Source organism: Talpa occidentalis, unplaced genomic scaffold, assembly GCF_014898055.3.
Source record: "Talpa occidentalis isolate TD23 unplaced genomic scaffold, MPIMG_talOcc4v2.1 talOcc4.9, whole genome shotgun sequence".
NCBI classification, from domain to species: Eukaryota; Metazoa; Chordata; class Mammalia; order Eulipotyphla; family Talpidae; genus Talpa; species Talpa occidentalis.
In genome coordinates this window covers 62,692,734-62,764,822 of record NW_023605305.1, presented here as the reverse complement: position 1 = coordinate 62,764,822, position 72,089 = coordinate 62,692,734, and the positions used below count along the sequence as shown (strand labels likewise).

General features: G+C 37.1%; 1 protein-coding gene across 2 annotated transcripts; it reads right to left on the bottom strand.

Annotated features, from left to right (window-relative positions):
- Positions 1-16,192: 16,192 nt before the first annotated feature.
- OMA1 (OMA1 zinc metallopeptidase) lies at positions 16,193-68,723 on the bottom strand. Of its 2 annotated transcripts, none has more exons than XM_054691847.1 (9): positions 68,668-68,723; positions 61,072-61,580; positions 57,653-57,881; positions 55,101-55,274; positions 54,900-55,007; positions 52,388-52,516; positions 48,215-48,289; positions 34,852-35,001; positions 16,193-16,484 (listed from the first exon to the last, which is right to left on the bottom strand). In XM_054691847.1, the coding sequence occupies exons 2-9, from the start codon at positions 61,560-61,562 to the stop codon at positions 16,479-16,481; spliced, it is 1,362 nt and encodes a 453-aa protein (XP_054547822.1). In that variant the 5' UTR covers positions 61,563-61,580; positions 68,668-68,723; the 3' UTR covers positions 16,193-16,478. The 2 variants fall into 2 exon arrangements, with proteins under 2 accessions (XP_054547822.1, XP_037354493.1); XM_037498596.1 differs by lacking the exon at positions 16,193-16,484 and adding an exon at positions 19,111-19,553.
- Positions 68,724-72,089: the final 3,366 nt, after the last annotated feature.

Here is a 72,089-nt window from a genome sequence, read left to right as displayed (position 1 = left end):
CCATCAGGGAGGTCCCTCAATGGATTTAAATTAAATGCAATAAAAAATTTAGTCCCTCATTTGTACTAGCCCTATTTCAAGTGCTCACTAGCCACATGTGGCTAGTGAATACCATACTAGATAAAGAGAACTCATTTCCACCATCACAGGAAATTTTATTGAACAGCACAGATCTACTGGGGGAGAAAGACACTTTGTATACATTCTTGCATGTATCCCTCACAGAACCTTCTGATGTGGATGCTGCTTCCCTTATTTTAGAGCGGAGAGAACAGTGATCACCTGGCCAGTCATAGAATCAGAATTTGAACCCAGAATTGTTCTACTCCAAAACCTAACTGAAAGGAACCAGGACCAAAGCTACAGGTAGAAAAGCAAAGTGGTTTAGAGAATATGGCATATCGTTGAACCTTTTTGATACGATGTGGGCCAGTTCTGTTAAACTTCTCACTTTATTCACCATGTGAGGGTGATCGTAGTCACTTCATATTAAGATAGAGAAGAGTGTCAAGATAATATATATGTTTACCATGCCTGGAATGGAGTAAATGCGCTAGATAGTGTAGCTGCTGTCATTATTTTGAATGAGGAAGCTGAGCTCTAAATAGGTAAAAAAGTAATTCTTATCCAGAAATTAGAGATGAATCCAGAAGTCCTTTGTTTTGGAATACTCAAAATTGCAAAAATACAGATCGGTGAGGTCAAGGAGGTGGGGGCGAGAGTGGGGGTGAAACTTCAGTTTCAAAGATGACATATCTTCACTTCTGATATATTCTATACATAAGAAGTAAGACACTAAGTCCAGCACACACTGAAAGAGAAACTGAAGTCCACATCAAAGGCAGAACATCAAAGAACCATGGACCTACATTCAAATTACCACAAGCATGAATTGGGTTGAGCACCATAGCTCCCTTGAGAAGTGCATGGGTGGATCAACCAGAGTTAAAGACACTAAGTCTAGGCACTAAGTACCAGTTCACCACCCAGGAGCTCTGAGTCAGACATAGGAAGACAGCAAAAAGCCTAACCTTATCAGATGAAGAAATTGGCACTGGGCAGACATATCAGCGACATACATGCATATCTGTAGGGAGAAAAGGAAGGATGATATCATCTGTATGATAGGGTATGACTTACTATGTATAAAGTCTTTCTCCTAATTGAAGTATTGTGTTTGGGGAGGAAGACACCTGCTCAGAAGTGTCTAAAATTGCATTATTCCTAGCCAGAACATCCCTGAGTCTGTCTCCTTTCCTTCGCTTGGCCTCACTTTCTAAGAGCAGAGAAGAGCAATCAAAGAATTAACATTTATTGAACACTTACTATGCCATCATCTTCATTTCTTACAGTTATCCTATTGGGGAGGTGTCAAAGTCAGATTATTAAAAGACGATGCACTTCTACATGTGTAGATAGCTGTCCACAGTCCTGAATCTCATTTTTCTCTAGTTGAGTGGTCTCCAAAATGAAGTTGACCTGCCCAGACAGCACATATAATGATTTATGAGAGCTGTGGAAGAAAACATATTTACCCTGTACTTATATATTTAAATTTAAAATGAGAAAAATATTGAGACACTCTTACTAGGTCTATTTGTCATCTACTCCCCCTGAGGGATCCTGAGGAAGTAAGTGTTCCTGGGTTACCCCTAGAATCCTTATTCAGTTTTTGGTTTTCAACATTTCATGGTTTATTGTAGTTGATGTTTGTATAGTTAAGTGGACCTATGGATTATATTTCCTGAAACACTAGAGTTGGGTGATAATGACAAAAAAATGCTCTATATCACATACAGGTTCACTAGTCATCCCGTAACTGAATACTTATAAGTTGTCTAAAAAAAAGGTGACTGTTTTTCAGAAAGACAAGTTGCAGTTTGCTGACACTTCTGTCACATGAAATTGTTGGTAGTCTCTTACAGCTAAGACAATGATCAAATTCAATCTCAGATACAAATTGAACTTTGAACTAGACTATGTAGTCACTATTCCAGAAAAAAATGGTGAACCAAGGTTTTCAAAGGCATAATATTTTAGTGTGAGCAAGCATTTTGACTCACTAATAAGCTTTCTTTAAACGATTGCTTACTTTTATCTTATACTTTTAAAATTCTCCATCTCAAAAATCTCCATTTGTGTATGTTTACACAAACACTATTAGTACCAAAGTCACTGAATAACACTTAAAAAAATGTGCATACATTATTACCAGATGCTCAAAATATCGATGCTGGTAAAGGCTTATGATCAAAGAGTATTGATCTAGAGTCCATTGTTTCTCTTAACAGAGGTAAGACTTATTTTATGCTCATTCCCTTAAAATTGTCCTAAGCAAAGAAAGGGCAGAACTGGTGAGAAAAAAGAGACAAAGGTGAAGACACACAAGAGAGGATGAACCGAGGATGAACGCAAGCTGACCCCAGAAAAACTAGTGAAAAGCTAAAAGAGAGTCAGAGGGTGTCTGTCGAGAGAGATAGAGGTAGGCAAGTGTCAAGATGGACGACATTGTCCCTGCAGCATCCCATCAGAGGGTCCGTAAGGAGAATGAACTCTCTCTGGGGTTGACTTATTCCAATGGGTTCCTGGTTTTTCTGTTTTATTTTCTGTCTTGATGAGAAATGTTCTGATTTCCACCTTGTCTCAGGACAAATAGAACTTTGACATTTAGTTCACAATTTATATAACTGATTTCCTGTACTTCTACTGGCTGTATCACGTTTCTGACAACTACAAATACTTTCCCCACACTCTGAGGCATTGCGGGGCATCCACGTTAACCTGGTTGTGTCTTGATGCTACAGTTATAGGTATTATTGTTTCTGCCTGACACTGCAAGTCAATAGACTGAAACTCAGACCAGTATGTTACTTGCCCACAGACACATCAGGAGTAAATGGCAGAATGAGGACTTGGACTGTGATCAGGGGCAATCTGAAGAAGTGCTTTAACTAGCTATTCTGTAGCTCTTCAGCCAGCATCACCTCACTCCCAAAGCATCTCAGTCAGTAGCAATATTTCAGGAGTTAAGAGTACTCCTAAACTACTCTCAAAACTTCCAGAAGTCTTAGAAAATGGCATAAAACACAGGGCATTTATTCAATGAATACAGCCCTACTATTGGATAACACATCTCAAGGGGGGAGTCAATGAAGTATGAAAATCACGTATGTGGTCATCGCTGGTCAGAATATAGGCAGTCATTGCTTTGGAATTTTACCCAAAAAACAAATACTTTGTATCAAATCTCTTGGACTTCATAAAGCATTCAACGAAGCCAGACTTCTCACTGCATATGTGACCGCAGGTTGTTAATATGACCTTATGGTGCTTCAGTTTCCTCATTTGTGAAATTGGGACAAAGAAAACCCACTTCAATGTTATTGTGAGGATTTAAAAATTGAGATGTGCAAAGTATTTTCAACCATGCCTGACACACAGTAGGAAATCACTGATAGCTCTAATGTCGTAGCCTCAGTTATCTGATCTGAAAAATGGGGTTAATCCATAAACTACCTACCACATAGGCTTGTTCTGAAATGCAAATGAAATGGTACAGAAGAAGTTTATAAGCTACAGGGTGCTCTGAAGATGAGAGAGCATACTGTAATTTTTACTTTTATGACTCACATATGAAACACATCTCAGAATAGTATATTCCAGCCGAGAAATTAAAAGTTTTATTCCTTTGGAGACAGATTGTGTCCCTGAACAGATCGATGTAGCTGAAGCAAAAAAAAAAAAGAGAGACATTTAATTACCTCAAGTATTAGAGCTTTCCCCACTGAGAGCAGAGGGCTCATGGTGAGAAAAGTGGCTGAGTATGGAGGTGACAAGCCATCCTGTGGGCACCCGGAGAACCTCAGACCCCAAGCTCCTACTCTGTTCCTGGAGCCAGACAACTTGACAAAGACAGAGCTGGCACAAGGATAAGGTGTGAAGTTGTGTCTTTGCAAAGGCTATGAGCTGTAATAGAATAATTCCTGGGGAGGAGGAGGCTGAGGCTGCCTTCTTTACCCATGCATGCTCACGCACACATGTGTTTAAGGATATACTGCACACACGGATATTCACATACCAAGGGATACATAAACCACAGACTCACTCTCAAATAGGCAAGGTCATAAATCTGTGTGTGCATGTACCTGTGAATATGGACACATCCTGCATCAAAACATGAGATATGCATGATGACCCTTTGTGTCTGCCTCTGTGGACACCAATGTCTGTCTGTTTCTCTGTCTTGACCACCTATGTAAGCTCCTGGCTTTGCAGGTATATATGAGTCTGTACATGCACTTGCCATGCATCTCAGTAATGCCTGAGAACTTGAGACAGAATCATAGGCCATCTGGAAGATTCTGGTTAAACCCTCTAAAGCTGCAAAGAGTAAGAAAGGCCTGGTTGGGGGAATCTGAGCCTACAGCCACAAGGGTGAAGGAGTAGCAGATACCAAACAACAGGAGATGCAGAACCTGGGCTGTGGGGACAAGAAAGAAGGGGCAAGGGTACAGTGCAGAAATGGGAAAGTAGACCAACTGGCTAACAAACCTACAACTGACAGGCAGGCTCAGGCAGGAGAGCTGAATTTTTAACCAGAGATGTCTCCCTACAAGTGTCACACCGGCTCCATCACGTATGTGCAGAGAAGGTATCAGAGTGCTGTTGTGCATCTGCAAGGGTCTGCATTTGTACATTTCTAGGGTTTTGCACATGATGTGACTGCATCTCAACCATATTGGCTTTTACTCAGACATTTAGACAGCACCTACTTTACATGAGGTGTTTGGGAAGAACTAGAATGAAGCAGAACCATATTCCCTGTCTTTGAGGGTCTTATATTCTAAATAGGGAAAGAAGCATGCAATGCAGAGCAAAATTATAAACAAGATAAAGAAAGCAGACAGGAATTCTACTTTCTAAATTTGTGTTCAACTGTGGACTCTGCTTTTTACTAGTTGTATGGTCTCAGGCAAGTTATTTAAGCTCTCTGAATTTCAATTCTCTCATCTATAAGATGGATAATAACACCAGTATCACTATGTTGTTGTGAGAATTAAAGGGTCACATCTCAGCCACAGCATCACAGGCTACAGGTCCCCTGGCTTCCTCCTTATTCTCTCTCACAAGTATTTCTTCTTCCACTTGTATGTTTTGCCTTTCTAGTTTCACTTTCACTTTCTAGTTTCTGCTTTCTCAGAGGACCTGTACTAACACAGGCAGGTGGGTAAGTCTTAGTAAGTGATGTGGGTGTTCAACAGAAGTTCATGAAGCATAGGATTCTGAGTCTAGAAGAGAGATGAAAGGGATAATCAGTATATTCAAGGAGTTGTCACTTGAAGTCTGCCACTTCATTCTCATTCCCATTTTCAGGCCTTGGAGAAGCTGTTCTTTCTGAAACATACATTTTCCCTCTCCTGACACATACTCTCTTTTCCCATCACCTGTCTCTACCTGGATCTCATCTGGAGGGCCTTTCTCCCAGGAAGTCTTGACACTGGTTGATGTGTCACTACTGTCACAGTCACTCACCCCTGGCCTTTACCTGTAAAGGAACTTGTTGCAACCTGTTTATGCCTCTGGACCCCCTGCTAGAGAGAGTGCTCCTTGAAGGTGAATCTGAGTGTGTGTTGTTTGTCACTGTCATCTGGTGGCTGGGATGCAGCAGTGTGGAGTACATGAACACGCTAACATATTAGCAAGACAGACACATCACTTGTCTCGTGTACACATAGCACCTGTGTCTCACAGTGGACAATTAGGACCAGCAAGACTTTTGTATGAGCCTGACTCTTCAGGGTGACTCTGGCAGTTCTCGGTTTTGCTGTGCCTCAGTTTCCTTATCTATAAAAGGAGCGGTAATGCTCAGCTTTCCCAGTTGTTTTGAAAATAAAACATCTGCAGCATTTAATAAAGTGGCAGGCACAGTAATAGGAACTCCAATTCCAGACCCTATGGCCACTGAGACACCCCACTATAGGCATATCCCCACCAAGTAGCAGTGTCAAACAAAGACAGAACCTCTGCCTCCTGACTGTTCTGGGAAAAACAGTTACTTATGCTTTGCCACCTGCTTCACAACCCTTGTCTCTTCCCATCCCCAGTTATCTCATCTCCTGATGTTTAAAAACATAATAAACACATATTGCTCTCCTGCTACTGAAATAGCCACTGGGGATTGAGAGATAAGGAGGTGAGAAACTTCTTTCTTAGAACTGGAGGCCCAGAGATGGTTGGAGAGAGAAAGAGAGTGAAATAGGCATAAAAACAAGGAATTGCTTGCTACCCAGTGCAGGAAAAACCATAATAGACTAAGACCCAAGTGTAGGCACTTGACAACACAGCTCTAAGATTTTCCAAAATGGAGTCAATTTCAAATCATTTTTCAACAGAGGTAATTTGTTGGTAATTTAATACATATAATTTTTTATTATGAAATACTTCAGGCATATAAAAAGAATAGGTTCAATTGAACAACCATGTTCTAACCACTTAAAAGCTTAAAAAGAAAACCTAATTAGATTTTCCTTTCTTTCTCTTCCCAGTAACCCATTTCTTGAATCTGGTGCTTGTCAACTCCCTAGTATGCTTTTTTATACTTTTATTACATATGCATGTACCTCCAAACATTGTATTGCAATGTTTTAGATGTTTTAAAACCAAATATAAATATTATATGCCTATCCCTCATAACTGTTTTTGTTTTTGTTCAACACTGTTTTTGAGATGTATCCATGCCGAAATCTGTGTCACTAATTCATTTTCACTGCCCAACCATCTCTGGGCCATCATAGAGCTCTTCCTTGACTTATGACGGGGATACCTCCCAACAAATGCAATATAAGTGGATAATATCACAAGTTGAAAACGCATTCAATACACCTAACCTACCAAACGTTGTAGTTTTTAGCCTAGCCTCCCCTTAAATGTGCTTAGAACACTAACGTCAGTCTACAGTTGGGCAAAATCACCCAATGCAAAGCCTATTTTATAATACAGTGCTGAATATCTCATGCAATTTTTGGATACTGTACTGCAAGTGAAAAACAGAATGGTTATTTGGGTTTTCAGCATTGTCATACATAGCTGAAGGCATACGAGGTCTGAAGAAAGTTTGAAGCCTTGAACTGAAATTAATTGCTGAATGATGGGGATGCTTGCTACAGTGACAGGGTCATCCATTTCTTTCTCTTCTGATGAAGCTTGGAATAGTTGGTAGAAGACATTTTAGAGTATCAGTTGTTTACCATGGTGATGAAGTGGCTGATGGGGAGGGCAGCTCACTACCACTGCCCTGACTTAGGAAAGAGGATCATACAACATACTCCTCACCTGGGAAAAGATCAAAATTCAGAATTTGAAGTATGGGTTCTACTGGATGCCTATCACATCACACCCATCATAAAGTCAACAAGGAACAAGTCACAAGTCATGCCAAGTGATTTGGGGAAACAGAATGATGTGTAGACATAATTCTTTTTTTTTTCTTTTTGTTTTTTTTTTCTTCTTTATTAATTTTTTTTTATTTTTTATATCATTGTCCATTTTTAAACAATTGCTTCCCCCCACCCTCTCAGGTGTAGTCCCCATAGAGTTTCCTTCACCAATGCACCCGTGCACCATCACCTCAGTCCCCTGTGCTCCTCCCTCCCTCCCTCTGATCCCTCTCCCTCCTCCTTCCCTGCAGGGTGTCTCTGGTTTATAACTGTTTTTGCTTTGTTCTGTTAGATATTTCTGTCTATTAGAGCCCTCCAAGAAGCAGATGCCTAGATGAGATTAGAATCACAAAAGACTCATTGGAAAAACTCATGTGGATGATGTGAAGGTGGATAGCAGGAGCAGACAGGGAAGGTCTTCAAAGCAAGATATAGTTTTGATACATGTGAAAGGAGAATGGGAGGGAGGAGAATTGAGTAAGAGCTTCTGGCTATAATGCAGTTCTAAGAAAGTCTCAACTAAGGGCATCCCTGGTGTGCTAGGAGTTACATCTCTGAACTATCACCACTACAGCCTGACCTTGATCCCTGGCCAAGTTGCTACACGGTGCAGCAGACCTATCTCACCTGCTGCTCCCCTCAGCAGTGTGTTTCAGTCAATCAACCTGTTCTGCTCCCCACTCTGCCTCTGGCGAATCCTCTCACCCCCTGCAATGGACAAGCCTCATGTGAGGCAGGAATAACCCAGTCCCGCTCTGTAACCCCTGCCACGCTCAGTCACTGGTTGGAAGCAATCCAGGCAAAGTCTCTCAGAGGATCCAGACATATGGCAGCTGGGCCATTAGTCATCTGTGCTCCCCACAGTCAATTTTCAAGAAAGGGGGTCTGAGTGGTGTTCATAGTATACCACAGCCACACTGTGTATATGCAGGTGGGGAGAGAGTCTTAACTTTGCCTGGGGGCTTTCCTTCACTCATTCATCTAATATGAAAAAAATAGTGAGATATTTAAGAAGATCATCACAGAACAGTGTCACTAAACTTGTGGCAAAGGACTCTTTCAGATATCATTGCTGGTGTCGGAAGCTCAGGAATTCTCGATTCATTTATTAGTGATACATTGAGCTCTGCCGCCAGAGATCTACAGTCAAGTCTCCAAGAGGCTCCATGGGAAGGTGTTCAAGACACACAGACCTGCATTTCATTTCCATCTCTGCTATGGTGTCCTTTGTACAAATCATCTCGTGCTGTAGGCCTCACTTTTCTCATCTTCAAAATAACCAGCTCTATCTCGTGGAGTTGTTTTGGGGATGAGATGATGTAAGCACAGTGTCTGGCACACACAGTAGGAGCTTTAACAAACATCACATCCTTGTCCTTCTAGGTCATTGTTAGGGCAATAGAAACCTATTCTTAGATGCAATCATTTTTCTCAAACTGAGAAATGTTTTAAAAACTTAGAGTCCTAGTTGTGCAAACCCCAGCTATCTATAGCAATCGGGGTGAATCGAAATGATCTTCACTGAACCTTCTTATTCACACCCATCACTCTTTTTAAAGCAGCATTTGTGATTAATCTCACTCTAGGGCTAAATCGGTCCCAAGCGCTTCCAAGGCACTTGATAAAGAAGCTCTCTGATTTATAGCAAACACCATTATTGAGCGGTGGCAGAGAGAGGCCATTGGGGGATTTGTCTTGCTGGAAACTCAGTCCGTTGGAACCATTTCTTCTATTTTCCTAGATAAGAGTCCAATTTATTTCAAAATAGATGAATGGGGTCCTCTTTTTGTTCCCTTGGTGGGGTAGGAAGGAGAGAGGAGTTAGACAGTTTTTTTTTTTTCAAAGTAATTCTTAACATTTTAAACTTGGGAAGCTCTTTACAGCTTACATAGACAACCAGCGGGGTCAAGAAGAATGCTGGGAACACACTAGGTCCTCAATAAATGTATATGGAAGTGTATAATCATTTTTTGGATCCTCATAATGGCCCTGTGAAGTATATAAGTCCATTCTTCCCCTTTGGAAAATAGGAAAGCTGAGGTTCACAGCTGAAAAATGTGAGCTGACCCAGACCTCACCTCTGTGCTCACCACACTCTCCCCTCTGTGCTACGGGAGCAGAGGTATCTTTGAGCAACGATGCCTGAGACATAGCCTCAGAGTGGAAATCTGGTGAGCCAAGGCTGTGATTTCTTTTTCGCCTAATCCTTGGATCCACATGGCTCTATTCCAGAAGAGATTTATGGCATATTTGCCTCTCACTTGCAGTCCATCATCCTTACTCTGACTCCTCAAAGCCTAATCCTCTTCTCCAATAACCCTGACAGTCATCTTGTCTTTGCTAGAACATTTCCAATGTCTAAGCACGCCCTACCCAGTGGAGCTATCCACTGTGGAGAGTTCTTATTTGGCTGGGGACAGCATCTTGCCCCTGGTGCTTAGACTTGGCTGCAGGCAGAATAGAAGCAGTGAAATGTACAGATTCCAGTAGATCTGGCTCGATGCCTGGCCTTTCTTCTCACTGGCTTGTGATACTAGGAAAGTTATTTAGCTCATTTTGTAAAATGGAACCAATAAAATTATTGTATCAATAGGAATTATTTTGGGTGTATGTGTGAGAATACTCAATTAATAGAGGTATAAACAATAAAGGCATTCAATTATCTTACTGTATTAAAATTCTCAAGGGAGGCAGTGCCAAGATTGGTTCAGCAATGAAGTGATGTTGGGGTTCTGGGCTGGTATTTCCATGATTCTCTTTGCCTTCCCTCAAGTTCATTAGAAGGCCACAGCAGCAATGGGCATGATATCTTTATACGTGGAGAGCAGGAATAGAAGACATAGGTATAAATTTTAAAATACTGTTTTTGAAAAGCATTTTCTGTGGTTTCTCTTATCAGGTGAGGATAATATTTGCCATCCTGGAAAATATTAGACTTTCGTTTCTCATTTGCCAGGTCTAATCACATGCCAACTTCTAGACCAATCACTGGCTTAGAGGAATGTCATTATCAAGACTGACCTAAAAAATCATGACTTATTACCTTGTGCAGAGCATATCACCACCTTTAAAAAGGAAAAAAAAAAATAAGTTCAAGTTCTTTTGGAAATAAAGAGGGAGAATGGCTGTTGTCCAGGCAGCTACAGTATTCTACTTGAAGGTCAGTGGGATACCACGCAGAGGGTTTAGTAGAGTCTTTGATGCATCACGTTCCATACGTGCTATTACTTTCATCTGTTGTTATTATGACTGCTAATGGAAGTATCCAGTTCCCTCTGACCCTCTTCTCCAACTGGAACTTCCATGTAGCCCAATTATCTTCTACCTTTATGATCATACTCCTTGACAGAACGGTAGGGCTCTTTTGCTGTATAACTCTACAGGCTGTTATTCATATCACAGCCTGGGTGGACGGCATCATCTGGAGGTGTGCAGGGTATAGTTTGTGTGACCATTAGCCTCGGTCATGCATAAATGTAAAATAGATCTTTCTGAGTCATGGGTTTTCAACAGACCATCTTCTCTAAAAGTGGTTCCCTTCTGTCCTTGGTATATTTGGCCCTATTACAACTTGAGTTTTTGTTTTGATTTTGTCATTATTATCTTTTGTAAACCACAGGAACAGCCTAAATCAACAACTTGGGTAAAAAGAAAGTTAAGTCCCTTTAGGGGAGGGAGTCAGTGACCAGTCTCTGTCATTGAGCCTGACCATAGGATCTCTGTTTGTTCTTTATATCAGGGGCTGGGGGGTAGGAGGGCTCTCCAATTCTGCTAAGATGTTTGAAATAGCTCAAAGAGAGAGCACTTATCAGAATGCCAGATTATTAAAGTTATCTTGAATAGAAAACAAACAATTTTGTTGAAAGCCCTTCTTATAGTTGTCTCTAGACATTCTCAACCTTACAAAAGAATTCCTTACAGAATCTGAGGCCTGACGAGAAATGACTCTCTGGCCCCAACCTGTGCACTGTATATTGTCTTTGGAAGTAGTCTTTCAAGTCACAAGATTGAGGGAAGAGAGAAAGCAAGTGGCAATCAGTTATCAAGAGCCAGGCACCTGCATGTAGACACCCACAACCTTATCATAGGTGCTCTGCTGAGCAGGTATTAACCGACATCTGGTAGAAGCTGAATTTGTCCTAAGAGAATAATTTGTCAAGGTTTGTTGGATTCCAAAGTCATTTCTTCACATCACACTGTCAACTTCCAGATGTTATTCAATCGGGAGCCCACAAGCCTGAAAGGGCAAGGTATTTCAAACTGTGAGGTATGGGTCAAGTCACGCAGGTTCCCTGGACTCTGATTTTTTTAATTGTTATTGCTATTTATTGCTAGTGAGCAGATCTTGTTGGGCCGCAGAGACTGCACCTCTAGAACAATCTGATCTGAATATCTTCAGTAGAGTACATTTAAGCACTGCTGAGCAGGCTTCCCCAAATGGGTCTGTTTTCTCCAAATCTGGTTTGTCTTCCCAGCCATCATTTCCTTCACATTTCAACTCCAGACAGATTTCTGTTCTGGATGAGGCCATTGGTGTTACTCTGCAATCTGTTCCGGCTGTTAAGTAAACTTCTCCTGCTCCCGGACAAGCTGTCACGTGCGTGTAAATACCACTTTATGCCTGGATTATGATTTTCAAGTCAAACTCCCTCTGCTCGGGTGGCTATTAAGGTCACTCCTGATCTACAGTCTATGAATCAAAGATAATAGGTTCAAACTGCGAGGCTGCTTTGGGGACTGATCATGTGGCCTGGAAAAGGAATGATTACCTATTGTACTTGGGCATGTTTACAGCCACACTGGGCGTCAGAGGATTGCTGTCTCTATTACACCATTAGACAAGAGGGCACAATGGAGGACAGCAAGCAACACGTGCCCAATCCTGGTTTACAAAGCCCATTTATAACTTACAGTTGTTTTATCACTTCTTTAAAACAATCCTGAGGCAAGGATTTGAACTATTTCCTATATAAACATGGGCCAGTTTCTTCACCTCTTTGAGGTTAAGTGAGGTGTTTATGGAGATTCAATAATAATTTTGATAGCTAACTTCACAGTCTAAAATAGGCCTTAGGACAGGCACTAGGATAGGGTAGGCAGGTACTAGGGCATTTATTTGGCTGTGATCTTGGGGGGTACACATGAGGAATTGAACAAAGAGAGAGGTAAGGGAGAAAAAGTCAATCAAGTGGGGCTCAGTCCCACAGGGGACCCTCTGACAAACTGAAATACACCAGAATCTTCCCGAGACACTTATACACTGACTCTGATCACTCACTGGTGTAGGACACCAGGGGAGCTGAACCTCTCTCACTTGTGAGAGCACCCTGGCTTACAGCTAAATGAAATCCTGCGGTGCCAGAAAACTGTCAGGAAAAAAGAAAGGATCTAGATGGGAAAAGCACTAGAAAACCTCCACGCTGCTGCAGGTGAGTTCAGGTGAACAGGAGACATGTGGCCTTACCAGTGGTGTGGACTCTCATTCTTGATGTATATTTCTGGTGGCTGGGAATTGCCTGAGTCCTGAATGACATTTGGTCCTCATGCCAGCCCCAAGAAGCAGCAACTGTTACTGTCTCCATTTTCCAGAGGAAGCAGACTTAATTGCAGAGTAAAGTAGCAGACCTAGAGTAAGCCAGCCTCAAGTCCAGGTTGCAGAGGCTGAGCTCTTAAGATTTACGGAAGACCTAAAAAGAAAATGAAGCTGTTTGATAGAGTTGAGAGACTCAGTGAGGAAATTTGCTTCAATTTTAACGGTAAATTAAATTTGAACTTTGACAAACTAGATTTGGTTGAAGGACAAATCAAATTTAAGGGTAGAATTAACAAATTTAAGGTCAACACCAAAAGGTAATACTAGTTACTACTTTTTATATTGATTTAAGAAATGTGTATGAATAGCAAGTTGGATTGAGGATGATTGCCAGCCCATGAGGAGCTCCCAGACTGAAGGCAGGCATGCAGTGCAATGACCCAAATGCCATAAAGAATAAGTCTATGGTTTCAAATGAAGGTACACGCTAAAAGAAAAATAAGGCAGAGATAGGGTTAACAAACGACTGAAGGGTGAGAATTGGCAGGACTTTTCTATATTTTTCCATGCAGTTTTTATGGGTAGAATTAAGACTTACTGAACCCTGGGGACTGGGAGGAGGTGAAACAGACAAAACTGAGCGTGTGGTAAAGACTTTCCCCTTGGTATGTTATAAATAAAGCTCCTCCCAAAACTGATTCAATCCTTCAGATAACTCCTAATGCTTTCTTTGCATGCAGTCATATATTTGTTCATTCCTTCCTTCTTTGAATCTTTTACCTGAATTCAATGAGCATTTAATATGTGCCAAATTATATTTCTAAGGGCTACTGGGCCTTTGTCACAAACATCTTTCTGTTAGCTCATTGGTTAATTACAAGATTGGAGTGCTGAGGCATGGTGTTGAAAGATGAGATTATGGAAAGTTTCAGGGATTACTGAACAGGAGAAAAGCCATGGGCACTGGAATACCCCAAATAAATGTTCCCAGGATTCCCTGCCAATTGCTCTCTTTTTCTGTGTGTAAGAAAAAGCCTGTGCAAGTCAGTAAAAGCTTTTAAGTCTCACAAACCTAATTAAATTCCTGGACTATATGTGTGGCCTCAGCCAAGATACACAGTGCTGTGAGCTCCACTTCCTTATCTGTAAATTGGGAAAATAACTCATGTCTCTAGCAGCTGCTACCAAGATTAAAAGGAGAGAAATGTTGTGGTATCTTGTCCTTAGTAGGTCAAGTATTCCCCCTTCTCCTGTCCATCATCTGAGGGAAGTGGCTTGGCCATCCAGGAAAAAGTGGACCTTATTTCTCTAGATTAAAGCAACACAATGTAGAAATTCTCTAGGCCAGGGTCATAGCAGAATTAATAGAATAACTAAAATAGAATAACTAGGTTAATTAAACACACATACACATTCATAAATCAGATCAAAACAAAGCATGCCACAAATAAAAATTTTCCTTTTCCTCACACTTGAGTAAAAGATCATTGTCAAATCTAGGTTGTAGCAGATCAGATATTCATACTTCCAGAAATGATGTCTCCTAACTAATAATCTTATAACCCAGACTGAGGCAAAGTTAAAATATAAGAAATCAGCATAGGTATACCATTTTGGATGTTGTACAAAGTCTATTCACATTGCTGTCCTCAAAACCCTTAACAGCCCTGGGAAGTAGGCAAAGCAAGTGTTATCATCCCATGTTCCCAAAGAAAATAGACTAGTCATGTTGCCCTTGATTCTCTCAAAACCATTATAATATCAGAGGGGAGCAGTTGTGGAAAAAATTACATTCAAGTTGTTTCTGTGCAAAAAACATTATCTACCTTAAAAAAATACACATATATCATTAAATTAAGAACAACAGAACCCTTAAGTAGGCCATTCATCACTCCTAATCTATGAAAATATGATTATACTTTGATATAATGATAAAAATTAATGTACATTGATTTCACTTTCTCTTATTTTCTGAAGAGAATTAAAAAAAAGCAAATGTGATTTTAGAACCGGGATGCCCAGGAAGATGTGCCTGGTCCCTTTTGGTCCATGAATGTGGACTTGGGAATCTGCCAGCTATGCTTCATAGTCCAAAGAGCCTAACTAGAAATCTTATATTTTCTCTCATATAAGTAAGCCACCCAGACTAATTAAAATCACAATTTTTTCTCTTGGCTGGAATTTTGGTAACATCAGAGATCACATGATAACCAAAGGCCTTGGTTGGTCTTGGTTGACATCACAGAAATTCTGAGGTCTGCAAGCAGGACCACCTGCGACTTAAGCTCCATGTCCAACTATCTCAATTCCTACACTGAACAGCCAGGAATCCTGGTCGTGAGTACCTACTCTTAAGTCCACACTCCAATCCTTCAAGACAAACAGCCTTGGGGTGTAAAAAGTTCATGCACATGAAGTCGAGTAATATAAACAAGTCCTAGGTGATTAAGAGGTTAGGAGCCACTGGCCTATCTTTGGGGGCTACTAGCCCTCTGATGAAGTTAGGGAATAAAGGGGTAGTCACTGATCGGGTTTTCTTTCAAATAATGACATGAGAGGTATTTCTCCACACAAGTTTCTCTAGGCCCTAATAAAAACACAGTATGAAATGACTAATAAGGATTTTATCTTTTATGTATATGAATATACTTAAATATTTTTACCACCTGCCAGAGTATTAAAATGAACGCTATTAACTATGGGAAAAGAGGGTAGTAGCCCTACTATTCACAAGTGAGGGGTAAAGGAAAATGAACACATTTCATTCTCACTTTCTTTATGAGATTTTCCAATTGAAGTGGCAGTAAATGGATGAAGAACATAGATTTTGGAGTAGAAGATGAGTTTTGGTTTACAAATAAAAATGGAAGTAATACCTTCCTGTCCAAAGGAAGTGTTATTACTGAAAGAACACTGAATGATTCAAATCAATGTATCTTTTCCTTTCAATTTCAATTCAGTCAATTACTTGAAGTTTGAGTAACTTGCCTAATTCTTCTAAGCTTTAGTTTTTTCCCCTATGAGCAAATAACACCACTTGTCCTTCCAATCGCATAGTTTGATTTCGAGGATATGAGATAATTCTGGTCAGAAAAAAAAAATCTTGTAAATGGTACAGCAAATATGCTAATGCAAATTTATTATCACATCTAAAATAGATGCTACATTTTTTTTGCTCGGATATTAATTTAGGCCAAATCTTCAAGGAATTATTTTGGTTTTTTGCCTGCTGAAAGACCATAAATGCAACAAGTTTTTATTCCAGTTACTATGCTGAGGCCACTGTTTGGATGGTATAAACTGCACCTATCTTCAACTTCAGCAGGTCAGAATAACATACCTTGTCATGGAGATTATTTCTGAGGTGCTCTTTGCAGGCTGCAGTTAGTACTGAAGGTTTTGTTTCAATAGCTGTGAAGTGAATCAATCTTCCCACCAGATGTGAATGAAGCATGGAACCCGGGCCAGAGAGTGCTGGTGGCCATCTTGATAGCGCGGAAAGAGTAATGCTAGAGCTGAGAAAGCGGCAGAGAAAAGATGTCTTTGCTCTGATAACATGGTCCTCTGGACTAAATTGTATTAAAGGTCAGTGTACTTCCAGTTTTCTGTTTGGTGAGGCAATACATTTTTGCTTGAATTTGTTTTTTCTATTCTTGCAAGTAATCATAAAAAATATACTATGTAAACTTGAGCAAGTTTCATTCACCCTCCAAATTTCAGTTTCCTGATCTATAATGCAGAAAAATAGCTACTGTATATAAGGTTGCAGTGAGGCTCAATAATGCTTGGAAAATGCTTTGGTACAAAGTAAACATTCAATAAGTGGTGGCTATTTTTAGTTGTTTGGAATTCAAAACATTGTGCTAAATGTATTAAGTACATCATTTCCTTATTCACATCAACATGTAAGATACAATTATTATACCTATTTTACACATGAAGGAAGGAGCATCAGAGAGTTGAAGTGACTTGCCCAATGTTCCAAACCTCCTGAAAAGCAGAGATGTCATGAAGTATGATTCTTTCTCCTTTGACCAGATGGTTGATGCTGAGTGTCAAGTATCAGTAAAAGGTTAAATGCCCTATATATAATGTGCCCAATCTATTAGGCATTAGAGACATAGCAATAAACATACCTATTCCTTTTGAGTTTAGTTTTAGGTCACAGTCTTAGAAATATCTGGATTATTAGATTAACTTCGTGCCTTGGATATTGGTCTCATATCCCTAATAACTGAGCTAACCAGCTAACAACATCACCTATAAGGATATGAAAAGTACTGACAGTAAGTTACACAATTAAATGCAGAACACATAGAGGTTGTTTGCACATACAACCTAAAATGTATGTATACTTATTACATTTCAATAGCTATTTAATTTCTCCTAAAACCCTAAGATGAAATGTAACATTTCCTTTATATTTATTGATTGCATGGGTTTTTTAAAAATCTTTCATAACCACTATAAAGGTATTGTCTCTATGCGTTTTCTGACACGATGTCAACTTTGTATAATTTTCTAGACAGTTTGAACAACACAATTAGATGTGATAATGGGATGGAAGACAAGGCAGACTAGGGTCTCTTCTACACTGTTTTCTTAGGAAATCTGCAGGGAAATCTAACGGCGTGTTTTATTGTCTACCTCTAGGTGATATTCTCCAAATGTTTTTACATGTTATATAGTGTCTCTGACAGAACTCCAATCACTAGGAGTGTAAAGAATAGCTACATGGAGTACAGTTAATCTGAACTTCCTCCTCACAAGTGTCTTGAGTAGAGATCATGAAATTCCTTACAAATAATCTACTGTAAACCCTGAAAAACATAAATAGGCTCTGAATTTGTATTCTTAACAGTTAGGTAAATATTTTGTCTAAGAAAATGCAACAGTGTGGAGACACATCCCAAATGAGAAGTCACAGTCTTTTATAGTCAGAAAAGCTTTCCTACCGCATCCCAGGCTTTTCATGTTAATTTTGAAAGAGGCTGAGAGGAAGACCAGAAAAGCACCCTGCAGATAATGTGATCCCTGATTTTATAATTACAAAATTTTTACTTGTATTAAAACTACACAAGTAAGGTAACAAACAATTGAGAATAGCATTTGTTCCTTGTCTCTTGAAAGCTTAGTTTTAGATACAGGAGAATTGTGGAAATGGACAGATTTATAGCAAGATAGATTTAGCTTTGCACTTCTTAGGTGAGATAACTTTGGTATATTATTTATATGTATGTCCAAATCTGTTTCTCATTGTAAAATGAGAATGATAAAAGCTATTTCATAGGGTTACGGAATACATGAGCCCCATTCATAATAGATACTCAGTAAAAGGTGGTTTCTTTCTTTCTTTCTTAACTCTTCTTTCTTTCTTAATTCTCTATAAAACTATTTACTTAATACACATTTCCCAAAAAAATGTCCTTAGGAATATAACCTTGACATCACTAGAATTCACCAATTTGGGAATAAATATTACATCAATGATAACACATTTTAAAAACTCATTTCCATCTTTACACAATATAGTAATTTCTGGAAATCAGTACAGATGTGTTTAGTGCTGCTTCTTTCATCTTTTCTAGTTCTTTGTTGACATCTTCTGCCCAGGGAGAGCAACTTGAGGGCTGCACCTTGTCCTTGTCCCTTTTGGTGGTACCCTCCTGAGAACAACGTGGTTGCCTTCTCTGATATCCCAAGACTCTTAATATCATCAAGGAACCAAAACGACTTGACTTTTTGTTAAGATCTGAGTGCAGAGCACACTGCATCTGTGAAGAAATGCCCCTGTCTCCCATTGTGTTTCTCATTTTGCCAGGTGGATCACAAACAGCGCTACTTGTGTCTCCCTATGAAAATGGTCTCTTCGGCTTCTGTGAATAGCCATTTTAACCTCATCATCATTGCGAGGACCAGGACATCCCTGGGTTCCCTAATTCACAAAATCACACCTCAATGCAAACCAGTTTATGCAAACAGATGCTTCGGATTGTTAGTTTCCCAGTTGATCATAACTACCCAGGCTCTGAAATCCAGTTTAGGCTCAGCTGGAACCCTCTCTACAATAACAATTACTGCACATTCTGATTTCTCATCCACTGGAGGTCTTCCAAATCAAAAGCAAGAAGGAGACAGAGCAAAATGTATAATATAAATTTATTCTGTGACATTTTCCTCACTGAAGATATATTAAAATACATCAATATTTCATGAAATATACCTACTAGAATTTAGATAATACTTGTAATATACATGATTTGACCCTGAATATCCATTTTTTTCATTCACACATCATTTTTTAAAAAATAACATAAAAATGATAAGGACTGCTGCATTCTTCATACATCCTGTATCTCATAAATTTTAATTCAACTCCCAGTTCTTTTCTCAACTATGTATGTTAACGGTATTTGCTTCTGATTTTGAACAGGAAGAGTATCCATTTTCTGTTTCTTAACAGTAATATTTAGGTCTTCTTTCTTGGATTCTTCAAGAAAATTCTTCATGCTGAGCTTGAATAGTAATCGAGGGTCTGGTCCTGAAAGTGGTGGGCAATTACAGATCTCTCTAATTTTCAGAGCCTATAAAGAAAGAATGCAATACATATATACATATGTAGATATACATATATATGTATATATTAAGATTATTCAGTAATCTTAATATGCTCTATGCAAAACAATGAAATACAGCACAGTGCAATCTATATTTTTGTAATAAAAAGTATTTCAATTACAATACATGAAAGACAACTATAGATTCATGGTAAATAGTTACATTTTCATAACATTTTCTCATAATAATATATTTCTTTAAAAGACAACTATCTTTAACAACTGTCTGATGCCCTGTTGGAGATAAACAGACTTATGAGAGGTAGTCTGTATGGTCTCAGTCAAACTCAAGGTAACCCTGAGAACAACTCTTCAGATTAGAAAAGATCTGAAGATTCTGAGAGATTTTTTTTCAAGAAAGGAAAAACAACAGAATACAGATATCTGAACATCCTAAAAGAAGATATACATAACTGGGACAGTCTGGTTTGGAATTGATGCTAATAACCTAGAAAAGTAAGCAAACCAAAACCATCAATTTTTAACTCCAGAAAAGTAAAGAACAAGCTGTAGGGCAAGGAAAAGTAATCAGCATATTACATGACTCAGCTATGAATAGTGTGTTTACAATTTTTAAAATACTGAATCTTGATCTAATTAAAATCACAATTTAATCATATTTAGGAAGGCGGAGAGCTAGACATGTGTGTGCACATGCAAAGGTGCAACAATGCTAAGGGAAAGCTTAATTCTTATTCTCTATAGGGGAAAGTAAACAGATAATCCTTGAAACTGAAAATTTAGGAAGTAGCAATAAGCATGCTACATAGATATTTTGGGGAATATCAAAAGAATTACATAATAGAGTTGGAAATAGTTACTACTGAAATTGAGGGCAAGGTAGGGGAACTGTTACTTCAAGTAGCTAGCCTTAAGAGAACTATGTGACTCTTTAAAGTGAGTATATAAAAGGCTTTAAGGGAAATGCAAACAAAGCTTCAATGAGTTATCACCTCACCCATGTGAGAACAGCCCTTATTAAAAATAATGAAATCACAAGAGCTGACAAAGTTGTGGTAAAAAAGTAAGTCTCATCAACTGTAGGTGGGAATGCAAGATGGTACAGGACCTTTGGAAAACAGTATGGAGATTTCCTAAGAAAGTAAAAATGGAAATTCCATATGATTCAGCAATACTTCTATTAAGTATTTATCCTAAATATATGAAAAGTCTCTAATACAAAAAGATTTATGTACACCTATTACACAGTAGCACTGTCCACAAATGCCAAGTCATGGACCCGACCTAAGTGTCCCCCCCTTTTTTTTTTTTTAAATAGAGGAATGTTTTATTTATTTATTTGTTTGTTCGTTTGTTTTTGTTTATACATGCACTGGGTACAGTCAGAAGTGCGGGAGGGTGAGAGAATTCACCAGAGCCAGAGCCGGGAGCAGAGCAGGCAGAAGGACCGAAGTACACTGCTGAGGGGAGCAGCAGGCGACAGGAGAGGTCTGCGCCATGTGGGACCCTCCTCCGGTGGCCGGGGAGCAGCCGGGGATCGAACCAGCGCCACAGAGGCCGCGGGCAGCTTCGCAACCCAGCGCTCAACCACTGCGCCACCAGGGAGGCCCCCGACCTAAGTGTCCTTTAACAGATGAACAGAAAAAGAAACTGTGGCATATATACTCAATGGAATACTACACAGCTGTGAAAAAGATGAAATAGTGGCTTTGGAGACAAAATGGACAGAATTCAAAGTGATTATGTTAAGTGAAATAGGTCAGAAAGCAAAAAATAGATATTGGATGGTTTCACTCATCTGAAGAATATAAATAACTAAAAAAAGATACACAGACAGAATACAGTAGGAATAATCTTAAACTCAGTGAAGAAATTTAATGGTTACTAAAGGGAAGAGGGGTAGGGGAAGATAGAATATATGAGGTATTGGCACAGGTAGTTTGGCAGAGGGTGAGTAGAACATGTGTACATATGAAAGAGCAAAAGTGTATGCACCAAATTAATTTTTTAAAATTAAAATTTTTTTTAAGGAAAAAGTTTTAATATTTAAGGGGTATTAAAAGAAAGATACTTAGAGGGGAAATTAGTTTCATTTTTAAGTGGCAACTTTTGACAGTGATACCCATTATTAAAGGAAGTAAATAAAGAGCCTCCCCTGGTGGCACACCGGTTGAGCGCTGGGCTGCGAAGCTGCCCACAGCCTCTGCAGCGCTGGTTTGATCCCCGGCTGCTGGCGAGGGTACCACATGGTGCGCAGAACTCTCCTGCCGTGCCTGCTGCTCCCCTCAGCAGTGTGTTTCGTCAGTCTGCTTGTTCTGTTCCCCACTCTGGCTCTGGTGAATTCTCTCACCCTCCCGCACTTCTGACTGTACCCAGTGCTTGCATAAATAAATAAATAAATCTTTTTTAAAAAATAAAGTAAATAAAGAGGGAATAAAATAAACACTCCTCAGTAGAAAATTTGAGAGACTAGAGAGGAAAGGTCTCACTGACAAAATACTGACTTTGACTGGTAGGGGAACAAGATCTGAAGGATATGAGGAAAGAGGTCATGTGAGTAGAAGAAGAGCATTCCAAGAAGAGGGAGAAACAAGTGCATCTGAGATGAGTGTGTGCCTTTAGTCTTCTGGAAAATCGAGGAAGCTAGTACAGCTGAAGTACAGCAGGGTGGAGGGGGTGGGAGAACAGGGACAGATAGAACCTCTTAGGTCATGATAAGGATTTTAGGTTTTACTCTGAGTTGGCCCATCCTTGATACACATGAGGTCTTTCTAAGAATGCAAATGGAGGCTCAGATACCATGTGTTTAAATACCTAAAAGCTGTAAGTCAAGCTAATAAGCTACTATATGTCAAGCTAATAAGCTACTAATAAGTATGTTCTATTCTCCTATTTGGAGGTATACACATTTCAAAACCACCCTAGAGGACAGGTAGAGAAATAAAATACTTGATTTTCTGAATATGTAAAATTAGGGCAAGCTTTCCCCAATTCCTGCCACTGGCCTGTTGTCTACCCACTTCTCCTCCCACCCACGGCTTACCCGACACTGTGAGGGGCCTTGTGTGCCTGCTTCCAAGGTAAAAGGTCCACATAGTTCAGAGGAGCAGTCCCATGAGTGTGGGGATGAGGAATTTCTATGTCAAATACCTATAGAGCTGTATGGTAGGGATACAAGTTCTTATACAGGAACATTTCTTTAAATCTGACAGCAGCAAGGGGCATGAAGCCAGGAGCAAGCCAGAAAAAGGTCTTCTAAATGGATGAGGCAGGAGCTTTGATCGAGGAGTACATCTGATTCTAAATGAGGTTCTCAATTACCAAAACAAACTAAAGAGGAAAAAGCATTAAAGTGAAATTCTTTGGTGACAGTGGGCCTCGTCTGAATTTTCTTCATATCTTGTTAAAGTATCTTCCATCTACTGGATGTTAAAAAAAAATGTTCATTCAAGTAAACTGAACTGAAGAAAACATGAAAATGTTTCCCAACAATAGCACTGAAGTAAAGCGGTAGTCAGACCCTTAGCTACATAGTGTGACTCACTGTCCAAGCCAGGATCATCTTTGAGATTCAAAGGAACTATTAATAGAATTGCAGTGAGACATCAAGCATAAACTGAGACTGTCCTGGAAAAATTGCGACAAACAGTCTACTCTTGCTTTAATGCCTTCACGACCATGTGGATATTCATTTCCACATGAAAAGCTGATCTGTCACATGCCTAAAGGCCTTCACTAGTATCAGCAAGGAGGCAAGTGTGGAGTCCATCAGGTAACAGCTGGCAGCTGAGTTTAGCAATGAGGATGCAAAGCAGCAAAGGGAAGAACATAATTCCATCTCCTGTAATCTTTTATATTCAGTAAAAGCTCTTCTCTTTTCCTTAAGTTCTTTTATTCAGTATTTTTACATTCAACAAATGTTTAGACTACCACACTGAAAAAGGTACTAGGTACACATCAGTCAGAATAGTGATGATCTCTGCCCCCATGCAATTTACTTTGTATTTTCTCACTACTATGCTTCTGAATTGTTTTCAGTTTTATTTTGTTTGACTTTTATAAATTACCCAACTATGAAAAGTCTTTTCAAAAATGTTATTTTTAATCTCCATTTGATTTACCTAAGTACATCCCCCCCAATTAAACAAAAATGATCTGATCAAAGTGTAAGAAGAGTTTCTTCATTTACAACTGAAAAAATTGAAACCCAGAGAGGTTAAATAACTGGCAGGAACAAAACCTGCTTGGCAAATGTTTATAGCAGCTTTATTCACAATTGCCCAAGTTCAGAAACAACCAAGATGTCCTTTAATAGGTGAATGGATAAATAAACTATTACATCCAGACAATGGGATGTTATTGAGTACTAAAATGAAATCCAGTACCAAGCCATGAAAAGACATGGACAAAACCTAAATGCATATTACTACGTGAAAATAAGCTAATATGTAACTTCAAAGATGTCACTGGGGAATTGACTCCAACAGCAAGGGAAACAATCAAACTATACCCAAGTTTCTATACAGTGGAAAAAAAAAAAACCCATCATTAAAATAAAGACACCCTACTGAATGGAAGAAGACATTTGTACTTCATACACACTAATATCCAAGTTCTACAAAGAACTCATGCAACTCAACAAAAAGAAAATAAACAACTCAATGAAAAAATGGGCAGAAGAGCTAAATGGACACTTTCCCAAAGATATACAGATGGCAAACAGGCACAGGAAAAATGCTCATCACTTATCATTTGGGCAATGCAAATCTACACCACAATGAGATAACACTTTCCACCTGTGAGAATGGCCCATACCAGTAAGAACAGAAACAACACATGTTGACAAGGATGTGGAGAAAAAGGAACTCTTGTACACTGGTGGTAATGTAGACTGGTCCAGCCCCTAAGGAAGACAGTATGGAGGAGTCTCAAAATATAAAAAACAGATCTAATATATGATCCAGCAATCCCAACCCTAGGTTTCTATCTGAAGAATACTAAAAACTAAGTCAAAGGGCTATATGCATTTCTATATTCACTGCAACACTATATACAATAGCCATGTTATGGAAACAACCTAAGTGCTCAATGGCAGATGTAAACTATAGACTTTGGGTGAAAATGATGGGACAATGTAGGTTAGTCTATTTTAACAAATGTAACACTCTGGTGCAGGATCTTGATAGTAAAGGAAACTATGTATGTGAAAAGGAAATCTCTCTATCTTCTTCAAACTTGCTGTGCACCTAAAATTGCTCTTAAAAATAATGTATATTTAAAAATAAAGTTAGGAAGATTCTCAAACTACTAAAAGTGAAGCTACCGTATGACCCAGCAATTCCATTCCATTCCTACGAATCTACACAAAGGTCACAAAAACACTAATTTGAAAGGAAACCTGCATTCCTATGTTTATTGTAGCACTACTAACAATAGCCAAAATATGGAAACAACCTAACTGCCCCAAAACAGATGACTAGATCAAGAAGATGTGATTGATAATATATATAAATACATATATATATATGCACACAATGGAATACTATTCAGCAATCAAAAAAGATAAACATGTGCCTTTTGCAGCAACATGGATGGAGATAGAAGGAATTATGCTCAGTGAAATGTCAGAACAAAAAAGAAAAATACTGGATGGTTTCACTTATAGGGGGAATACAGGGAAACCAGATAGGGGTCAGGGAAAAAAACACAAAACTAGCAAGCAAATTATAAATCAGAGACATTCATCTGGGGAGGGGGAGAAAGAGATGTCAAAATAGGGGAGGGAAGAGCACAAGAGACTGTGGTGACAGTTCATGGGTGATTTGGTGGTGGGGATTTTATGGGGATTACACCTGAGGAGAGAAATCAAGCACTGTTCAAAATGAACAATTATGTTAATATATATATAGAGAGTAATATATTAAAAATTCTAAAAAATGAATAAAATGTAAGAAGACCAAAGTCATTCTTACTCCGAAATGTCTTTACACTTTCTCTTCATACAATGGCAATTTGTAAGAACCTATCTTTAAAATGAAGATTAAGTATTTGATATCTTTAAATAAGTAGGCATCATCATTTCAGGCTTCATGCTCTAGGAAATTTCTAAAAGCCCACCTTGAGAAATACTATCTGTATTTTAAAAATGTGATATAGAAAACCACAGTCGAGGAAATGGAAACACAAGTACATGAATGACTGTACTGTCTTTACCTTTATTATGTGCGGATTAAATTTCTTTGTCTTTTCAATATTCTTACAATTTTTAGACTTTTTTTTTTGTCTCTGTTTTAATTTGTTTGTGCCATGTATTTCTATATCCAGCATCAATGAGTGGGGACATCAATTCTGCTCTTTACAGCCTCCACTGAAAGTTTTACAGCCTGTCTGCTATATTTACAAGTGTAACAATTTTCTGTAATAGATGTATCTTACATTTGCAGTTATTTTTTCTTCTTTTGTCACTGTCATTGTAGTTAAATCAGCCTTATCAAATCAACTTCAGGTGGCGCTGTATTTGTAGTTTTCACCATTTAGGCTATTCTCTCTAATGGAGTAAAACTTTTAAATTAGACCTGAGAGACATAGAGACACTTGAAAGAAAAACGTGGGTGAGAGACACTGGGGAAGCTAACAGGACCAGCTATTACCTCGGTTTTTACTATGAATTTGTTCCTTTTGTCCTGCTTTCTGGGACCTGCTTCAGAACCCTTTTCCTATGGTCCCCTGCCAGAAGGTGCCTTAGATAGTGGCAAGTTTTCTGCCCTCAGTGGCCCCTCTTCAGGCCAACCCTCTTTGGCTGAGTATTTGCCCATAAGGGGTGGGTAATCTTGGGTATTTTATTGGGAAACTATTATTCTTTCTTCTCTGCTCTCTCTATGCACACTAATTCTATTAAAGATCTTTCACGCTAAGAGTGTGTCTTTGCCTTTGTGCACACAGATGGCTCAACCCCTTTATGTATCAAGTTTGGGGGTGCTGGTGTGCCCCTCAGTCACATGCTATCAGAATTACTGAATGTAAGTGAAAGTACGAGTCCATTCAATAATTTAAACTATTTTCCATCTTTATATGTGTTATAAAATGTGTTTAAAATAAAAAGCAAAGGGCCTCCCCTGGTGGCGCAGCGGTTGAGCGCTGGGCTGCGAAGCTGCCGGCAGCCTCTGCAGCGCTGGTTTGGTCCCAGCCAGCCGGTGAGGGTCCCACATGGTGCAGCAGACCTCTCCTGCCGCGCCTACTGCTCCTCTCAGCAGTGTATTTTATCAGTCTGCCTGTTCTGCTCCCCGCTCTGGCTCTGGTGAATTCTCTCACCCTCCCATGCTTCTGACTGTACCCAGTGCTTATATAAATAAATAAATCTTTAAAAAAATAAAAAAAAGCAAAACTAAAAATGTGTTTAAAAAAACATCCCTCTAGTCCCCTTTCTCCTGTCATTTTTACATTCCAATGACTTTACTCTTGATCTTAACAACTACATCTTTTTTTTAAAAATAAATTTTATTTTTATATTCCCCATACAATTGCAACCCCCTTATTTTGACCACAATCCCTCCCCTCCCTGCCCCCCACTCCCCATAGAGTGTCTCTGTTTCATATTTTTTTGTTGATTTTGATTTTCACTTTCTTATAGTTATTCATTTTCCTGGTCCCTTATTTAAGTTTTCTAGATTCCTGCTATGAGTGAGACCATCTGGTATTTTTCTTTTTCTTTCTGGCTTATTTCGCTGAGCATGATCCCTTTCAGCGCCATCCATGTTGCTGCAAATTGCATGTGTTTATCTTTTTTGAATGCTGAGTAATATTCCATGGTGTATATGTACCACATCTTCTTGATCCAGTCATCTATTTTTGGGCATTTGGGTTGTTTCCAAAGCTTAGCTATTGTAAACAGTGCTGCTATAAACATAGGGGTACAGGTGCTCTTTGGAATTGATGTTTCTGTGTCCTTTGGGTAAATACCTAGGAGTGGAATTGCTGGATCATATGGAAGCTCTATGTTTAGTAGGTCCAGAAATCTCCACACAGCTCTCCACAGTGGTTGGACCAGTTTGCACTTCCTCCAGCAGTGCAGGAGAGTTCCTTTTCTCCACATCCTCACCAACATTTGTTGTTGCTAGTTTTTTTAATACCTGCCATTCTCACTGGTGTAAGATGGTATCTCATGGTAGTTTTGATTTGCATTTCCCTGATTACAAGTGATGTTGAGCATTTTTTCATATGCCTGTTGATCACAAAAATCTACAAAGAGCTGATGAGACTCAACAACAACAAAGAAAATAATCCTGTCAAAAAATGGGCAGAAGAGCTAAAAAGAAACTTCTCTGAAGAGGAAATGCAAATGGCCAACAACTACATCTTTAGGTCTGCATCATGCTCATCCTCTCCTAACCATGTGAATTGCATTCCTCTTGCCTTGAAGTCCCAGGCCTTATCCCATCCCTTAGCTCAGAATATAGATACTCTTATTTTGCCCCATTTACTTTAGAATCCACATCCATGTAGATTCTCCATACACATGTATTTTTTTTTCTTCTACAATCTGTGTGATGTCAATTTGACTGTTCACCAATCCCAGAAGATGCCAGAGCAGTAGAGGAAAGGTTCCTCTAAGTCTCTACACTTTTGAAAAATGAAACTAGTCCCTTTACATCTCTCCTATTTCCAATCCTCCCCCTTAATTTCTGAAGGCAACCACATAATTTTAAAGCTTTACTCAATACTTTTTTTCAGACCTAGATTTTAGCATTAGTAACCTCAATCCAAAATTCACCAGAATCAGATTCAACAGAAATTAATGAGAATAGTAAGTTGCCACTTTAAGAGAAAAGGAATATGACAACAAAGATAATGCCTACGTTGCTACTTCAAAATAACAAAAACTTACTTTTATATATTAGTATGACAGGATGATTTGATTTGGTGTCATTATTTCAAAGGCAAATGGATGTCAACAGAAAATAAAAACAGAGAAAGATGAAAGACTTTGAAATGGGCAAAAAAGACCATTGGGTATCCTGTCAAGTACATCCTTCTGTGTTATCTCTGCCTTTCAAGGCCTTTGAGCTATTTTACAAGTCTGTAAGTTGCAGAGACTGATAATAATGCAAATGATATTTGTCCATGGAAATGGAAATGAAATATGTCTGGTGGAATGCAATTGATTATTGCCTTATGAATGGATCAGTTTTGCATCTATCTGTAAAGTCATTTCATCATTTCTTATTGCTGTAGATCTATGGTTCTTGAATTCTCTTTAAGCTTGTTGTAACACATTACTGCTTCCCTCATTAATATGTTAATAAAATTTCAGATATGTGTATATTTTATATGTGCATGCCATGGTTTTACTTTTCAAAAACATTTCCTCTATAATTCATTTCATTTCCTTTCACAAATTGCAATAGAAATTGGAGTTTGGTTAGTATTAGAAGTAGTCTAAAATAATTAAGAATAAATAACTGAACATTTTAAGTAAATAAATATAAAAAGCTAAAAATTAAGGCCATCATGACACATTCCATTGTCTGCTGGAATAATAGTAAGAAAAGTTTTCAAATTAAATTTTATAATCCTAAGATATGAAAATGATGTGTTAAGACAATATTTATACCTGGTAACAACTGAAATATTTATGAAGCAACTAGTGATACATATAAGGATTCTTCTAGGCATTAGATATTGAGTAAAACAGTAATTACTTATTCATAAAATAAACTATAATTTTTTTTTTTTTAAAGCTGGGAGAAAAGGTCAGAGGAGCTGACGTCATGATTAAAATCTTTTGAAAATCAAAACGAAGACATTTCAAGGAGGAAAAAAATCAGCTCCATTTTTAAGTGTTTTTCTAAAAATATCATTACTCTTCTCCCTTTTCCCCCAAAAGCAATTTTTCCTAATAGCCCATTCATTTCAGCCTCAAGTAGATACACATCACATGCACCACAATATTTTTTTAAGGTTTTAGACAATGTTACTGTCAGGCTTCCTGGCTTTATATGATTCAGAGGCCAATTCAATTACAGTAGCTGCTATGATATTTGCCTTCTCCTCAACACTCTCCCTGTCAGACAAAATGAGATTCTGTAAGGTGAACAGTATATGTTTGTGTACATTTCACTTCAATGTTAAACACTCATATTTTCTACTCATGAGACATACAATATTAATGATTTGTGTATTTACTTTGTCCAATTACAAATGCATAAGAAAGATTTACACGAGTTCAAACCCTTAGCTTCCTGAAATTTTTTAAAATCCAAAATGAAATGAGATTAAAATGATTTACAGCTTGCCACTGAATGATGATGATATCTAAAAATTGAATGTAATAAATTTGAATATCAAGATTCTAAAAATAGTTTACAAATAAAGCTGACTGAAAATATTAAAAAAATAAATCCTATTCAAAAGACAACAAACAGCAAGTTTAAATGAAATGTTTTTAAATGCTTTTCCTATACATCTTATAATTCTCCAATCCTTTCAACTCTTCTACTCCCAAGGGAGAGGACAGAAGAGAAAGTTGGTTAAAGAAGAAATCAATAAAAATTCAGTCTAAGTACTTACAATCTTTTTTTTTTAAGATTTATTTATTCATACAAGAACCGGGGTACAGAACAGATGCGCGGGAGGGTGAGAGGATTCACTAGAGACAGAGCAGGGAACAGAACAGGCAGATTGAACTACACTGCTGAGGGGAGCAGCGGGTGAGTCAGGAGAGGTCTGCGCGCCATGTGGGACCATCTCCGGCCAGTCAGGATCTAACCAGCGCTGCAGAGGCTGCCCAGAGCTCAACCACTTGTGCCACCAGGGGAAGCCCTAAATACGTATAGTCTTAAAATAAATCCTTGAAGTAAAATTTCTTAATACTTGATAACAATCATTACAGAAAGTTTAAAAAGTATCTCTTCAAGGAGATATTATGGTATATATAAATTTAAAATCTAAACAGTGTAACAGTGTAACTATCATCTTAAAACTGTCATACTATTAGACGTCAACAGGTTGATATAACATCTGTTCTTCAATTTTTCACCCAAGTTGTTATGGTAACCAAATATGTGGGATGTGTTTTCTAAATTTAACTGATTATTTCAAGTAAATAAAATTATATCATCTTATTAACTACAAATAATATTATTACTGTAACCCTGTATTTATCTTTTTTAAATACTCATGGATCACAGGATTATATTTAACTAGGCATTACACATGATTTATCTCAGAATTCACATAAAAAAATTAAAAGGGTATTTTTTTTTCTAATTTGAGGATTCTTAAATCAAATCTAATTTGAAAACAAAAAACAAGTTAGTCTATTTTCTGAACAACACGCCATACTAAAATACTGCAAAATTCTATGACTGCACTACTGCTTTGTAGAGAACTGTAGATCACATCCCTTTCAAAAAGCAAATTAGAACTTGGTAATCCTTCAGTACTCTGCTCAAAACCTTCCACTAGTCTCCCATCTCCAAGCAAAACCAAAGTCTTTACATGGGCTTCAAAGCCCATGCACCCTCACTTCCCAGTAACAGATTTCTTTGCTGTTCCCCAAATAGAGCAAGCTCACTCCAGCATTTGTATTTCCTATTCCCCAAAGGCTTATCCCACTCAGATAGTCACATAGCTCACTCTTCACTTAGTTAACTATTTGAGTACCACCTTCTCAGTGAAATGTTTTCTTACCATTTACAAATAGCTATTCCAGCACCCCAGTCCTCTCTGCTCGCACATTACCTATCTGCTTTGGACTGAACTGTGTCAATACTCCCCTAAATTCCTATGTTGCAGCCCTAATCTCCACTATGACGGCACTTGGATATGGCAGCTTTGGGAGGAAGTTCGGGTTAGATGAGGGGACAGGGATGGGGTTGTGCCCTTATTAAGAAGAGCACTAGACACCAGGCTTCTTCTTGCTACCAGGTGAGGACACAAAGAGAAGGCTGCAAGCCAGAAAGAGAAACCTCTATAACTAATTTGTTATTATTATTATTATTCTGTCTCTACTGCAGAATAAGTTTCATGAGGGTAGAGGTTTTTGTTGAATGTATACATTTAATGCATCTTAAATGTTTATCATATGCTATGGTAAACAATTAACACATTCATATAATGATATCCAAGGAATCTGATAAGAAAAATACACAATCTTCAATAAGTCAAACTTTAAGAAGTCAAAGTTACCAAGATTTGTGTTCTTATAAAACCATAAAAATCCTTCCTGATTTTCGTGCTCTTTTCTCCTTTTAATGAATCTGATCTACTATAACTGTGTTTTCCTACCAATTAAAATGTGGAAACGACATAATACTGTTAACTCTGGGATCTTCTCTGCTCACTTGCCAAGTAAACTCATCCACTCTCATTCTTTCAACTATCACTTCTTTTTAAGAGTTTGTTATCTTCATCTCTGTGCTCTGGCGTTGTATTTCCAACTACCTCTGAGATCTCCCTCACTGCAGGCCTACTCTGGTGAATGTTAAAGAAAAGGAGCCTTAGTGAGAAAGTAACATTGATTGTATTGACTTAAGTAGAAAAAAAATCTTAAATAAAATCTAACAAGAAGGTAGTTAGTATTATAAAAACTCACACAATTCTATACACTGCCTGAGGAATCACTTTCATTATAAAAATTAGACCTATGATAGTAAGGAATTCCAAACTCTGAGTTATGACTATGTATTCTAATTAACAATATACACTTGCTATATCAGTTGTATTTCAACCACTGAATTATTCCCAATATTGTAGTAGAGTTTTATTACTTTGAAACTAAATCGACTCACTTCTGGGGGCAGGGGATATAAGAAATTATAACAGGTTTTCAAATTAAGTTTCTAAACTAGTATAGTTTGTATTTGTTTGTTTCTTTTTAGAGAAAAAAAAATACCTCTCAAAATTTTTTCTTCATCATTGGCTCCCAACTAACATATTTATTTTTCTAATCATTTTTCTTCATAATTACTAATAAATACATTATTTTTTTAAAGATTTATCTAAGGCACTTTTTTTAACTTCTCTAAAGATAGCTTAGATTTTAGGAAAGGCTTCAGATGAAAATTGGCTAAAATTCATTCACCCATTTAATGCAAACTATGTATTTTTAGAATTTAACTGAGCAAAAAGTAAAAAGATAAGGAATTCCATGAGTAAACCCTATGGTTATTAAGATTTTAAAGATAAGTCAAACCTCCCAGTGTGGGATAAGGTCCTTGGATCTTAGGTAGTACTAACAAGACTCTTGAAATCAGTAATCTTCAGCAAATCCAGCACAAATCAGCTACTGATAAAATACACATTGTCCCAGTCCTCTGTTGCCCTTTAAAGATGAGTGATTACTATATGTTATACTGAGTATATTTCCCTGCTGTTTCTTTCTCAAGAATTTTTTTCCTCAAATTTAGACAGCCAGTTCCATGTCCGCAAAGCTCATGAAAGGCAAAGTATGCCCAAATTCTCAACAAATCCTGTCATCATTCCTTTCAAAATATATCCAAAATCTGGCCATTCCTCTCCTTGTCTTCTGCCTCCATAATCTCTTCTAAGGATTATTACAAGAGTCCTCAAAGAGTCTCCCTGATTCTACACTTGCCCCACTATAGCTTACTCTCCACATAGGATCCTCCATGATCCCTATAAAACATAAGTCAGATCAAGCTTTTCCACTACTCAAAACCCTCCACTAATTTCCCATATCATTTGAAATAAAACTTTATAATGGTTTAGAACACTCTTCATGGTCCACTTCCTCTGTACCTCAGCCATTTTCACCCTTTTTTATTCTATGCAGCTCCATTGTCTTATTTATTATTCCTTGAAGACAACAAACATACTTTTACTTCAGGTCCTCTGCCCTTACTGCCTGCCCCTGAGAGAATCTCCCTCTAGATATCCATAGGACTTGTTCCCCTGAATCTTCCCAGATTCTGTTCAGCAAGGCCTTCCTTGACAACTGAATGAATATAAATAGTATGCCCTCTTCACTACCTTTATTTAACCTGCTTTAATTTTCCCCAATAAGCTTATCGCTGATTGATACATATATTTGTTTGTTATTTACATTAACTAACTAAGAATGTTAGTTCTGAGAAAGCCAAGACTATTTTGTCCCATGCTGAATCCCTACCAATAGAATGGTATATTACCAATGAATACTAGTAACTATTGATCACATGAATGGATGAAAAGAATCTTTCAGTAATTCTTATCCCAAACTGGGTGCAGGTAATTCTTTCAAACTGCATACCACAATATTGCTACTGTTCTTAAGATAAATTATAACAAAAGCTATTTTGTACTTATCTTAGCATCCTTAAAATTTCAAGAATCATGTCTTATTTCTCATTGTATTCCTGGTATTTGGCATTTCTTTCTTACAACAGATACTCAAACTTGTTAAGCTGAATTTCAAGTCACACTGAAAAATACTTCCATAATATAATTGCATCTGCTGTATTATCCTTTAGTTAATAGGCCAATATCAATTTTTAAATGGCTAAAAAACATTCTTCCTTCATAACCAACTAGAAAATTTAATGTAGGTGAGACAGAAGAAAACATGTAACCTAGCTGGGAGAAGTCTGACATCCATTTTAAACTGATATGAAAACCAGAGAAAGCATTTAGAATTTTTCAAATGTTAACATTTGATGTTAACAAATTAGCTGAGGTGAGAAACTGTACATCTGAAAGTATTATAGTGTTGTAAACTAATGTTACCTCAATAAAAAGGGGTAAAAAGCAAAAGATTTTCAAAAGATAATGAAAACAACTTGGAGAAAACTGTTTCAGCTTGATATTTAATGAATTCTTTAAAAAAAAGTCAGAAAGATCCACAGTACATACTTGACTATCTTTATAAAGAATACTAAGTTGACTCAAAACTTTTATACAACTCATTAACCGGGATTTTAACAATATGCTTAAATCAAGAAGAAAAGATTAAATTGCAATCAATATGTTGAAAAAGTACACCTTGAGTTTGAGACTTTCAACAAATCAGTTAAAATTAAAATGTCTGATACAAAAAAGGTTAAACCTTTACCATGTTGTATAGAAAATCCAACTAATACACAGCAATCTATTCCCAAGGACTTGTAGACAAGCAGGATTTTACTTTCCAATCCTTTGAAAAGTGATAATCCATAATTACAGTAATCAAAATAGTTGAAAGGCTAGAACTCTCTTTTATTAAGCACAAAAAGTAATAGCATTAAAAATAAATAACAGTGAAAAATAAATTTATAATAAATAAACTTTAAAATGGTAAAATTATTCTTTGCATTATATGGGTTTAGCTCACCTGAGGTATGAGTTTATCTAAGTGCTCAGCTCGGTTTCCATGAGAAGGGTGTGTGGATAACCATTCTGGCAACTTGGGATGACCACTGTGGTTTTCTGCAAATTCCATCTGCTGCCAAAACACTGAACTGGCTCTGACATCCACACAAGCCTAAAACCAAAAAATATTTTCTGTCATTTTAATACAAGTAGAAGATGCACAATAATTTACTGAAAGGAAAAAAATAATAATAATATAGTATTGAAGAATCCAAAAAGAAAACACAGACTTTCCCTCCTACCCTCCCTTACACAACACTCATGCGAATCCCACTATTTCATTATGACAGGTATTAATAACATATATTAAGGCAAAAATTATTTCACAGAAATTAAAATTTTAATTTCATAAAAATACGTTTTTAAATGTAACCTGTTGTTAAATAACACTAAAGAAATTTCAGTCTTAACCTATACCACTAGAATAATTAGGAAACTTCAAATAAGCATAAAGGAGTGCATCAAAAAGAATAAAATAATTAAACTAAACTAAGAAGGTAAAAAACCTGTACACTATAACTACTGATCAAAGAAATTAAAGGAAACAGAAATAAATCAAAAGACATCCATAATCATGGACTGGAAAATTTGTATCATTAAAAAACCACAAGACATAAAGAATCCAGAGCTTCAATACATTCCCATTGGCATGTTATACTAAAATAAAAATAATAATTCTAAAATTCATATGAAACCACAAAGGACCCCAAATAGCCAACACAATCTTGAAAGAGAAAAAAAAAAAAAAAAAGATGAACATTATCAAAGTTCCTGATTTCAAAATGTATCACAATACTACAATGATTAAAACAGGTTGATACTGACATAAAAACCCACATGTATACCAATGGAACAGAGTATGGATCCCAGAAATAAACTGCTGCATATAGAGTCAACTGATCTTCAAAAAGGTTGCAAAAAATATACATGGAGAAATTTTGCTGAGAAAACTAGTTATCCACATGCAAAAGAATAAAACTGGTTACTTATCTTAAACCAGACAAAAAAATCAAAAATCAACTCAAAATGTTTAAAAGACTTAAACATAAGACCCAAAACTGTAAAAACTCCTAGGAGAAAGCATAAGGGAAAAGCTTTATGACAGATTTTGGCAATGATTTCTTGGCTATGACACCAAAGTAGAGATATCAAGAACAAAAATAGACATGAGGGACTACATCAAACTAAAAAGCTTCTGCACAATAAAGAAAACAATTAACAGAGTGAAAAGGCAACCTACCAAATGGGTGAAAATACTTACAAACCACATGTCTGATAAAGGCTTGTTATTTAAAATATGTAAGGAACTCCTACAACTCAACAGCAAAAGGAACCAAAAAGCAGAAAAATCATTCAATTAAAAAGGGGCAAATGATGTCTCTAATGAAGACATACAAATGGTAAACAGATATATGAAAAAAATGCTTAACATCACTAATAATGAGGGTAACCCAAATCAAAACCACAGAAGAAAGCACCAACATCTGTTAAGATCGCTATTATTGGTGCCTCCCTGGTGGCGCAAGGGGTTAAGCACCACATGATGGAGCAATCCACAGCCTCTGCAGCATGAGTTCGATGCCTGGCCACGAGTTCAATGCCTGGCCAGCCAGAGAACAACCCACAAGGCAAAGCAGACCGCTCCTGTCTAACCCACTGCTCCCCTCAGCAGTGTACTTCAGTCAGTCTGCCTGTTGTGTTCCTCACTCTGTCTCTGGTGAATCCTCTCACCACCCCCCCCCAACATACCTCTGACCTGTACCCCAGCTTGTATGCATAAATAAATAAATCTTTTATAAAAAATAAAAAGATGGCTATTATAAAATACAGAAGGGTTAGGAAGGACATGGAGAAATTGGAACCGTTGTACACTCTCAGTAGAAATGTTTAACAGTGCAGCCTCTACAGAAAATAGTATGGAGATTCTTCAAAAAATTAACAATAGAAACAGCGTAAGATGCACCAATCCCTACTTGTAGGTATTTACCCAGAAAACTGAAATTAGTATCTCAAGAGATATTAACATTCTTCTGTTCATTGCAGCATTATTCACAATGGCAAAAATGTGGAAATAACTTGGAAATGTGATATATACTCAGTCTTACAAAATAAGGAGATCTAACCATATATAACAACATAGATAAACCTTGAGGACATTATGCTAAATGAAATAAGCCAGTCACAAAAGGACAAATAATGCATGATTCCATTTATACAAGGTATTTAAAATAATTAAACTCACAGAAGCAGAGTAGTCATCATTGCCAAAGGTTGAAGGTAGGGGAAAATGAATTGTTATTCACCAATTATAAAGTTTCTATTATGCAAGATGAATAAATTCTAGAGGTCTGTTATATAATATTATGCCTACAGTTAATAGTACTTTATCATACACTTAAAAATTTGTTGAGAGGGCCTCCCTGGTGGCGCAGGCGGTTGAGTGCCGCGCTGTGAAGCTGTCCGCAGCCTCTGCAGTGATGGTTTGATCCACATGGTGAGCAGACCTCTCCTGTCTCGCCCGCTGCTCCCCTCAGCAGTGTATTTCAGTCTGCCTGTTCTGTTCCCTGGTGAATCCTCTCACCTTCCCACGCATCTGGCCTGTACCCAGGTTCTTTTATAAATAAAAATAAATCTTTAAAAATAAATAAATAAGATTTAAAAAAAAAGATTTGTTGAGAGTAGCACTCATGTTAAATACTCTTACCAAAATAAGTGATGATTATAAATTAAAATGGAAATATTTTACAAATAAATATTCAGTCCATCACAAACCTAAATGACCTGCCACTATTAAACTTATGGTGAAATAGAGAACTTATGTTTTCTGAAGTGTGTGAAAGGAAGGATGGGACTCTTTCTAGACAAGATTTCTTTAAGCAGAACTAATAATAGCCACAGTTGGACAGAGAAATGTAAGAAAGTATCTTTCAATGAAATGCACTATTCCTGGAATAATTTTTGAGGCAGTAGACTGGGATAATTAGAAGAGCACAGGTTTTATAACCAGAATGACTTCGCTTCAAAATACCAGTTATATTAATACTCTGTTTTCTCTTCATATTGTATAAATCTTTCACCTTTTACAAAATACCAAGTATTTCTTTATTTAATAAAAAAATCAAACATATGACAACATACCCCAGGTGTTATTCTAAGTGTATGATTAACTGATTATAAGTGTACTAACTCATTATATTAGCTCATTTATCCTCATAACAATCTCATAGAGTAAATACCATTATAATGCTCATTTAACAAATAAGAAGAGGACAACAAGGCCCACAGAGGTCAAGGAATTGGCTGAAAGTAACATAGCTAACAAGTAACAGAGGCAACATTTGATCACAAGTAGGCTGATTTCAGAGTGTATGACCTTGGGTCAAAAATGTAATCTCCAGGAGTCTCAATCCATCTGTAAAGCTGAAATTAAAGTAAAATAAATTAAATAAAGATCAAATGTGATGACTCTAAAGTAGCCAGCACAAAATCTAGAGAATAATAAGACACTATTTCGACTTCCAGTGAGGAACCAGAGGCCTATGGGTATTGCAGGACACTATGCATGGTCCTGAGAGGATACAATTTACAAGTAAAGAAGAGCCAGTTTAATTCAAGCTATAATACTGATATTCATGAATATGTATTAAGAGACACTGACCAAAAAATGCAATTTTTAATTGGAAACTAAGTGGGATGTTACTCATAAGAGCACAGTACTAAGAACTGTTTTGTAATACGACCATTTTCCAATGCCAAAATAATGCTAGATAAAAATGTATAAATAGATCTAGAACTAGTATACCCTACCTGTACCCAAAATTTTCATTAGAAATATAAAAAGGAAATGTGTTCTGAATTTTGCTCTAATCTAGACTCCCCACAAAATTCCTGCCAGTTATCATCCTCTCTAAGAGGTAAATTCTGTTATCAGTAGTTCTGAATCTTTTTTTCAGAATGCCATTAAGTCCCTACACTTGTCCCAGTCATTTTGGTTTCCTCTCCTGTATTCCATATAGACATACAGTAGATAAAATAGTCATCTGAGATAACACTACAAATAACTATAGCAAAAGGGTTGTTGGATTCATAAAGGCAGAAGAATACAGTACCAAGGCTATTTTAAGACGAGATTTAAAAGGACCAAAGAGTCATAAAAATGGTCATTATCTTAACAGCAATACTGCAGAAAACCAAAATTGTTCCTAGCAAGTTAAACTATTATAGAAAGTTCCATTTCAGAACTTTATCTTGGAAAGGAAGAACCTTACTATCTGTAAAGTCATTGACAAATTACTTAATTTCTCTATCCCTCAGTTTCACCTGTAAAAAGAGCCTAATAGTAAGGTTGTTGTAAAGATTTAAAATATTAAAACATGTAAAAAATCAGGACAATGACCAGCACATGAAGACACGGTAGCTATCATTATTACCATTTTTTCAATGTCATCATCAGTGTCATCAGCACTACAGTCATTACTGTCATCATTACTGCATCAGGAAACTGGTTCCAGTCTCAGACTTTCATAGGTTCATTTTCCCAACACTGCTGACGGCACCACTTAACTCACTTTATTTTGTACCCCATTTCTTATCTAAACAACATTTTACCAGTCAATAAAAATGTCTCTTTTCCAACTGAATGTGATATAGTCTCAAGATAGCTCAATCAATCTCAACATTTTCTAATTCCTCTCATCAAGATAAAAAAGAAGAGAAAATGGGAAAAGGCGGACATTAATAAGATGGTTAGATTTGGACATTTAGTGGTGAACTTAATGTAGTATATACACATGCTGATTCTCAACAATGAACATCTGACACATTATGTTATAAAGCAGTGTTACTTCAATGAAAAGAAGATAAAAAACCTGATTTATCAAAAATAGTTGATGTACTCCGTGGAAGAAAACACAGAAGAGAAATGCAAAGATTTCCCATTATTTTCTAATTTATTTCATGTTTTTTGCAACTTCTGATTGCCAACATGTTCATTCATTAAGCAATACAAAAAATTAAGTTTTAATAAATTTTCATACAATTCTTCTTTACCTGAAGTGAAATTTTATCATAAGATTTGACTGGGAGGTGAAATCATAGCAACCAAAAATTAAATGACCGGGCCTCCCTGGTTGTGCAAGGGGTTAAGACACAACCTATGGAGCTATCCACAGCCTCTGCAGCACGAGTTTGATACCCCAGCCAGCCAGGGAGCTACCCACATGGCATAGCAGACCTCTCCTGTCTCACCCGCTGCTCTACTCAGCAGTGTACTTCGGTCAATCTCTCTATTGTGTTCCCCACTCTGTCTCTGGTGAATCCTCTCACTCCCCCCTACCATCTCTGGCCTGTACACCAGCTCTTGTATGCATGAATAAATAAATCTTAAAAAAAAAAAAAACTGTAAAAAAATAAAAAAAAATTAAATGACCTCTCAAATGCCTGTGTCATTTCTCTAGGTGATACAATTAAGTTCAAAGTAAGATGTAATATATAATGTATGCATTATGAGTTTTTTTATTTATTTATTGAGGTAACATTAGTTTATAGTACTCTATATGATTCAGGGGACTACAGCACATATCCTCAGATGTACATCACCCCACCACACTCACTAATCAGGCCATCCATATCCTTTGATCACTGGACACCCCATCCTTTTGTTCTCACTCCCACCCTCCCTCTGTAGTAGCCTCAACTCTGCAGTCCAATTTCTATGCTTTGTTTTGTATTAGTTCTGTCTGTTCCTTTGTTATGTTTCTTTATAGTCTATGTATGAATGAAATCACTTGCTATTTGTCCTTCCATCTGGGTTATTAAAGTTTATTTTATAACACATGTAGTAAATAAGATATTCTCTCAGTTACAACTTTTTCTTTCTTAAATGAATCACTAAGAAAAGAACCAAAGATAATAACCCAAATAGAACACAAAGATAGTCAGTTCGCTATGACAAAGTTTCAGTTTACTAACCTGCAAAACTCAGATCTGGATTCTAGCCTGGGCTCTTGCTACTAACTAGGTATGTTTTTGGACAAATCACTTCACTTCTTTGGACCCTTGTTTCCTTATCTGTAAAAGGAGAAGGTGAATTAGATGATTTCCAAATTTCTTTCCTGCTATAAAAGTCCATGATTGTATAACCTATTATTTTACAGAAAGTTTAGAATGTTTAATTTTATTTCTGTGATTAAAGGAGATTTTGCTTATTACCTGTTTCTCTCACTAGATGGTGCTATAAGCGTAATTATCAGGCTACTTGAAGAACCAGCTCTCAGTGTTCTCAGCAAGGGCATTTACAGGCTTTGAGGACTGGAAAATTGCTCCCCCCGGTGGGCTCTCTGGAGTAGAGTAAAATAGCTGACATCCTTGCTCCCTGGCCTCCTTAACCACTAAATAATGGTCATCCTCATCTCCCTGATCACTGTGACAATCAAAAACAACTATACACAGTGCCTTATTACTAAGAGGTCCAGCTTAGAAAATCACTTTTCTTTTCCATATTTAAGAAACATATTTTTAAAAGGATGGTATGTTGTGAAATCAAACAGACAAAATCATTTCTGTAAATAACTATAAGGTATAAAATTCTCTTTACAGTGACAAATGAATATACACATACAACAAAATAAAATATGTTTAACAAAACATCTTTTCTGTCAGCTGATACCTGGATAGCTATTACTCTGCTTAACTTGCACATGTACTATCAATTTTTACTAACAATATTAGTAAATCTGATAATTTGTATAATGATAAATAGCATCTAAACTAAAAAAATGAAAATATAAATACACATATACATGTCACAGCAGAAGCAGAGAATACTCTAGGAAAGGCAAGCTGTGTATTTTGAAAGAAGCCTAATGAGTAACTGGATTTTAGTGAATTTTACATATTCTGTTTAGCCTCTGGCTTTAAAAGCACATAAATCTAATGGGACAACACATGACCAACAGATTCATCTCTCAGGAACAGCTCCGATTAACCAAGCCTACAAGACTTACATAAAATCAGAATGCCACTAATTAATGTATAGCAATAACTATAACGGCTAAAATTACTAAAGGCACAAGTCTGCGTGTTCTCTCCCTTTTAGGCATGCTACAAAGGATTCCAAGCTATAATCAGAAGGTTGCCTAATAAGGACAGAATTAGGAATTAAAGAATCACATTATTTCACTATAAGGTAAAGGCAGTCTGATGCATCAATGTTCAAAAAAAAAGATACAAGCCACAAGAGTATGAATCAAGTCCAGGATACTCAAAACAACCTTCTGAGATAGGTACTATCAGAAATCCCATTTTTCAGACTAAAAAAAGACTTGAAAAGGTTAATATTTGTCTAAAATCATGTGGAAAGGGTAGAAGTTCAAACAGAGATCTAACTCTGGTGTTCAAAGTACTAACTGCTACGCTAATTAAAGTATAAAATCCTTAAAATTGCTAACAAAGAAGTCTCACCTACCTTTCAGTTTTCTTTTTTTTTAAATCAAGAGCTGATTCTTTTTTTTTTTTTTTTTAAGATTTATTTATTTATTTATACATACAAGCACTGGGTACAGTCAGAAGCACGGGAGGGTGAGAGAATTCACCAGAGCCAGAGCGGGGAGCAGAGCAGGCAGAAGGACAGAAGTACACTGCTGAGGGGAGCAGTGGGCAGCAGGAGAGGTCTGCGCGCCATGTGGGACCCTCCTCCGGTGGCCGGGGAGCAGCTGGGGATCGAACTGGCACTGCAGAGGCTGCGGGCAGCTTCGCAACCCAGCACTCAACCGCTGTGCCACCGGGGAGGCCCCTCAGTTTTCTCTTGATCACGGGTGCTTCCAAACTCTATCAACATTTTAGTCATGCTAAATTCTTAACTCCTGGACTAGGTCATCATTTCTCTTGTCTTTAAATATGCTCTCCCCCTCCATCCCCCAGTTATCTCTCTGCTATATTCTTCCACAGGATCTTGTACCTCTCTACCATAATACTTCCAATAATAAAAATTACCCCAAGTGTCTTTTCCCAATAAATACCCCACCTTCAACTCAGCTGCTTTTGGATAAAGGTTGGAATCCTCCTTAGTATTTCCCTCTTTTGTTTATGTCTAATTTTTCACCAAGACCTTGTAACTGTGTCTATGAAATATCTCAGTATGTTTCCATCTCCATTATTAGCACCTTTTTCCCTGGCCTTATCCACTGTACTTACTATAGCTTTCACTGACTCTAATCATTACTATCCTCCATTTCTCTTCCCACCCTTCCACAAATAAGGATCAAGTCCGACAAGCCAGATTCATTGTCTCAAAATAAGACTTAAATGAACATTTGCTATCAGACTTTTCAGTTTCCAGAGGGACTAACCTCCTACTTCTGAGTGACACATTCTTTTTCATACTTGTTAATAAAACCAAGGATAGATTTTTAAGACCCAGGTGCCATTCTCTTTAAACTGATTGATATATCTCTTCTTGAACCTACTGTGTTTTCATTTATCAATTCAACATATGTCAGAATTTAAGAAAAGTGTGTGTAGTTAAGATGCCAGTAAGAGATTTGGGCAGAATTATATATAAATTTATATTACATATAAATTTAATTTATATATATAAATTAAATATAAATTTACTACACACTTCAAGTTAAAGGCAGAGATTGTCAAAATGAATAAAAAAGCAAGAATATAGTTTACGCCATCTACAAGAAATGCATTTTAAATACAAAAACTAAAACAGTTCAAAAATAAATGAAAAAAAGATGCAGCAACCAAACAGTAACATGTAAGAAAGCTGAAGTAGCTACAAACAAAATTAATGTCAAACAAATACTTCGAAGAGTTTTACCAGAGACAAAGAGAGATACTTCACAATGAGCAATCAATTCAATGAGGATAAAATAATCTCATGTGTGTATGCATCCAAAACCAAGTTTTAAGATACATAAAGCATAAAATAACAGAACTGAAAGGCAAGAGACAAACACATAATTACAGTAGGAAAGTTCAAAACTACCCTATCAATAAGTAGGATAAAGTCAGAAGGAGGGCCTCCCCTGGTGGCGCAGCAGTTTAGCGCTGGGCTGTGAGGCTGCCTGCAGCCTCTGCAGCGCCGTTTAGTTCCCCGGCTGCTGGCGAGGGTCCCACACAAAAAAAAAAAAGTCAGAAGGATGTATAATATTTGAGTTTCACTATGAAGCACTTTAACCTAATTGATAGTTATAAAATGTATGTTCAACAAATACAGAATATACATTTTTTTCAAGTAATGGAAATTCACCAATACAGACCAAATAATACACCATAAAACAAATCCCAATGCATATGAAATGAATAAAATCTTATAGTGTATGTTCTCTGATCACAAAGGAATTAATTAGAAATAAACAATGAAGCATTCAGACAAGCCCCAAATACTTGGATATTAAATGACTCATTTCTAACAACATATGGATGAAAGAAATCACAAAGAAAATTAGAAAATATTCTAACAATAATGAAGACACAACATATCAAAATCTGTGTACCGCTAAAACAATGCAGAGGAGGAAATTTACAGCTTTAAGTGCTAAAGAAGAAAGTCTAAAACCAATCATCTCAATTTAGAAAACTAGAAAAAACTAAACCCAAACAGAAAGACTAGATTTCATAAAAATCTTAAAAACTTCTACTTTTCAAAACATACATACCATTAAAAAAAATAAAGAAGCCCTATCACAGGAGGAGAGAAAATACTTGCAACATACATATATGAAAAAGGAATCATATCTAGAAAAAATATAAAGAACTCCAATTTAAGAATAAAATAATCAAGGCCCTCCTGGTGGTGCAAGGGGTTAAGTCTTAAGTCTCTGCACTATGAAGCCATCAGCAGTCACTGTAGGTAGCACCAGTTAGATCCCCTGGCAGGGAGCTAACCCACATGGCCAAACAGACCTCTCCTGTGTAGCCCGCTGCTCCCCTCAGCAGTGTATTTCAGTCAATCCAATTCGCCTGTTCGGCTCCCCACTTTGTCTCTAGTGAATCCTCTCACTGCGCACCCGCTCCCCACCTCTGGCCTACACCCCAACCGTTATATGCAAAAATAAATCTTAATTTTTTTAAAAAAGAAGAAATCAACCCAATTTTAAAAAGGGCAAAATATCTGAAAAGATAATTCACAAAAGAAGATATATGAATTGCTAGTACACAAAAATATACTCTACATCATTAGTCAAGAAATGAAAATTAAAACATGCAAACAGACTAAATACATCCCTAAAAGGGCAAAGATCATTTTCAATGATGTGCTTACAAGAGATAGGACACAAAACATAGGACACAAACATAGGATACAAAAAGTTTGAATATAAAAGAATAAAGAAGATATTGCATGTAAGCACTAACCAAAATAAAGTGGACTTTAGGCAAGAAGCATTACAACAAAGAGGAATTTCAAATTGGTAAAAGGATCTAACAATCCTAGACTGATATAAAAAGCATTAACTGATATAAAAAAGCATGAACCTATACTAAGGGCCACCCTTGTGGCGCAAGGGGTAAAGCATAGCACCATGAAGCTATCAGCAGCCTCTGTAGCAAGAGCTCAATTCCCAGCCAGGGAGCTAATCAACATGGCACAGCAGACCTCTCCTGTCTCGCCCACTGCTTCCCTCAGCAGTATATTTCAGTCAATCTGCCTGTTCTGCTCCCCACTCTGTCTCTGGTGAGTCCTCTCACCTCCCCCGCACCGCAGGCCTGTACCCCAGTTCTTGTATGCATAAATAATCTTTAAAAAAAAAACCTATATAAAGCAAAAAGTAATAGAACTAAAAGGAAAAGCAGAAAATGCACAGCCAGTTTGTTAGAGACTAACCAACCTTTTTTGATAATTGGGGGGAAAAAAGCAGAGAAAAAATTAAGCAAAATATAGATGATCTGAAACAACAGAATTAACAAATTGTCAATTAACAAGTTTGGCAAACTTGACATATGCACAACACTTCATCCACAATGGCCAACGCTACTTTCAAGTATGAGCACATTTCTGTAGGCCTGCATGACTCAAGATAAACTATAAAACATTTAAAATTATAACATTTAAAAAACATCACTAAGCTTACATATTCTTTCAGAGAAAAAAAAAAAAGAAACACTTCCCAACTCATTTTATGAGACCCAGCATAACTTTAATCACAAAATCTGAAAAGTTGTTACAAGAAAATTCCAAGCCAATATCTAAATTCTAAATGAGCAAATCAACTCTAGCAACATATTAAAGGGATATTATAGTTGACAAAATTGGGTTTATTTCAAAATAAAATCCTAATGTTTAAAAAAAATCAATATAATTTGCCAAATTAACAGATTAAAGCAGAAAAATTATATAATTATCAACTGTAGAAAATATACTGATAAAATTTAATGCTCAGTCATATTTTTTAAAATCTTAGCATATTAAAAATAAAATGAAAACTCTTATCTAACAAAAAAAACAAATTTTAAAAAACATATACAAACATCAGAATTAATGGTGAAACAGTGAATGTTTTCCCTTAAGTTTAGGAAGAAACAAAGGTGCCCAAGATCAACAACTAAAGTTTCTGGCCACTGCAATACAGCAAAAAAAAAAGAAAGCATGTAGTTTGGAAAGAAAGAAAGAAACCTTTCATAATTCACAGAGAACATAGCTATGATTATGCTAGGGGAAAAAGGATGTCCTAAAGCTAATTCCATACAGGCTTTGCAACCCGTTTTATATCGGGGTTGCCCTATAACAATTACATAAAATCTGAAAGAATTTATATTAGGCTTAAGTGAATTTAACAACACAAGGTCAATTATTCAAACAAACAGTATTTCAGTTTATTTTTTATGAACCTGTATGAGAATATAAAAAAGGTCAAATACTTAGCAGTAATGTAAGAAAAGATGTGTTAAGTCCTATAAGCAAAAAAAAAAAATTCAAAATATTATTGACAGAAAATTAAATACATTTTTAAAAATGAGCAATTAAATAAATACTTTGTTCATGGATTGAAAGACTCAATACTGTTGACACAAGTCTACTATCCCCAGATTGATCTATATTCAATGCACGCAATTCCTTTAAAATTCCAGACAAATTTTGTATGGTTGTATAATTGTTAAGCTGATTCTGAAATTTACACGGAAGAACAAAAGACACAGACTAGCCAAGTTAGTCTTACAGAACAACAGTGGAGGACAGAAAATATCAGTTATCAAGATGAACTACAAAGCTACAATGATATGTGGTTTTGGCTCAAAGATAAATGACAGGCCAATGGAGTAAAACAGGAACCCTGAAACAGACGTCCAGAATGTCTCACACATTAATGATGAAGAGACATTATAGTGGATAAAAGATGAATCTTCAATAAACAGTGCTGAGTCTATTAGCTATAAATATGGGGGAAAAAATTACATTGATGTCTTTCTCATATCATATATAAAAAAAGATAATAAAAGCTTTTGGAGATAAGTCAGGACCAATTTATTCATATGCAAAAGTTTCTTAACCAGAACAAAAGAACACACAGATAAAGGGGAAATTTCATGTACTATAGTATGTTAGGAAATTATTGGAAACCTCAATAAAATTTGCTTATGCAACATTCATAGAACTGCTTTTACTTTTATGAATGAAGAATATCTTGATTTGTAAAATTAAATCCATGAAACTCATAAGAAGTTTAAATTAGCGTGGTTTTTAAGACAACTTCTAATGACAGGAAACTCAAGGAATAGTCAAATACAATTTGAATTTATATGTAAAGTGGAATTGTTTTCATTCACTTTTAAAAATGCAGTTTTACTTCTACTGTTAAAACCTAACAATACCAGTTACCACAAGTAACTAAAATAGCAGCCACGTATGAAATGGCATGTTACACAGACATGAATGAGACCAACTTTAATCAGAATAAAGTCCCAAAGCTGCCCTCAGTGAATAGCAAAAATCAGCCATCTGCTGCAACAAAAATAACCTGAAGATACAGAATAATAAGTTTGTTGTAGCAATTTTTATTTAAATGATAAATACTCAGTTTGCTCAGCTGGGAGCATAGCTACAAAAGGACAACCCTTTCTCCAAGTGAGGAAAAACAACTACATATAATCCTATGTATTCAAAAAGTCTCCTTAGATGAGCAAAAAAAAAAAAAGGGCGAGAAATAAAATAAAGATAGTACTAGCTTCCAAAAGGCATAAATTTTCACAGATATTAATGAAAAATTGTATACAACCCAGCTTTCATTCTTTGGCCATGCCAAACCTCATTAAGATAGCACACGTTTTTCTTCCACCATATGAGGAAGGCTATGTATTCTCAACTACAAACATCTTACCTTTGCAGCAAGCTGTAATCCAATTTTGTCAGCTTCAGCCTCCAGTGTTCTACTGTATGGTCTGTCAAACATATACTAAGAAGGAATGAAAAAGACCATTAAGGCCATTTGTTTTATAACACAAGCAGTAACAAAATGGAGATTTTTTTCAATTAATTTCACATAGTATCTAGGATAAAATTTTTATGCGGTCCATGATTAACATTTCGAGAAACATCTTAACCAGGATAAAAGAACACATAGATAAAGGGCAAATTTCTTATACTATAGCATATTAGGGAATTACTTGAAAACCTCAATATAATTCACTTATGCAACATTCGCAACTGCTTTTATTTTTGTGAATGAGGAATATCTTGATTCATAAAATTAAATTCATGAAATGTTTGCAATTTTATTTACTCCATCAGAGGTTAATATTTTTCAAATGTGAAGGAATAGGGGAAAGCATGCCTACAATCTTCTGGAAAGACTACAGTATCATATAGAGTACTTCTATATTTCCAATTATAATCTCTACCTTCTGTGTAAAGGATTCCCAAAGAAAGCTTACTGATGCAGTCTTTTAATATAGCCAAGGAACATCTAAACTTGTACTTTTATAAGAAAATTGAAAAAATATAGCTATTTAATAGCCAGAGACACTACTAGAGGATTTATTTCAGTTAGGAAATTAACCATATTGCAGGATGTTCTTTCTTTGATTAATTATCTTAATTTCCTCTTTCTTTTCTAAGTATTGATTAGCTAAGAAAATGAAATTTTCTTCCAACTTCAATAAAAAATACAAATAGGTATCGTAACTTTAATTTTCCTAATTACTTGTATTTATGTGAATGCTTTCCAGTTAAATTCTAATTTTCAGTAAGTACTAAAACTTTGTAGGCAATAGATCAATAGAAAGGACTTTTGAGAAAAGAACTAGTAATCGGGGCAACAATTTTTCAGAGGTAGCTACATGTCAGTAATGGCTATACATTATAATCAATCGGATCCAAGCATGTGACCCCTAGATAGGACTTTCTTCCTTCTCAATCATATCTGTTTTAGGTTACTGAACTCTACTATATAGTGTCTTCTTTCTCCCTGGGCAATCTGCAGGTGTCCCATAAATCTACTGAAAGTATAACTGATGAAAAATATTGGTTTTAAAAGGAGAAGTCCAAATGCTACATTATTATCTGTTACCACTAATTGTTTAACCAGTTTAAGCCCGGTAACATCATTATCTAAAACAAAGTTAGTAACAGTACCAATCTCCTATAGTTGAGAGTGGATGAAATGAGAAAATAGTAATAGTTCATATTTACTAAGTGCTTACTTTGTGCCAGGTACTATGCTAAATACTAAAATCACTGGTGTCATTTTATGCCCCAGGGATATTTGGGTATGCTTGGAGACATTTTTGATAATTACAACTGGGGGAGTGGGAGAGTGCTACTGACATCTAGTGGATAGAGATAGAGGCCAGATGTTTTAGAGGCTGCTAAACAATCCTGCACTGCACAAGACAACTCCCCATGACAAAGGATATCCAATCTAAAATGTCAATTGTGCTTACATTTAGATTCTACTTTAAAATTATCAATTAAAACCAGGAGTATGGGGTCTCCCCAGTGGCGCAGCGGTTGAGCACTGGGCTGCGAAGCTGCCAGCAGCTTCTGCAGTGCCGGTTCAATCCCCAGCTGCTCCCCGGCCACTGGAGGAGGGTTCCACATGGCGCGCAGATCTCTCCTGCCGCCCGCTGCTCCCCTCAGCAGTGTACTTCGGTCCTTCTGCCTGCTCTGCTCCCTGCTCTATCTCTGGTGAATTCTCTCACCCTCCCGCCCTTCTGACTGTACCCAGTGCTTGTATAAATAAATAAATAAATCTTAAAAAAAAAAAAAAACCAGACGTATGCTTTGAGTTAGTATCATTATCCCAATTTACAGAGAAAGAATCAGAGACCTTTACAGGTAAGCAAGCTGCCCAAGTTCTATAAAATTTAGATCTAATAGAGCCTGAATTCAAACTAAGTCCATCTGATCAAAGCCTGTATTCTTAACCCCTATACATAATTAATCTATAGTGTTTATATGTGCCTAGAATATGATAAGCACTCAATAAACATTAACTACTATAATTATTACTCAAAACCCTACCTGGTAACACTCTGGGTTGCCACATAATACCCAAATACTTAAGATTACAAAATAGAACTCCCCGATAATTCAGTAAAGGCCCTTACTTCTTTCCTCCTCTCTCCCTTTCTCTGACTAATAACAGTTAGTAGTTGCCCCTCATCACTGACTTCACTATCAGCATTCCTTCTGCTTCCCGATCACAATGATCAAGGCAAGGCTTTTTATTTATAGAGAGAGAAACATTTCCTTACCACCAAAAGTATCAGGGGACCATGATTAAGGATGGAAAAAATCAAACAGACGTAACCCCTGCTTTACTCTCAGTTTAATTATTAAACTGAAGAATTATATTGAAGTAGCAGGATTCGTCAAGTATTTCAAGGGAGAAACAGCTACAAATTATCTTTCTTATAATAAAATCTCCTGATTCCATTACAGAAAAAAGCTACTGTAGATAGACAGGCAAAAACTACATTAATTCCATTGACTTTTCAGCACATCAATGACAAAATAAAATTCAAAATATGAGATCCTATAACCTAAGCAATAGCCAATCTTTCTTTTTTCCTTTAGGAACCTTTATTTCAATAAAAATGAAGCCAATTGAGATGGTAACACCAGATCAAACACTTAGTTACTCAATTTCAAAAACAATTAGTCTCAAAGAACTTTGCGCATTAGGTTTAAACAGCACCCAGATGGCACTCTGATGGGTGCTCCACAAATCATTAAATAAACAAATAACAGATTGTTCCTAAAGAGCCAAACCTCCCAGGACTAGAGGAAATATTTGAAGATGTAAAATAAATTAATTAATCATAGTTAACAAAGCAATTATCAAGATTATAAGACCTACTGCAGTTTTACAGTGTTTCAACTAAAACTAAAGAATCAGTAAATTTTATGAGATGATTATCATTACATATAAGCACTTAAAAACAAAAGATTACAAATACCTAGTTAAAATGTCCTTTCAATATTTGCTTGACAATGTTAGTTTAACTGGGACTGAGGAAGGTTTGTAAAGCAGCTTTAGACAATCCTGTGAGTATAAAAATTGACAGCTTTTTAAGTTTCCCATCAAAATGCAAGTATTTTGAGGAAGGGGAATTCAAGCAGTTAGTACATCAGTCATTATGAAAAGCAAAAGTAGAAAGTTTTCAGATAAAAGAACAGAAGGAAAGACAGGGCCCTGTGACCTTCCTTGACAGCATGCTTCCAAAAACTATCACTCAAAAGGTACTAAATCCTTCTATCTCATCCACCTCAGTGATTTGAGAGATGTAGTCTTTTCTACTTTGAACATTCATTATAAAGAATATCCCCTAAAGGGTCTCCCCAGTGGCACAGCGGTTGAGCGCTGGGTTGCAAAGCTGCCCGCAGCCTCTGCAGCACCAGTTGGATCCCCAGAAGCCTGGGAGGGGCCCACATGGCACGCAGACCTCTCCTGCCACCCGCTGCTCCCCTCAGCAGTGTATTTCGTCAGTCTGCCTGTTCTGTTCTCTGCTCTGGCTCTGGTGAATTCTCTCACCCTCCTGTGCTTCTGACTGTACCCAGTGCTTATATAAATAAATAATCTTAAAAAAAAAAAAAAAAGAATATCCCCTAAAGGGGCCTCCCTGGTGGCACAGGGGTTAAAGTCTCAGCACTATCAAGCTTATCACCAGCCACTGCAGCGAAAGTCAGATCCAGGGCAGGGAGCTGACCCACATGGCATAGCAGACCTCTCCCTTCTTGCCTGCCGCTCCCCTCAGCAGTGTATTTTAGTAGATCTGCCTGTTCTGCTCCATACTCTGTCTCTAGTGAATCCTCTCAACACAACCCATAATTCTGGCCTACACCCCAGTATTTGTATGCATAAATAAATAAAAACAAGTCTTCAATTTAAAAAAACAAAAAGAATATCCCCTAAAAATAAGAAAATATAAGGTGCTAAAAATGAGTAGCTATAGTTCATGATAATGTGAAAACATCTCAAGTATTAGTTGCTTTACAATAAAATATCCTCACTGCAAGTCATTACAAATTCAAATTATTGTCTCAGACTTACCTCCTGCAATTTAGACTGTAGCCACTGTCCCAAAAGTGCCAAACTATCCCGAGGACAGATGGCCCAAATCATTGTGAGAAAAATCAGACCCAAGAAATCCAATAAATGAACCAGGCTAGCCTTTTCTGCCTAAGAATAATCAAAATAATGAAAATTACAGTTAATAAATTGACACAGTAAACACCTACATTTTCTAGTTCATCATGGTAATCTCATTAAATAACTACATGTGTTTAACTGACCTTTACCAATTAAGATCACAAGTTTTCTTCTGTGTGCTTTATCCTTTCCCAGTCTGTTTCTCCCATCCCTTGTTTACATACTTTCATACACATTCATTCACTCAACTAACATTTATTGAGATAATTACCATCATTCCAATACAATGACATGCTCATTAACCTATGAGTTTCTTATATTTACAAACATAATAATCATGTGCAATAGTTAAATTCTCCCTATTTTATAGATAAAGGAAACAGAACAAAGAGAGGTTAAAATAGTTGCCCAAATTCACAAAATTATTAGTAAAAGAACAGGAATCAAGTCTACTAAGTTTTAAAATGTCTAATAAAGTCTTCAGTTTTTTAAAAAATTAAATGATTATACTTTGGACAGAGACTAAATGCTACCAAACATATAAAGCAGTTTTCTTCAGAAAAAGATTGGAAGTTGATATGAAATAAGTTTTTGATCTTCATGACCAAATACAGTAAGTATGAGTCATCTATGCAAGTTTGAGATTTTATAAGGTTGGTATTTCTCATCAGAAATTGGGTACTATAAATTTTTGTACTTAGAGCCATTACTTGAATATAACACTTGACAACTAAAAATAACCCCTACAAGGTCCCTCAACAATATAATCTGCCCTCACAAAATATTCTTATATTCACTATAAGTATATTTTAGTATGAAAGAGTTGAAGCATCTAAATGAAGAAGTCATTAATGAAGAGGAAATATTTGTTAATTATTAAAGAATATGTTTGCTGTAATAGTCTTGGGAAACTAAAAAGTTTTAAAAAAATCTATAGAATAAAGCAAACACACAAAAGGCTGGGTCAAACCAAATGGAGACTCCTAAAAGAGAAAATATAGTGTTGATAACATCTAAGACCTCTGCCAAAGAAATATTAATAACTACTTTCTATTTTTAACACTGTTATTTGCTTTTTATGTTTCATCTAATTACTGTTCTTGTAAATGACAAAAATATAGTGAATAAGGCACTGAAATTAGATGCCAGAAAAACAAATGTACTGAATATTAACCTTTCAAATGCTAAAATTTGATCGTGCAGGCATGAAGTCATATCTTCAAAGATAATTTATTTCAACAGCTTACATTTAGTCTTCTATTTATCTTAAGAAATACTGTCTTTGATATTTTCTTGTAACTCAGACAAAATGTATTTTTGCCTCAGAAAAGCACAACTTTTGGCCCATCTTCTCTTACTAATATAAAAGGAATAGACAGAATTCAAGAAAACTTTTAGAGCAAATAGTAACATTATCATCTCCATTTCAAGTTAAAATTATATATAGTTTTATATATTTCATTTCATAATTCCTTCACTATTTACCTAAATGTTTTACCTAAATGTTTTAAAGAAAATATATCTCTCTCCACTTATATGTGCAAAAGAACTTTTTTTAATGAATAACAATGCATTTTTCTTAATGAATAATAATGAGTAAAATCAATATATTACTTTTCTGGACTCATGCTAACTCAAGCAAATGTATATTTACAGCCGCATGAATCAATCTGAATTCTATGGTATATAAGACAAGTGCTGCTGGTAACTACGGCAAAAGGAAGAAGTGCTAGACTTACAACAAAAAACCTGGGTTGAAGCATGGCTTCTGCCACTTTGCCATGTTAGCAGTCATCTTACTAAGAATCTTTTTAAGCATTAGTTTCTTCATGTAGAATATAAAGATATTAAGTACACATCTCATGAGGTTGGTATTAAAATTATGAATGAAAAGGTACATATTAAAAAGCTCAATAAACTGTAAAATGGCAAGGTATCATTCTTATTACTCTGCATTAATTATATATATGGCTTATCATTCTAGACATTTTCAAAGATGCTTCAAGCTATCCTCTGAGAATGAATAGAAAAGTGATTTACCCACTTAAATAGTAATATCACTTTCCTGCAGTTAATTTTCTGACTAGATTACAAGTATGTTAATAATTATGGAAAGTTTAAAATCTAATTTGAAATAATTAGAGGTTGAGAATAATTACTTTTTAGCAAAAGAGACAGGTGATAAAAATAGTATTTAAGAGAAACACTATTCAATACCAAATACTAAAAACCATACAAATGCTCAAAATTAGCCAATCATATTTTTTCAGGTAACAGTATAAGTAAGGCAATTACTAAACACTACAATTCTGTCATTAAAAGAAAAAATCTGAAAAGACTAGTCTTTAAAAGATTTAATTTGTCAACTTCAAAGCAATATTTCAACAATTGCATACTCATGTTAAGTACTTACAGCATGTCCAAGTACTGCATGCGCTATTTCATGGCCCAGAAGAAAGGAAAGTTGATGAACATCAGTTACACTATTTAAAAGTCCAGTAAAGAGAAACACTTGTCCATTCTGCACCATAAAGAAAATAATGTAATCTATTAGAACACCATAAAAATAGAACATTAAATTTACTAAAAATCAAGTTTTAGAATATTTACTTACTGGAAGCACAAAGGCATTTATATCTGGAGAATCAACCACATGAATAATCCAATTGATCTCAGAGATCCCTGGGATATCTTTATTACATTCAATTAGATGATAAAACACTTCCTTAAAAGTTAGGTATCTGGCATCTTTCTCAGTAAGCATATGATTTTTAAATTCTTCCATCCACTGAAAGAGTAGAAAAATATGTAGTCTTTAAGAGTTTTAGCTCTACAAAACTATTTGTATTACTTCATGTACACAATTATATGGGTACTTATTGTTGAACATTTTAATTTTTAATTATGTAAAAATCTGTATAAACACTAAAATTTCTCAAATTTGAATTATTCATGCAAAAGCAATGTGGTTTCTTACAAATGCGACAAATTCTAATAATTAAAAATTTTCATATAAATTGGCTGAAATAAAAATTGTATTTATCTTTTCTATTAGCTTATAAACAAATAAAATGCTTATTTTTTTCTGCTTTCCTAGTATTTGAAAGTAGAGAAAACAAAGCACTGCCTAGAGAACATAAATAGTTCATTAAGTAAAATACAAGAGAAAGTTACTTTCAGAACCACTAAACAGAAAATACCTTATACTTAACAAGAAAGTTAAACTTCTATCAAAAATGACACTTCATTAATTTTAAAGTGTTTCATTCACAAAGATAATTCACACAGGAAATCACTGCAACTTTAGAATTCCTAGATAATCATTTTCTTTGTATTATGCTAATTTAGACTAGCCACCATGATACTTCTGCAGCTACATTCTTGAGACCCATTCCAGTGCAAAGAAAATTAAGGATGTTCCCAAAATATCTTTTCTTTCATATGTGAATCACTGTTTGTAAGCTTCTTCCTTGAGACGTTAAAGATAGATGATTTTGTAGAATATGAATTTGGAAGTCTTTATATCAATTAGCATTTTTTAAAGCAAAAGTCACCAATGTAAAAGATCTGAAACAAAACACACTATTATATTAAACAGTCTGAAGTAAATACAACAAGATTTTTTGTAATTATAGTACTTTGTAAATATCTCTAGAAGAACATATCAAGCAGGATTATATTTGTAAGTTAAAAAGAATGGAAAGCATTTATGTAGATATATAATTTTTTAAAGCTTCTTAGTGATATTAATGTTCAAAAATGCACTAATTTAACAGTAAACTCAATCTTTCTACAACATTTTCCTCAAACTGGCCTGACTTCACTATATCCTAAGAAATATATCAAATGTCTATATAAAATATATTAGAAGAGATTAATCCCCTTAACCTAAGAATAATCTTTTAGTGAAAAACCATCATTTCTTTCAATGACAACCTTCCACTAATAAACTCTGAAATTCAAGTGGAATAAAAAGATATAAAGATCTAACCATGCCAAAGCTAAGTGAGACTAGGAAATTTCAACACAACAATTAGGTGAGTGCATACTCTATATGTACTATGCAACAGAAATAGATGATCTGTTCTCCAGGAACTCACTAATTGGTACAAAATCTTTCATTACCTGAGTTGTTACACTTTCCAAGGGTTAAGGTTTTGAATTCCAACTTTATTTTGCACTTAAAAAAACCATAATTATTGCCAAAACTGATGTTTGGGTACATCTTACTCTACCCCAAAGTTCAAAAATTCAGATTTCATATCTATTTATTCCAAAAATATGCACTAAGGGGCCTCCCCGGTGGCGCAGCGGTTAAGCGCTGGGCTGCGAAGCTGCCCGCGGCCTCTGCGGCGCCGGTTCGATTCCCGGCTGCTCCCCGTCCTCCGGAGGAGGGTCCCACATGGCACGCAGACCTCTCCTGCCGCCTGCTGCTCCCCTCAGCAGTGTACTTCAGTCCTTCTGCCTGCTCTGCTCCCTGCTCTGGCTCTGGTGAATTCTCTCACCCTCCCGCACTTCTGACTGTACCCAGTGCATGTGTAAACAAAACAAACAAACAAATAAATAAATAAAAACATGCCTCAAAAAAAAAAAAAAATATGCACTAAGTACTAAACATACTAAATATGTGTGTTGCTAGTACTCAAAATGATAAAACAGGGTCTCTATATTGGAGCTCAGTCTTTCAAGGGAGACAGATCAACAAATAAATAACTTTGGAAATAATTATGCTACCCTTATGACAAGTATTCTGAAGGAAAAAACAGTATTCAAAGAGAAAGTAAAAATTCAGTTACCTAAGCCCAATATAGCCACGTATTGGGCACAAGTACAAATGAGCTAATTTGGAATTCAATCTGTATGAAGGATAACCCCTTAGAGCCTAATGTAGCCACTGTGCCTTATTCCGTCTGGATCATCAAGGAAGACTCACTTGAGAAAGTGACATTTAAGATGACACATAATGAGCAGTAGCTAGCTGGTGAATAGGAGAACATGTAGGCATTAGAAATACTAAGTATGAAATATCTGGGGCCTTTTGGAAAAGAAAATACCAATTTCCTATCAAAGATTAAAATAAAATACATTTATCTTTCATATTTAAGAAACTTTCCTGTTTGAGTATTATATTGAGCAATCTCATTAAAAACAATTCTTACTACTTACTACTTCATATTCCAGTTCTGATAAAAGTCTGAAATGTTCTTTCCCCAATACTAGTAGCTTGCTCCTTCCTGTGATGGGACTCACTTCCAGGTGAGTAAAATAAAACACTACGAAGAGCAATCCAAAACTACTCAAGCCAAGGAATAACTTCCATTTATTCTTCCTTACACTTTCTTTAAATAGTTCCTTCTTGTTAGGTGGGAGTGCCTGCCACCATTTCCTTATGCCCCTAGAGTAAAAAGAAAAATTCAAAGTTCCAGCACATATTACCAAAAATCAGTCCTCACACTAAAATTTTATGTTGTTAAGTACTTAATTTTTTCTATTTCCTTTACAGACTGTTTTTCAATTTACAAAAATCCAACCTAAATGATGAAAATGTAACCAGCTACATTGAGTGATAGTTTAAAATTCTAATGTTCATTTGAATTAATGTTACTGTAAAGGTACACACTAAATGAGAAGCTCTTTTACTATAGCTATCACCAGTCGATATTGACTATCACATACAAACTGCTATACATGTTATCTTATTTAATCTCTGTAATAACGCTGTTACAAAAGAGAAAATAGAGAGAAGCTAAGCAACCTGTCCACATTGATAGAGGTAAAAAAGAGAAAAATCAACCAAATAAAGCATTGTGATGCAAAGCCTGAGCACCTAACCACTAAATGGGATGAATTGGGCCTCCCTGTGGGCACAAGGGGTTAAGGACCGCACCTTGGAGCAATCTGCAGCCTCTGCAGCACGAGTTCAATCCCTGGCCAGCCAGGGCTCGGCAGACCTCTCCTGTCTTGCCCACTGCTCCCCTCAGCAGTGTATTTCAGTCAGTCTGCCCTTTCTGTTCCCCACTCTGTCTCCAGTGGATCCTCTCACTCCCCACATCTCTGGCGTGTACCCCAGCTCTTGTATGCATAAATAAATCAATCTTAAAAAAAAAAAAATTAAGGATGGGGTCTCCCCTGCTGGCTGGCGCAGGCGGTTGAGTGCAGCGCTGTGAAGCTGTCTGCAGCCTCTGCAGCGCGGGTTTGATCCTGACCAGCCAGGGAGATGCCCATATGGCCGGCAGACCTCTCCTGTCTCGCCCGCTGCTCCCCTCAGCAGTGTACTGCAGTCCATCTGCCTGTTCTGTTCCCCATTCTGTCTCTGGTGAATCCTCTCACCCTCCCTCACATCTGGCCGTACCTCATTTCCTATACAAATAAATAAATCTTTAAAAAAAAAAAAATGACTTGCCCAAATAAATATCTGAGAGGACTCCTGTACTATACCTGTAACCACCAGTCTTCCCACTGCTCATCAGGTTTCTGGTACAATCAGCCAATGCTTTAACAAGGTGCAAGGAAAACTACCTCAGCACTGATTTTAGAAACAAATATTACTCAGTAACAGATACTCCACTCTCAGAGTGGTGTTCTCCACTCTGTAGAACACCACAAAGAGGCAATAAATGCACAGGCACTATAAATAAAGGAATGAGACATATTACAGGTAACATCTGAGGAGGTTCAATTTCTACTAAGCAACAATATTGCTTATTACGGTGCAGAGACATTCTGACAAGCAATGTTCCTAATACTGGGACAAAAATTTTCATTGTCAATTTATCTATGAAATGACAACAGAAATTTAAAATATATACATTCCCTTACGATAAAAATGTCTCATAACTTCTTTAAGTAATATTTACTTTGTTAAATGACACAACTGTCTTTATAGAAAACGTTTCAACCTGAAGGTATTAAAGCCTAACTATTAAGAATACTTATTTCTTATTTTAAACTTTGAGTTAACTTTGTTTAAAATGTATGAAAATCTACCCTAAAAGGTAACTTTAAGTAATCTATATAATAGCTACAAAAAAAAAAAAACAATTTTTTAAATAAATAATTTAAAGGAAAGAAAAAGTTATTAGTCCAAGAATACCCTGGTCTTAATTGTTGATACTCTCATGCACCAAACTCTACTCAGGCTCCCCTGAATTCTTTGTCAACTAGTTCTCAACTTTCAGACTACCAAGCTCATCTCTGCACAATCCAATTTTACAGCACTCCTGATAAGACAGTTAAACCAGCATCACTTACCCCCCATATCTTCAGGTTTCCCATCCTTCACCACCCCGCAGGTGATATCTGAATATCCTCACCTGTCCTTAGCAAGAATCCTGGTAGGTAGGTTGACATAGAATACCCACCTTAGTCCTGATGTTTCTTATTTTCCATCTACCAACCCCCAACTATTTCTTAGCTATAAACTCTTATATGCCCATGCTGTATTCAAAAGTGACTCTTGTTCTATAACAAGGTTTCTTTTCTCCTACTGCAACAGTCCTGAATAAAATCTGTTTTACTGCTTTTTCACTATTTTCTAGCTCTGGTTTTATCTGACATTCATTACTTAAAAATTGACAGCTATGGGGCCTCCCTGGTGGTGCAAGGGGTTAAGTCTCAGCACTATGAAGCCATCTGCAGCCACTGCAGCACAGCACAAGTTTGATCCCTGGCCTGCCAGGGGAGTAACCCACATGGTGATGCAGTGGTCTCCTGTCTCACCCACCGCTCCCCTCAGCAGTATATTTCAGTCAGTCTGCCTGTTCTGTTCCCCACTTTGTCTCTGGTGAATCTTCTCATCCCCCGCATCTCTGGCCTGTACCCCAGTTCTTGTATGCATAAATAAATAAATCTTTAAAAAAAACTGATCGCTAATATAGCTGCACATTTTTTGAGTGTCAATGACAAATCATAAAAAAACGCAAAAAATTACAAAGTTCTTGCTTTTTGATAAAAAAAATCTAGGCCTGTTAATATGGAAGAATGCTAGAAGAGACTTTCTAACCGTCAAACATAAGAAAGCTTTATAAGAGGTCAATGTTTACCTTTCTTTAATCTTCATGGAGAAAAAACAGAATTCATTATAGGACGTTTGAATTAAACATAAGTCACTAGTAAGCTGTATAGATATTATTATGAAGGACTACCAAGGGCAAAAAACAAAGATTTGTTAGATATAGAATAAAAAATTAATATATAGTAATGCTTTAAAATCTATTTGGCTAGTAGTAAGCAAAGTTCTTCAGTTTCATGATTCATTGCCTCAAATTCCACAAACTAAAAAAAGGAATGTAAGACTTGTTTTTACACATGAGTTATAAACAGTATTTCTGATTCTTGTTATAATCCTAAAACCAATCTTTTAAAAGGCTGTCTAAGATACGTAAGAATAATTGTTAAAAAATCTTATTTCTGTAATATGCAAAAATTATTTAAAGATTATTAAATAATGCATAACAAACTGGGTAGAACTAATTGTTTACAATTTTGAGCTAAACATAGGAGGGAAATCTAACAAATTTTCTTTAACAGTGTATTATTTACAAATACCCTTTTATGAAAGTTTGTTTTCTACAAAAACATTTTACCTGCCTACAATGATGGCAAGTAATTTCTGCACTGGTTTTAGAATTATCAACAGGAGAGGGACCGGAGCAGCTTGAAACCGTGGAGAAGTGTGGAAACTCCTGATGTCTCTCACGGGAAAAAAGTTTAAAGGATGCAATACTGAAACAGTAGGAACTCCTACAACTTCTTTTATCGGGAGTTGTCTTGAAAGAGTGTCATTCCATGCAGTACATTTTCTGGTTGTCGTCAAAATTTCCTTGCTTTTGGTACTCAAGAGGCATCCTGTTCCTTTGTTACTGAAAGTCCTATAGCAATGAAAGTTCCCATGAAAAGTCAACCTATCACACTGATTTACCCCCAGATCCTGATTCTTTAGTATATAGTTAATTTGCACTTGATGACAGTCCCTTGAAGAGACAGCTAGGCTGTTACATTTTTTCCACTTGGTCAGTGTATTAAATCTGAAAACACGATTTCTAGTAGCCGACTGTAATCCATATATGTAGTTCATCTTTGTTTTGCTGTGTACCTGGAATACAAAAAATAAACTATAAGATCTCTGAAAATACCTATTCACTAAGCTGGGAATGTAACATTTATGAAAAAGGCATGCCAGCTGACCTTCCTTTAAGACATCTCAGCTAAAGTACCTTGGATTTACACTCACATGTCTACTCCAATGCCTTTCTACAATACAAACCACAGAGATTTTACTAAGTTTTTTTACTCTACAACATGTACTTTGGAAACTTGATCCTTTTTTTCAACTTTTTAATTTTGAGGGGAGTTTATTTTTACTTTAATTTTGAGGGGAGTTTATTTTTACTTTAACAGCTAAATTATTTGAGAAGTGGATTACATAAAAATAGCCATAAAATTTTATCAATAGAGAGTAACTGAGGGAAAGAAACATGTAACAATATAAAGTAAAATCTAACTTATAAAATGTATTTTTTTAAATACAAATTTGCTCTTTTCAGTTATAACCCGGGCACTTCTGACTGGGCTCAAGGTGGTTAAGAGAAGCTAGACATAACCTCCTACCTAAAAAAGACAGACGTGAAACAATGGTTTCAACAGACTGGACATTAAACAATGAAGAATGATGACCCTTGAGAGATGGGAAACAAATAAGGCAAGCCCCAAAACTGTCCCAGCTTATGGCCAGGGTGCTAGACTGAGAGAAGAAACCTAAATCTAGAACAATACCCCCCTAAATTGAAAAGATGAAACTGGGGTTCAAGTAGGGTACAGCAGCTGGAGCTCACAAAGCAGAGTACCAGATGAACAAAACAGCTACGGAAGCAAAGAGCTCCAGAGATCTGCAGAGATCTCAGCTAAACCCTGATCAGCACATACAATCTGAAAACACTCCCTGAGGCTAGGAAAGAATCACCTGAATTAGAGGAACAAAATGTAGGTTTCACACAGGACAGTGTATAATGCCTGTTCACACCTTTCAAAGTGGAAAACCTTATTAACACATGGAGCACTGGGTAATCAGAAAGGTTCTGCCAAAATGTTAGGGAAAAATTTGCATTAAACTAAAAGCTACTCTGGAACTACCTAGCAAAGATGAAAGGCAATATCCCCAAAGATCCAACTGTTTCTTGTAGTTTAACCACATTCTTAAAAAAAAAGTTTCCAGACTATAAAAACTAAAAATTAAAAACTAGAGGCCTCCCTCATGGCACAAGGGATTAAGATGCAGCACTATGAAGCTATCTATCGCCAGCCACTGTAGCACAAGTTCAATCCCCCAACAGGGAGCTACCCACATGGCACAGCAGACCTCTCCTGCCCCGCCCACTGCTCCCCTCAGCAGTGTATTTCAGTCAATCTGCCTGTTGTGCTCCCACTCTGCTCTGGTGAATCCTCTCACCCTTCACACCTCTAGCCTATATCCCAGTTCTTATATGCATAAATAAAATAAATCTTTTTTAAAAATTACCAGGCATGTAAGAAGCAGGATATGTGATCCATAGAATATCAATCAATTGAAACTACTAAATAATAGAAATGAAAGCATTGACAAGGACTAAGTAAAACTATATTGCATTTGTGTGAGAAGTTAAGGGAAAAGTTAGGTATATTTTATAAGAGATTTTCTTTAAAGACCTACAGTGAACTTCTAGACCAGAAAACTATGATGCTATACTCTCATCTTGTTTATTTTTTATCTAGTATCAGATTAGACATTGCAGAAATAAAGACTCGTGAATTTGACATCCATTAGAAATGCAGAGAGAAAATAGACTGGGGGAAAAAAACACAAAGGATCACTAAGGTGTGAGATAACTTCAAATGTCCTAATAGAAGTGTGACTGCAGTCCCCCCAAAAAATCGGGATATTGGACAGAAAAAAACTACTTGAAAAAATAATGACCAACATTTTCCAAAATTTGATGATAATTGTAAACCCACAAACCCAAAAAGTTAAAGAAAAATCCCATACACAGGAAATACAAGGTATGTCATCATCAAATTTCTTGAGACTAGTAAAAGAAAACCTTAAATTTGACACCTTAAATGAAATGGACAAATTCCCTGAAAAATACACCAAAACTTGTTCAAGAAGAAACAACATGAAGTCCTCTTTTTTTTTTTTGAACTTGTAGTTAAAAACCTTACCACAAAGGAAGTTCTAGTCCCAAATATCTTCACTGAAGAATTCTACCAAACATTTAAATTAATAATTAATAAGAATTAATAATTCCATACAAGCTCTTCCAGGGATTTAAAAAGAAATCATTTATAACTCACTTTATAAACCAGCATTACCCTGATACAAAAGCAATAAAAAAATTGTAAGATTATAGTACTACCTACAAAACTACATGAAAATTTCTCAATTTTCTTATATACTTTATACATCCAGCCCTTGAATTAACAAATAATGTGAATAAAAGCAAACATGAACTACACGTTAACCCTTTTTTAATTACTACCTATTTTGAATGTCTAACAGTTTGACACTACTAACAACATTCTTTTTAGTTTTCGGTTGTTTTTTGGTGTTTTTTTTTTTGGGGAGGGGGAACACGCTGAAAATTGTAAAATAATTTAAAACTGGAAGTTATTTCAAAATTAGTATTGCATGTCTTCCTCATTAGCTAGGTGGCAAATGAGTTATAGATGCAGCACAAAATTCAGTTCACATCCACACAGAGATTATAATCTAGCTGAGGAAAAAAAAGATATACCCAAATAAGATTATTTGGGGGGAAAAAAAATACAATTCCTCATTATGTGCTATGTAGGGTTTTTTTAAAAAAGGACATACATGAGCAGCAGAATAGCTCAGGAATGCAACTATAGTTTTTTGTCACTTGGGCAAATGTAGAAAAAATAATTTAAAAGGATTGTTTCAAGTGGGAAAATATACTTCAGGCTTAAATACTGAGTCTGAGATTCTATTCTCCATACCTACGACAGGAATCTGTATGTGCACAACTAGCATAGGCTGCACATGTACATATATGACAAATGGTGTTTTCTTTAAACGCTTGTTTTAAACTGAGATTCCTGCCCTGATGATGCCCAAAAGAGAGCCAGACACTGACGCCATCTGATGTACCAGGGTCAAGATAACTGGGAGCCTGATAACAAACTGGGGGCTGAACTTGAGAAATACCAAGAATATCAATTATGATGAGCTGTTTGATAAACTGATTCAACTCTAACTTGCTGTTCTAATGGGCTGTTTGCTTATGATTGTTTTGATTAACTCATTATAAAAAGGTCAGCTATAGATGAGATGGCAGAACTGTCCCTCGTTCTCTTCGATCAATGGCCGTAGAACGTTCTCTTCAGTACTCTGCCCTCCGTTGTCTCAGATCAATAGCCAACTATCTGAAAAATGAAAGTGCTTATAGATTCAATCTAAGGAAAGGACAACGGAATTGACTTATGGAAAGAAAATAAGAGACCATGAAACTTGGGGTTGTTGGGCAGATTCACACACCTTCCTAGTTTGCAAAAGACCACTGCGCTGTTGTACTTCCTATATTTGAGCTTCTAAGTTCTTACTGTAACTCTAAAATAATTCTTCCTCTTCACTGAGTTTCTATATCTTGCAAATAAATACCTGATTAGAGAGGTTACATACTTGATACAAAACAGGTATGCATTTGTTTCACATACAAGCTGATAATATCTTAATATATAGGTTGTTTATTGGAACTACCTGAGGGTTCCCGCTATACTTTGCAAAACAAAACCAATTTCCCAATTTTCAAACTAGAGTTAAAGCAGTGCCAGTCAGATCATGAAACCCTATCCCCTACAACAAAATCCTATTCCTGTAACTCAGTCTTACATAAATACTATGCAGCCATTTAAAAATATGAAGGTTTGTATAACTACAATAATAAATGCTACTTGCAAAAATTCTGTAGATCAAGGATAGCAACTCCAATGTGTAAAGCAGTGCTGTACAAAATAACTTTCTGCACAGATGGCAACGTTCTGTTATCTATGCCCCCCAATTCAGTAATGCTTACATGGGTTACTAAGCACTTGAAATATGACTGGAGAGCAATAAAGTTTTTAATTAATCTAATTTTAATGAACTTAAAACCACATGGCCATATGTAATGGTGGCTAGTGTATTGGACAGTGCAAGCATGAGGGTCTAGATAGGGAAACATCAGCAAAGTCAAACTGATGTAAATGCAGATCCATGTCCATCTAAGGGAGGCACAAGAATAATGGAATTTGAGTTTGGTGTTGCCAAATATTTCAATATTCTGAAGGAAAGTCAGAAAATCAGAACTTATGTGAAAGTTACCAATTTAAAAATGTTACCAACCAGCTTAAAAAAAATTTAACCACCCTGACCAACACATAGATCCCATTCAGTTTTGTTTTTTTTTTTAAAGACCTTTCCATTCATGCGTAAAAAAGCTGGGGCACAAGCCAGAGATGCGGGAGTTGAGAGGATTCACCAGAGACAGAGTGGGCAACAAAACAGGCAGACTGACTGAAATACACTGCTGAGGGGAGCAGTGGGAGAGAGAGGAGAGGTCTGCCGCGCCAGGTGTGTCACCTCCCTGGCTGGCCTGGATGGAACTTGTGCTGCAGAGGCTGTGGATTGCTTCATAGTGCAGTGCTTCACCCCTTGCGCCACCATGGAGGCCCCCATTCAGTTTTTGATCTCTAAGTTGTTTTCACTCATCCATTAAATGAGTGCCACCTATTACATGGCTAACACTATTCCAGATGAGACAGAAAACAGACAAAAATCTCTAACAATTAACTAAAATAATAGTGATAAAAATTGCTAGCATACACAAATTTAAATAAATCTAAAGGAAGATACACCAAAGTATTGAGAGTGGTTATTTTGGTTGGCAGGATGGGGGTTATAAAGGATTTAGTATTTCCATTTTATTTATTCCTGTGCTGCTTAAAGTTTAATGGATGTTTTATTTTTGAAAGTCCCTAAACCAACAAAGGCAACTATTTTTATAATTTCCTTTGGTTTCCATGGGCTTCATTAACCTTTATATGGCAGACATGGCTCCCATAATGCTGCCTCCCACTGCTTCCCCAGGCACTTTCCCCAACCCTTCTTCATCCCATTCCTCAGCTCCAGACCCACTGATTTGCTCACACCCCTCAAAAAAGAAAAACTCTCACCTCTGTGTCTATACACATCTGTTTACCACGCCTAGCTCTGCTCACAAGCTAAGCAAAATCCTGCTCTTCTCTCATAACTATGTGAAGAATTTTTACAGCATTCTACCGACACAAAAGGTATAAGCAAAAGCACCAAGTACTATGATGTATCTAGGTAAAAACATTATCATTTATATCACTGACAATCAAGTGTCATTTAGAACAGAAATAGAACCTGGTATTTTGTAATCCCTGGTTTATCCTTAAGAAAAGGTTAAGAATGGGAGAAGAAATCTATTTATACATTTTCAAAGAGTAAATCAGTTAGGCTACACAGAGGGAAAGAATCAGGGCAGACAGATCCTCTTCAAAGAACTATAGCAGGTCAACAAACATTGCTGGCAGACTTCTAGGATTACTAAATTAATGATGTGAGAAAATTAAACAATTTGGATTGTTAGCCTCTAAGAACATTTCAGGTCCTTAATTCTTTAAGCACCATCTCAGAATGAGCAAGTAGAGCGCTCACTGGCACTCACAGCTGAAGCCTAGAAGACAGTTTTAACAACCCTGCTGAAAATGACTATTTCTTCCCTAGTTTCTATGGAAACAGCTGTCAGATTGGCAAAAAATAGGACATGTACTTTAAAATAATCATTCAAGCAAAGTACACACATGATGGAAGGTTTAAAAAAAATAAATTGGAAGGCAACAGACTTGGTTCTTTAAGCTTCCAAATGTCAGATCGCACCCCTTCACCAGGGCTGAGACTGAAGGAAGGGTATGAACCTTAAATATCCTTTTAGTGCGGGTTACAAGGCATTGATCAGTCACTATAGTTGATCAATCCCTGAATTCGAAATAAGTTATTTTCATCTCCCTGGACTAAAATTTCTCATTTGAGGACTGAGTGGCACTAAAACCGCTGCTCCATTTTACACAGGCCCAAATACCCAAAAATAGATGAGCAGATCAAGAAGATGTGGTACATGTACACGATGGAATATTACTCAGCAATCAAAAAAGATAAACGCATGCAATTTGCAGCAACATGGATGGAGCTGGAAGGGATCATGCTCAGCGAAATAAGCCAGAAAGAAAAAGAAAAATACCGGATGGTCTCACTCATAGCAGGAATTTAGGAAACCGAAATAAGGGACCAGGAAAAGCCTAATTATAATAAAGTAAAAATCAAATTCAACAAGCAACTATAAACCAGAGACACACTGGGGGGGGGGCGCAAGGGGAGGAAGGATGAGGGTCAAAATAAGAGGGGTGGGAATTGTAGGGGGACCATGACCAAGACGAAAATGCATACATTGTGCAAAAACGAAAAATGTAAAAAATACATAAAATAAAATTTAAAAAAATAGAGAATATGGCAAAAAATATATATATATAAAAGGTGACTTTTGTAGACAAGTGTATAAAGAAATAGCACTCCCCTGCACAGCTGACTGTTCTTCATCGCTGGGTGCAAGCAAGAGCCCTTAACAGTGGGCGGGTAAGAGCGAGCGAGCGACCCTCAGCGCCTCAGCCCCAGCGACTTCCCACAGGGGCAGCCTCAGGGTGGGGCGCACCTCCCCGCGCCGACGGGAAACGCGACTTCGAAAAGGGGGGCCGCTAATGAGAAGGTACAGGGGACCCAGAAAACACAGCCCTCAGCCACCTTGTCCGCCTGCCACCCCCAGGCAGCTGGGGCAGCACCCTGGATCCCAGGGAAGGCGGGGAGAGCGGGGAGATGGCGGCTCGACTCTCGCGGAGCCCCGTCTCCCGCACTCCCGCCCCACAGCACCCCACTCCCCCCGCCCCGCGCGCCCCAGTCGCTCCTCCCCACAGGCCTCCCCGCCCCCACCCCGCCCCGCCCCGTCCCCGTGAGCCCTAGCTCCACACCCGCCGCCCCTCGAAGCTCCCCGCTGCCCGACTCCCGCTCACAGCGCCCCCCCAGGCCCCGCCAACTTGGAAAAGGGGGTAAAGGCGTCCCCAAGAGGACAGACCCTAGTTGTGGCGAACGAAGACGTCTCCTCCGACCCGACCTACGCGCAAGCGCACAGCCTAGCCCAGAAGCCCCGCCCCCCCACTTCCTGCCCTCCTCTCGCCGGGGCCGCCTTTTGCTCCGCCCACACCGGGCCGTCAACACACCCGTCCCGAGTCGTCCTTCCACCCGGCCCGGGACCCTGCACGGACTGTGGCGCTCTGCCGCCCCCTCGTGGCCGCAGGAAGGACGTGACACCGGGCAGGGCTGCTTGTCCGGGAACGTCTTCGCTTAAAATGTTTTCTTCTTAGAACCTCACGGGACTGAGCAAGGCCGTCTAAGTCATGCTCTAGACAAGGCAGTGCCGGTTGTAGATTCTAAGGCAGATCAAGGAGCCGGACTTTTTAATTGCGACAGTGTCTTACAGACTCTTGTTCAGCCATCCTTGTCTGTTTCTGGTTTATAGATGTTGAGCAACTCCCTTTCGGCTTCCCATCCATTTCCCCCCCTGGGGACACCTGTGCTGTTTTGTACTTTCACATCCATCTAGAGATCGAGCCCTCGAGGACTGACTACGTCAAGTGTTGGAGTAATTGCAGCCTCCAGACGCCGGGTGGTGAAAGCCTTTTCCTTCCAGATGCTACCATCCTTGGACATTATCAAGCCAGTGCTGTGGTTTCCTCTCAGCATCATCTGTGGTCTGCAGAAGAGAGGCCCTCTGAACTCCTTAGTGATGCTCGCGCCCCTGTCACCGGTGCTTTCCAATTTATCTTTGTGTATGGTCTGTCCTCTGTGCCTCCTGAGGAACATAGCCCTCTGAGAACATAGCCCTCTGACTGGTCTTCAGGCTCCACAGAACAAATTCATTCCCACAAGTCCACTTCTCTCAGCTCCTTCTCTCTGCCCTCTACAGGGCAATCCAGCTGCCTTCCTCCCTGGAGATTTCCTGTGGCCAAAGATTCATGCTTTATCCAAGGATATGTCTTCTCTCCCAGGGCTGCATACATCCAAAGGCTGGTTAACCTAGACCAAACGTGTTTGTAACTGTCCCAAACATCAGACAGCCCTTGTCTTTGGTGTTTGCCAATGGAAATGCAAAGACGTAGGTCTAAGTTGTAGGCAGAAAGGAGCTTATTGGATTGCAATAGGCAGGAGCAAGGGGTCTTCAGGACTAAAACCGGGCTCCCCAACTAGTACTCAGGTCTTTATTTTATAGGTTATACATATTCATAATGATAGTCATAGGGAGTTTATATATGTGCATTGAGTTTCAGGGAAAGTGGATATTTCTAAGAAATGGTAAGTGTGCATGCTCAGGCATTCATCATACCTGTTACATGTGTTCCATTGGCATGGAGGGTGGGGTTAAGCATTATAATTAAAGTGGGTTAGATTTTCTGTGTCTAACGAAATGGTTCTTCAGCCTGTGCACAAAATTGGACAGCTGCCTGGGCCTGGATTGGGGCTGTGATGGCTGGTCAGGAAATGGTACCCACAGGGGCAGAAAAATTGACCTTGCAGGATGCTGCTCGTGCTGCTGCTCTTGCAGGAACACCTGACAACTTAGACCACAAAGAGTGAAGACAGTAAGTTGGTGAAAGTCCTTTATTCATTAAGTGAGTGGTGTGTCAGTACAAAGGCCGGGACCTATCCTTCAGCCGAGGACAACCTTACAGGGCTATCACAGTTCTAGTGTTCTCTGTGGGATTGGTTCAGAAGTCCCAATTCTCCCTCTGCCCTGTCCTTTTCCCCTTGTTCCCTTCTAGCTCTAGTCCTGATGACCCCCCTCCTGCACCTCTACCCTGCGCAGAGACCTGTCTCAGTCTGTTTCCAGGACACCCAACCAAAGGCTACTCACTTTCCTTAGGAAATGGAAGCCGCTTTGATACAGAACGTCTTTCATTCACACCTCCTAAAGGGAGCTAATACTGAGTTAAAAGAGAGTAACTGAAGAATTATGAAGCATGACTTGTTTTACAGCCCCTCCTTGCAACACACCTGCACTCCCAGGTTTTTATTACATTGCTTGGAAATTGTTCCTTTGTTACTTTTCTACCACTGACCTGTGGGTTTGGGCAGAAAACTTTCCTTTGTAATTAATTAAATAGGGAAAAAATGTTTAGACTGTGCCTGTTTATGCTGTAGGTCACACCTATTTCTTAAATCCTGCCCAGCTCACAGGCAAGTTACCAGATTAGCAAATAGGAAAGTTGTTCTGGAAAGTAACCACTGTCAACTTAAGGCATTATCAACATTGCAGAAGGAAGCAAGGTCACTAGGGGAATTTGGAACCCCAAGACAATGATCTCTGAAAACAAGGGCCAGTCCAACTCATATGACAGGCACCTCCCTTACTCTGGACACTTTAAAGAAAATAATTTGACCCATGACTTTTCTGGATTCAGGTTGAAAGCCAAGTGAGATGACAACCAGCTTTGAAGAGGGTCACATATTTGGTTGGCAGAAAGGGCAGGTGGTACCCCAGCTGAAATGGCCTTTCATTTTTCTTGATAATATGCCAAACATGACTGTTTCAAGTGCTGGAAATGACTGGTCCTGCATTTGCAATGTACCTAACATAAGAGAATTTCAGCATCTTCATTTGCCTGTTCTACTCCAATAAAGATTAACTGGTATTCATTCACATGTTTGACTTCTTTACTTTTTTTAAAGATTTATTTATTTATGCATATAAGAACTGGGGTACAAGCCAGAAGTGCCAGGTGGGGGAGGGTGAGAGGATTCACCAGAGACAGAGTGGGGAGCAGAACAGGCAGATCTACTGAAATACACTACGGAGGGTAGCAGTAGGCAATACAGGAGAGGTCTGCTGCACCATGTGAGTTAGCTCCCTGGCTAGGATAGAACACAGTGCTGAGACTTAACCCCTTGCACCACCAGGGAGGCCCTCAGAAACACATATTTTCTATTTTTAAATTTCATATTTTTATATGTTAATATATACAAATCTATCCATCTCTTCTTCATGGTTTCTGCTTTCGGGGTCATACTGACAATCTGTCTCAATCCTAAGATCATATATTTACCAGTATTTTCTTCAAGTGTTTAATGACTTAGTTCTTTCTTTTTTTTCTGTAATTAACACTTTTTTATTTTAAATTTATTAATTTTATATATTTTACATCATTTTTCATTTTTGCACAATGTATGCATTTTCATCTTGGTTATAGTCCCCGTACAATTCCTACCACCCTTGTTTTGATCCTATTGCCTTCTCCCCGACTTTGTGCTTTCTTAAGCCTTTATTGTCCCAGACATTTATTTTAGTGTAAGATCACATAGAAAAATATAACTTAAAATATCTTCTGCAGGATTAGCTCAGTGGAACTTTTTACAAAAGACACAAGCACAAAATGCATTAGGATTTTTATTTTGCTATTGCTGTTCTTTTTAAACTTAAATGGGGGAAATTTATGACTTTGT

Bases quoted from the DNA above. Each gene is read 5' to 3' on its own strand.
- OMA1 (XM_037498596.1), bottom strand. From the start codon at position 61,562: ATGAACTACATATATGGATTACAGTCGGCTACTAGAAATCGTGTTTTC. The intron at 48,290-52,387 runs GTAAGTCTGAGA...ATTCCTTCTTAG, and splicing joins TACAGTCTAAATTGCAGGAG to TATATGTTTGACAGACCATA. The intron at 35,002-48,214 runs GTAAGATGTTTG...TTTTGGTTTTAG, and splicing joins GATTACAGCTTGCTGCAAAG to GCTTGTGTGGATGTCAGAGC.